Source organism: Malus sylvestris, chromosome 1 (genome assembly GCF_916048215.2).
Source record: "Malus sylvestris chromosome 1, drMalSylv7.2, whole genome shotgun sequence".
In the NCBI taxonomy this organism is placed as follows: Eukaryota; Viridiplantae; Streptophyta; class Magnoliopsida; order Rosales; family Rosaceae; genus Malus; species Malus sylvestris.
The window spans coordinates 14,791,923-14,861,753 of NC_062260.1; the positions used below are offsets into that span (position 1 = coordinate 14,791,923).

The window sequence follows — 69,831 nt, forward strand, 5'->3', positions numbered from 1 at the left end:
TTGATGTCCCAACGATGATCTTTGAAGACAACGCAACATGCATCGAACAACTCAAGAATGGTTATATCAAAGGAGACAACACCAAACATATTACGCCGAATTTCTTCTTTTCACATCAACAATAAGAGCATCAGAATATTGAAGTCACGCAAATCCATTCACAAGACAATATGGCTAACCTCTTCACCAAATCACTGCCAAAGACGATGTTTCAGAAGCTTGTTCATGGAATTGGTATGCGTAAACTTTCTAAGTTGTAACATTACTATTTCTCTTTGGAATTGTGTCAAACTCAAGGGGAGTATCTTGAAGATACTTGCTTAATCTTAATGTACTCTTTTTCCCTACGATTAGGAGATTTTTCCCCACTGGGTTTTTGCTACCTAACTAGGTTTAAACAAGACACCCACCTTGGGCTGGTCATATCCCTGATGACGTCTTTGACTTTGCATTTCTCACGTATTTTTAGGGTAGACTATGGATTTTGTCCCTCATCGGGTTTTGCCATAGCCTTAAGGTTTTTTTAGTGAGATTTACTACTTATGCAAGTTCCTACCTTATTGAGAATAAGCGTTGTTCCTTGGAATCAATGTTGACGAGTCGACTTCCTTAACTTCTGCATGATGCTGAATCTACCTTGAGTATTTACATACTCAAGGGGGAGTGTTGTAAACATTCTTAGTTTAAGTGTGATTATGTAAATCCTAGAATAGATTTTATTCTAGTTATCATTTCCTATTACAACTTGTATTACTTATGGAAGAAGGAATATCTTCTCTCATTTTTACTACTATAAATAAAGGCACAATGTAGGATGGATAACAACACACATTCCCCTACAATTCTACAAACACATATCTCTCTCTCTTTTCCTTGCCGCCGGCCCTCACTCTCCTTGTCAGATAAAATAGACCACAACACATAATAATTATCTTAAGGATGATATGGTTTGATTTAGTTTGATTTCTGATAAAGTTATTGAAGCTCGAACATTAGATTTGTTGTTAAATCTTGGGGCACTACTTTTTATCTTATTTTGAATTTCCAGGTTTATTTAAGTATTATTAATTTATTATAGTTGTACATAGTTTGGAGAAAATAAAGTGAAAAAGCAATTTTGTAATTTTAAGTAAATTACTTTTTTTTTTTGGTAACTAAGTAAATTACTTTTTGGGATCTAACTTTGGACTAAGTATATAGAGCTCCAAGTTCACGAGAGATTTTTCAGTGTGCCTTAAACACGAGCATATGTTATATGTCATTGTACAGATGGAGGAACATTTGAAAAGAACTTCATTCTACTTGTATAATAACATATAATGTACAACCCCGTATTCTAGGCACATTCAAAAAGCTCTTCAAGTCCACAAGTATGCAAACGACACGCGTTTTTAAGTTTACAATACAAAAGTTAAATGTTTTAAGTCCATGAGCATTCTGATATTAATTCAGACACACATGTGTGTGTGTGTGTGTATCAGATTTATCAATTTTGTGTTCCAACAATGTGAATGTTAACGGTGTGATTCAAGCAAGGTGTGTGAGATTGTGTCGGTGACACTCTTGGAGCATCTTTAAAGCCTTTTTAACTTCAAAATGAGGTTGTTTAGTTATTTTAACAAAAAGGGTAGAAAAATGGTTCTCCAAGAGACTCTTTATCTTACTTTGTATTTTATTTTTGTGTATAGTTGCTCTTTAAACATAAAAAAAAAATATTCTTTATCAAAAACAAACATAAACAATTATTAATTGGGGAGGAAGATATGTCAAAGGATGAGAAGGACAAGTTGTTTAGATAAGTTTTTCTGTTTTTTTAACAAAGGATATTATTTAACTAAAGGGGTGGGGGAGTGAGTTAAATCTCACAATGGGCTAGTATAATGTAGTTCAAATTCACCTTTAGTGAGAGTCAAATCTAAGACCTCTCGTTTACAAGTGAAGAAGAATACACTAGACCGTAGTACTAAGTGGTGAAGAAGAATACACTAGACCGTAGTACTAAGTGGTTGTTTAGATAAGTTAAACATGCTGATTAAAATTGTTTTTGGACACTACTTACTTGTTAAACTAACAAAATTTAACTGAAAGTATTCGAGATGCTAAGATCCTCATTTTGAGGACAGTGACGTCTATTTTTATATGAGCTCTCATATTAATTTTATGATAGATCGAGCTATCAACTTAAATAATCTCTGTTACACAAAAACAAAATACTAATTGATAAAAAAAAATTTAAAAAAAACCAAGAAGAGAGAAGAAAGTTTCATGTCATCTTGAATCTCTTCCATCTCCAAAACCTAGTCTCATCAAATATCTAAACCATCTAAACCTAGCAAATCAATTGTATAAAAGCCTAATATAACTTCACACATCCAATTTCATCCAATCTTTTATCAATAATATTCAAACCCAGTTAATTACAAAGCACCAAAGAAATTGAGATTGTGTGGTTTTACAAATTGGGATCCCCTTCTTCTTGAACCTGTGAACCCTTTTTTTCCCAACAGATCCTCTCTGAATCTTTTTGGTGAGGATCTTAGGGATTTGTAAATCGTGTACGTTTATCGTACATCATGCGATCAGTTTTTGTTAGGTATTGTTTGTATTTAATTTTAAATAAAAATATTTAAAATGATTTTTAACCGCACGATGTACGATGCAAGAATATGATTCACGAATTCTCAGGATCCTCACAAAGAGGATCCGGATTTCCTTTTTTTATATGAAATTTTCCAACTACGGTGAAAATTTTGAAAGAGGTCCCTTTTCCTTTTTCATACGCTAAAAGGAAAAAACAAAAACCCAAGAGGGGAGAAGAGGAGTGAACCATCGAGGGATAGATAAAGAGAGGAAGGGGATGTGGAGGAGAGAGGCTATAGGGGTAGAAGACGGAAGGTTTTACAAGAAAAATGACTTCGAAAAGGACTTAGAAGTTGTGTTTCATTGAATTGTTACAATTAATTAACTATGTATGGTTAAATGAATAATTAAGGTATTCACGACATAGGTAATGGATTTTCTAGAATATCTATAATCTTCAAAAATATCTTTGAGTTATCATAGAAATACTTATGTAGAGCAAATTAGATTTAAGACCAATTTCGTAGTCAATGATTAGGTTTAATCATGAATATTTTGCTTATAAATATAGGTCCATTGACTTTCAATTCAAATAAGCAACTTTCAAATTTTGTAATAATGAGTCAGCCTGTATTTGAAGAATGTTGTTTTACAATTTTCTTTTCATTTTCAGTGTTAAAAAAAAAAAAAGGATAAACTGATGGCAAGTGTTTGAGAATTCAAATTTCATTCGCAGTGTTTGAGAATTCAAATTTCAAGAATTCAAATAAGCAACCAAGAAGGTTCACATAAGTATTTCATTCGCAGTGTTTGAGAATTCAAATTTCAAAATCCTTTTTAATAAATGGATGCACCGACGATTTAAGGTACCATGATTTTAAGTACCTTGTATGTTGCATTTCTTGTTTACAGCTTTTGACTTTCGTTTTTATTCTATATTTGTTTTGAGGCCTTATATATTTGCGCTGTACATAAATATTTTGATTGTTTTTGCTGGGGTCGTTTCTTACCTTTGCATCAGGTAATCATAGTGTGTTTTAGTTTAATGATTCTGGGGCGGCTGCAAGTGTTGCCTTTGAGCTAGTTGTTGGCCAATTTTGCACAAAATATTTCAGCTACTCAAATACACTGAAGAGCTAGAGGTCCTTCAAGATATGTATATATACTTACCATTAGGAATTAGAATCCACACGCAGAGGTTCGTTTACATTATAAACCTACATTGATAGGTTCACTAAATCTATTATAAACAACATGGGTAGGTTCACTAAATTATCTCGCCTACAGATTAGGTCCATTAAAAAGTTCAGGTTTTTTTTTTAATTTTTTTTTAACGATAGCATCTACACAAAGAGTTGGAAGAGTAGGTTAAAGTTCATATTCATTAAACGTATAGAAATTGTATAACTTGTTCACTATTATAAACCCCATGACGATCCCATTGCCAACCACATACAATATAATTTGCAGATTCACAACAAAATTCTAAACCAAGGATTGGCTGTTTTCAAGCCTGTGAAAAAGGTTTAGTGAGAATCGTATTCTCTATTTTAGCCTGAAAAACAATACCTACTGACAGAACTTGTCCAAATCATATCGGTTCTGTATACCATCGCATAATATTATTCCAAAGGATATGTCACTGAGATGAGGCGTGACTTGTTCATGCTCAACATATGACAAGGATGCCAATAAGAGTATCTCCAAAAGAATGTAAAAAGTCCACGTCAGCAATAACAGTAAATACCACACGCAAACATTCTTGTATGTGATTCTTAGTGGTTCGGGATAATAAGAAGGAGATCTTGTAACCTCAAATCGGTGATCCAAACTTGAAAAATTCCACTAAATATAAAAAAAAAGGTCGTACCCAGTGCACAAGGCTCCCGCTTTACGCAGGGTCTGGGAGAGGTGAATGTCGGCTAACCTTACCCCCATTTATGGAGAGGTTGCTCCCAAGTCTCGAACCCGAGACCTACTGCTTATGGGCGAAGGCACTTGCCATCGCACCAAATATGATTTCGATAAATATGATTTCGATAAATTTAAATTTCATATAAATATATGTTATTTCTCAAATCACAACAATAAATTTTGAGAAAATACGCGCAACCATCATCACTAGCATCCTTACCACCACTCTTACGAAATGGAACCACCATTACTAACATCATCAAATTATCATGGCAACCCTCATCAGCCATCGTCACCAACACCCAAACCTCATCACAACCCTCGATCATCCTCTCACCACCTTTGCCACCTGTTCGTCGCAGGAATCTCCTGGCGGACGAACACACAGCTCCCCTGGGAGAATGGCGTCGGTTGAGGGTATCTGTCGTACTTCTGCTTTCTTCTCGGGCTCGCTCGGGCAAGCCTTTGTCGGGCAGATCTTGGTCGGGCAAGACACACTTCGGGCAAGGCTCGTCGGGCAGTTCTGAAAGAGAAGGACAGAGTTAATTTGAAAGGGTGCCTTTGTGGGGCCTTAGGTGTAGGCCTTAAGGCTCACAATCAAGATTAACTTTGTCGTGCTCAGGCGTGCCACTGCCATCTTCAGTATGGCAGATGTTGAATGGGTGTTAAGCTTTGATTGAATATGTATACGCCCGAGAAACCAAGTTAGATATAACAGGTGCCTTTGTGGGGCCTTAGGTATAGGCCTTGAGGCTTCCTATCAAACTAAACCAGCGCTTGGATGTATCATATTTGGTCTTTTATGGTTGCCAGAGTCTTTATCACTATTATACCTTTGATTATCTGAATCCAAGAGGTAGGACGAACCCAAATGAGTGCCTTTGTAGGGCCTTAGGTATAGGCCTTGAGGCTTCCCATCAGAGTTAATCCTTATACTCGGACCAACTAGACCGCAACATGAAATGAAGCTAAATAGATGCCTTCGTGGGGCCTTAGGTGTAGGCCTTGAGGCTTTCTATCAGAATTCACTCCATGCTTAAGCCTTTTCTACGAATCAAGATATAATAGCAACAAAACGGAGAAATAGATTGATTACTTGCGCCCCAAGTAACTTCGGACTTCTCGCTTATCAAGGATTGTCGTGGATGGGTTGAGTCCACATAGAGTTCTTTTTTATGCCTTGAGGCCAAGGACTTTTAAACTGATCTTTAAATTACATGCTCGTCGGGCTTAAGACTTAGATCTGATTTGAACTCTGACGCGATTCAGATCGGATTCAAGTGCTGAAGACTCATTTTCATTATGACTTTGCTAGAAATAACTTGTATATAACTGGGAATATATAACATGTTATTGTGCTTTTAAAAGAAAGAAAAGACAAAGACAGAGCAAAGATAGTCGGGTAAGTTTGAACCTTATTGGCCAAGGCTGAACTTCTTACAAAATCTATCTTTGTGGCTCTGTCAGAGGTCTGAAAGCTTTTAGAGGGGTTGACGGGGGAGAAGAGGATACAAAATGAATCGATACCACCATGAACAAGGTAGCAGAGCTATTACAGGGGTTTGGGAAGGTTTATCCCGAATGGGATGAAGGCTTGTGCTGACTACAGCTTCGTTGAAGGCAAATCTGGCTTGAGCAGAGTTTTGGCTTTTGTTTGTTTGTTTGAGTGTCCCTAATTCTGTCTTCTCTTCCTCCTTTTATAGACGACTTCAGCTTGGGTTCCTGTAGCAATAGCGGTGCCCGAATGCGGTTTGGTGATGACTCACTAGCTTTTTTACATGAATGCCACCAATAAAGTACTTTATTGGGCTGTGTAGTGACTGAATAGCCTACCCCCTGTGGTCTTTGAGCAGGTAAGCAGGTGGCCTTTGTAACTTGTGCCCAGCCGAAAGCCTCTTTCCTGCCTCCTAAGTTTTCCTCTGGGCCTTGGGTTTGGGCCGACTTTCTCTCTGGCCCAAAGTTCAGATTTTATCCCAAACACCACCACCACCATAACTACTCGTTTTATAGATTTATACCTACGTCAAGGTAAACTATATATAAATCCACAATTAATTGTCATTATGTCTAATAGGTTAGACAAATGAGAAATTTTATAATTTCTATGACTTTTTTTACAAGATGATATTTTAAAACATCATTTAATAATCATTTCATTTTTTGTTTGAATTTTTTTTTTTGACAAATAACAGATTTGTACATTGTACGTTCCTTTTTTTTTTTCCTTTGATTTTTTCTCTCATTTACAATGACATTCCATTCCTTTTTCTTTTACTCATATTTTTTTTTTGAACGGCATTCCTTAGTGTACAAATTGTGTAGAAAACATTTACATTCAAAGAAAAAAAAATGATTCTATATAGCTTGAGTTGGTAATCCATTTTCTTGACCACTCCATTTTTTCGGATCACCTAGTTCTTCTCCAGTCCATTGCCGCATTCTTTCTGAGGCTTGTTCTACCTGCAATTTAATTTCAATTAAGTGTTTTATTTTACCACAAAGTATGGATTATAAATTCATAACCATATTAATTTGCGTTATGTTTAATTAAATTTGATGGTAGGAAAAAGCATTAATACTTTACCTCTTTGTTCCAATTAGTATTGTAAACGATGTACAGGAGGATCAGTGTCTGCAATAATGTCCCAAATATCATACCAATCCAAATTCCCTACAAAAACAACGCTCGTTATTTTCATCATGAAAAGAAAAATGTGTTTCAGCATGTTAATTAATCATAGTTTTTTATTGTTACTTTATGCTAATCATTAGTTGAATTTCAACCTTCAAGATCAAGCCTCAACGGCCCTTGAAGAAATTTCAAACAGAAGTTCAAGAACAAGCCTCAAACGGCCCTTGAAGAAATCTCAAACAAAGTCCAAGAACAAGCCTCAACGGCTCTTGAAGAAATCTCCAGCCCAATTCAAGATCAAGCCTCCACGGCCCTTGGATCGACATCTACATTAAGGGACTTCAAAACGCATCTCCTACATGTAACAAGCACATGTATACAACACGCCTTGAAGTGGGGGCATTTGTAGACATTGAAATTTCGGTGGCATAAATGTTAGCCATTGCATTAAGATTACATTTGTAAACATTGAAATTTTGGTGAAATAAATGTTGACCATTGTATTAAAATTACAACCTTCATTCACTTCACCTACATCATACACTAAGTTCACATACAACATCCACCAAGTTCACCTACAACATTCACCAAGTTTCACCTACAAACATCCACCAAGTTTCACCTACAACATCCACCAAAATTCACCTACAACATCCACCAAAACAAATGGATGGTGGTGATTCGTTCCCAAAGCCTATAAATAGGCTCCTCCATCAAAGAATCAAGGAAACCAATTCACAAATACATTTCTTTACTCCCAAAATGGAAGAGAATACTCCCCACACATCCAAAATCCTTGAAGCTTTGAAACTCTAAAGCTTTCAAGCATCCAACCTCCCAAATTCAAGCAAATCCCGAAGGATCAAGAAAGCCCTCTTCGTTCTTCGTCAAATCCTCCTTCAAGATCAAGCCCTAACGGCCCTTGAAGAAATTTCTCCTTCAAGATCAAGCCCCAACGGCCCTTGAAGAACCTCCACCAATTCAAGATCAAGCCTCGACGGCCCTTGAAGAAAGTGTTCAACAAATCCACACAATTGTTCATCCTAAGATCAAGCCCCGACGGCCTTTTTGGATCAACAACATCACCAAATCCACATAACTGTTCATCCTAAGATCAAGCCCCAACGGCCTTTTGGATCAACAACATCAACAAATCCACACAATTGTTCATCCTAAGATCAAGCCCCCACGGCCCTTTGGATTAATAACATCAACAAATCCACACAACTGTTCATCCTAAGATCAAGCCCCGACGACCCTTTTGGATCAACAACATCACCAAATCCACATAACTGTTCATCCTAAGATCAAGCCCCAACGGCCCTTTGGATCAACAACATCAATAAATCCACACAACTGTTCATCCCAAGATCAAGCCCCGACGGCCCTTGGATTAACAATCATCCATCTTCAAGATCAAGCCCCAAAGGCCCTTGAAGAACTTCCACCAATTCAAGATCAAGCCCCGACGGCCCTTGGATCAACAACATCAACAAATCCACACATCCAACCGTTCTTCAAGATCAAGCCCAAAAGCCCTTGAAGATCCGTTCATCACCGTTATTCAAGATCAAACCTTAACTGCCCTTGAAGAAACACTCATCCTCAAGATCAAGCCCCAACGGCTCCTTGAAGATCCGCCCAAATCCACCTTCAAAGATCAAGCCCACGGCCCCTTGAAGAAACTTCCAACAGTTCATCCAAGATCAAGCCTCGACGACCCTTGGATTAACGAAACATCCACAAATCAACACCTTACGGAGATCGAATCAGAGGATCAAATTTGAGAGAGATTGTAACCCAAAATCATCAAACACAAATATTATTTTGTGCACGTTGTTCTGGTCTCTTTCGTTTCAGGAATTTTCCGTGTTCACAGATATTTTAAAGCGTCATTTAATAATCATTTCATTTTTCGTTTGAATTTTTTTTTGTTTTGACAAATAACAGATTTGTACATTGTACGTTCCTTTTTTTTTTCCTTTGATCTTTTCTCTCATTTACAATGACATTCCATTCCTTTTTCTTTTACTCATATTTTTTTTTTGAACGGCATTCCTTAGTGTACAAATTGTGTAGAAAACGTTTACATTCAAAGAAAAAAAAATGATTCTATATAGCTTGAGTTTGTAATCCATTTTCTTGACCACTCCATTTTTTCGGATCACCTAGTTCTTCTCCCGTCCATTGCCGCATTCTTTCTGAGGCTTGTTCTACCTGCAATTTAATTTCAATTAAGTGTTTTATTTTACCACAAAGTATGGATTATAAATTCATAACCATATTAATTTGCGTTATGTTTAATTAAATTTGATGGTAGGAAAAAGCATTAATACTTTACCTCTTTGTTCCAATTAGTATTGTAAACGATGTACAGGAGGATCAGTGTCTGCAATAATGTCCCAAATATCATACCAATCCAAATTCCCTACAAAAACAACGCTCGTTATTTTCATCATGAAAAGAAAAATGTGTTTCAGCATGTTAATTAATCATAGTTTTTTATTGTTACTTTATGCTAATCATTAGTTGAAAGGTTTGAACTATTAAGTTTCTTAAACTTTTGTTAGTGACAACTTTGGTTACCTCCACTCTCAAACTTGTACGGTAACCCAGAAGAAACCCTAGAGGTAGCCCAACAATATAATAACAAAACAAATTTATGTAAGCCACCAAAGCTTGCCAACCTCCTCCAACAGCAACACCTGTGAAATTTGTATTGTTATAACCTCAAGGGTTTCGATGATTTGATAATATCGTAGTCTTATATTAAACTGTCTGATAAGAGAAAATTAAGTTTACCAGATATAACTGGTTGAACACTATTGAGGAGCATTGTAACACTGAGTAGGAAGGCTAAACGAGAGACGGCTTGTTGCATCTCTTTGCTTTCAGTAAAGATGATGGCAAAATGATCCTTGGCTGCCAAGATAACCAGTGCAAAAATCATCCCAATGAGGAGAGACTCAAGGATGGTGATAATGACTGAGTATTTTGCAGCTCTAGGATGTGCTGATCCAAGCTCATTGGAGACACGAACGCTGCAAGGAAGTAAAATTGGAGGAGGTGTACTCCAAGGAGCTAATAAGAAAGAGTAATCCTCAGAACAATGGAATTGGATTCCATCCGGATCCATTTTATGGGGATCCTAATCCCCACATCCCCACATCTTAACCATTCATCGTGTATCATGCGGTCATAAATCATTTAATTTTTTTATTTAAAATTAAACACAAATAGCATCTGATGGAAACTGACCACAAGATATACGATAAACGGTAAGGATGTGGGAATCCCTAGGATCCTCACAAAATGGATTTGGAGAGGATCCCTTTCCCAGAACAATGACATTGACTAATTACATAATATGATAGTTGATGTATCATTTATAGTTTAACCACATACATATAATTATAAGGAAAACTAATGAAAATGGCTTGAAAACTTTGAGTTTTAATGATAAGGACAAAATAAAGGGTAAAGTGAATAGTACCAGGATTGACTTTTTTAGTGTAAAAATGTGGTTTTTCGTTAAAGTGAACAGTACCAGATGCTTTTCGTTAAAGTTCCCATAATTATAACTATCACATCACTTGGTCAGCTAATGGAGTACTTACGGTTTTTAATACGAAATTAAGAATTAGCAGCAAAAAGTGTAAGTTCCTTACCTTATTGCTGCATTGATCCCAATAAACAACATGCCTTCCCATCCATTCACATTCATGCTGAAACAGAAAATCAAACACAAATCAGAATAAAATGATTTCGTATCAATTAATATCGAAACCTAACGTACATATTATTGTGGAGGGAGGAACATTGTAGTCAATTTTTACGGTAAAAGAACAAAGGGTTTTGTTACCAGATTGAAAGGGAGCCAACTGCAATAACAGGATCGTCAAGGTGTCCAGTGAGAACAATTATGGTCATGAAATACCAAATCTCCAAGCAAAGCATGACAGCTGAAGCAATAGAGAGTTTTGCAAAAGACCACAATTCCTTGAAGGCCAGCCATGACAACCCCTTCCAGCCGTCAGTACACCAACCGACTATATAAACCACCTGAGCCAATGCCATCCCCCAGGCTGAGATATCATACGCTGCAGCGGCACCGCCAGTTCCCCACCCGAAAACTTTTATGAAGAGAAAAAGGATTCCTATGTGTGCTATCAGAGAGATGAAACCAATCCATGCAAGAACTCCAACCTTGCTCTGTGCCTGCAAGAACTTCTGAGTTGGGAAGTTGATGGCAAGGGAAAACATTTGAGGGATGGTTTGGATGGAGAATTTCCCGGCTAGGTCTGCAATGTCATCCTCTTGGCCTAGGAGTTTTAGGACTGGCGCGGAGTAGATGTAAAGTGGTAGTATAGCAATGCAGGCAGCGAAAAGGATTATCCACGAGCGCTGCATGTACACCCCTAGCATGTCTACTTGCCCAGCACCAAATGCCTGCCCACATAGTGTTTCAAGTGCACTTGCCATACCAAGCTGCAAGTTCAACCACATTCATTGTTTAGTTTTAACCATTGAATTATAGTGTATGTATGTATGTATATATGTGTGTGTGTGTGTGTGTGTGTGTGTGTGTGCGTGTTGTGTGTGCGTGTAGCGATGTTCTGATGCAATCTAACTGACGGGGAGGAGAATTTGAATTTAGGTATAGAGGGTGACACAATGCCTACCCAACCCGGCTATGCTCAGGTCTGAAAAAACTAGTATATCTGATTCACTTGTAGTTATCAAATAAATACTTCTCATGAAAACCCTAAAACTCTAAACATCTACCTTCTTAATTAAACCATGAAAATCCTTTAGATTATTTCGTTGCGAATCATGTACGTACTTGACACACATTCAGATCGCTAAATCTTGTGGTGCAAGTATTGTAAGACCGTTTGTATGCATAACACTACTTAATCATCGTGAATGAATACGAATGCACAACAAAATAGGAACATTGAGTATGAAAATCCTTTGGGAAATTGCAATGCAAGGAGAAGAAGCTAACCAGGAAGCCAAACGAAAAATTGGAAATGACAGAGAGAGAAATTGCAACGGCAGAGAGCTCCACATTTCCTATATGCCCAACAAAGATGTTTGTGAAGGAGTTGACACCGTAGTTGCACAATATGTTAAAGGCAATTGGCCCTGCAATTGACCAAAGCTTTGTGGTCTCTACAAAACATATGCTCTTGGCATCCTGGAAGGTGTGAATTACCGGATAATCTCCGTCACTGGAGCCAATGAACGCGGGAGGAGCATGGTGGAGTTCTGCAGGTTCAAGGGATGAGACTGCGTCATCCACTCCATCAATCATCAATGTTGGACTTTGTAGCACTGCTGAAGATGATCCAGCAGAGGCCTCCGCCTTAACTGGTACATTTTCTTCCGGGGTACCTATTTTCGCAAACTTTTAAATCAACCCTTTGAATCTTTTTTTTTTTTTTTTTTTTTTTGCTTCACCTTCGGAAGCTTGGGATTAAAGAAAACTCAGGAGATTCTGATTTCTTTGTGTTTCTTCTTGTTTTATTTAATTTCGATTTTTTTGTTCTGGCGAAGTAATCTTAAGAATGCTGCTAATATAGCTATAATTTAGGCACGCCATACAAAGATATCAACCTCGCATAAAAAAGATGACCGAGTCTTAGATTGTAGTGCAGTTTTCAGTTATTATTTCTTCAGAATTTTGGTTGTAATTGCCTTGAACCGTTTGGGTACAACAACTCAAGTCACTTGCATATAAACTTTGTACCAATATACAAAATATTAAATCAAGGACAAAGACAGTGCAAATGACACTTTACCATAGGGGCGAAAAACAAAAATGTTTATGCATTATGATGTGGGTTCGATTCCTACTAAATGTTGTTGTTTGTAAAACTCATCTATGACCCAACATATTCTGAATTGAGAGACCGTTTGTGGGAATGATCTTGCAATAATGACCTAAAAACTGCTTGGTTTAAATTATGAAAAAAATTATGAGATGTATATGTAGGCATTGAAATTTTGAAAATTTCGTGTTTACATAAACATACCAAAGGTTAGTGCCATCTATGCAAAACCTTTTAACATGTTTGGGAAGATTTTTTGTTTGTTTTTTTATTTCATGACAGTTATGACAATTCCAGAGTTGCCATACCAATCTAGTTATTAAGATCTTTCCTGTTTTTTGATTTTTTTTTTTCAGTTCCCTATATGGTTATTAAAGGACAGATTAGTAATTAAGAAATTGGCAAAAATGGGTAGGATGAGCACAATGGAAGGTGATAACGGCACTCATTATTATTCTTCTTCTTATTAACTACATATTACATCAAATCTCATTAAAATCAAATGTTAACTAAATCAATTAATTAAATAGAGATAACTAGGGGTGGATTTTTTTGTCAAATTGCCATGTCAACCGAATTGCCAACCGTGCCATACCGATTTTGTGCCAAATTTTTTGTACCAATCGGTAATTGTATGGTATTGTACCGTACCGAAATTTCATGGTACGGTATTGGTAATGGATATCATTACCACGGTATTACCGTATCATACTGAAAATACAATATAATATATCATTTATAAACTATATAATAGATAATTATATAACACATATTTATAATATTCCAATAATTTGAAAATAAAACCCTACTTATATTAGCATTGTTGTTGGTGACTTTGATCTCTTGAAATTGTGGAAATCAAACACAAAAGAGTTCCTAATTCTTTCACAAATAGCCAAAATATCTTTGTAACCCCCACTTCTACTGTTGCTAGTGAAAATGCATTTAGCCTAGGGAGGAGGGTTGTGGACCCTTTTAGGGTATCATTGACTCCTAAAATGATGGAGGCACTAGTGCGTACTAGTGGTTGGTTTAAGGCAAATGAAGTAAACTTCTACAATGAATCAACAGAAGATATGCTTCAATTTTACAAGGAAATGGAAGAAGAGAAAACAAGAAAGATATGCTTTAATTTTTTTTAGTAAATTTGTTATTATATGGTTTTCAACTTTAATTCTTCTTGCTACTAATTAATATGTTTTCTTTGTTTGTAATGTAGGCTTGACACAAACTCTTCTACAAGTTCAATGCCTCCTCCAAAAGCTTCGACATCTCAAGCTTGAATAATTGATCAATGAATTCTCCTTTTTGAAGTTTACTTCCAATTTTCATTTGGTTTGAAACTTTAATTTCTATTTGGATTGTTAACTTCTATTTGGATTGTAAGCTTAATTTTCATGATGAATATTGATGCATTATTTGAATTATTATGTATGTGAATTGTGAATGATGAATAATAGATGAATTTATTCTATAATGTATGAGATAAAGGTAAAAAAAAGTTTTGCCCTTGAATTAGGTTAAAAAAAAACAAAAACAGATTTTGTCCCAAAACAAAATGGCAATTACCATTGCCATACCATGCCAACCGAACTTTTGGCAATACCGAACTTCGGTATACCGAAAGTTTGGTATGGTAATGGTAATAGATTTTACCAAAGCGAAAGTTTGGTACGGCAATTGGTACGGCAATTGGTACAAGGGTTTTGGTACGGCAATTGGTACAAGGGTTTTGGTACGGTAACCGTACCGAACCCACCCCTAGTTAACACGATGGTGGCGAGAAGAAGGTTGAAATGCATCTGTAAATCTTCTCGGCCTCCAAAATGGTGAACTGCCTGTTGGTCTTTTAAAGGGAACCCATGTTTTTAACCGTTGGATTAAATTTCAAGAGTCCGGATCACTTGATTTGGTGAATTTAGTAGAAAAGATCCCGGAGAGGATATCTTTCCGATTAGTAATCCACTATTTTTTCGAAATTTAATAAAAAATAATAAAACAAAATAAAAGTTAATTGTCGCATCCGCATGTGGAAAGAAATAGTTTTAATAATTACAATTGGTAAATGATCATGAAGTATTAGAAAAGAATTCCATGACCTTGTGGAAAGGAAAAGGCATCATCATTTGCAAAAAGGTAAAAGTAAGGCGACATGACAGGGCGGAATATCTCCCTGCATATCCACCCACCTACCTGGCCAGAGGTAATGTCAAACATGAAATCACTGAAATGTGAGACCTACAAATATACTTGTCCTTCATGTCGATATAATGTCCCACAAAGGCATCCAATGACATTTCTCCTCCTCTGCCCACAAATTCTGATACTGCCTATATGCCTGTGTAATATGCATACAGAAACATATTCACAAAACAACATCTCCCAAACCATTCACCAAGAAATACAAACGGGAAGATTTCATGAACGGAAAACTCCGCTTCGGCTGACGGAAGTAAAGTGCCTTTTACTCGTTTCAAGAAACTGCTTCCCGGATGCAATAGGACAAGTCTTATTCTCTTGGCAGCACATTCTCCCCTTTCCCATTGAACTCTTAGAAATAAAATCTTGTCCAGTCAACTCATAGGCTCCGGTTGGGAGTATTTGATTGTCAGTATACACCGTACTTGTAGCTGCTGTACTTAAGAGGGAAAGATTGTACCTGTGACAAATCCAGTAACTTTCACTGGTCTCGAGTACCCAGCTATAATCGCTACGATGGCTAATGCAGTTAAACCTGCAAGTACAAAACCCCAGTGAATCTTTCAAAAATTGTCTTAAATACGACCCTGGATCCATACCCTAACAGCATTCCTAAAAGGCAGAGCATATTAACAAAAGAAGCATGAAACCTATGGTGACAGATATCAATTTTAAAAATTGAGGGATAAAACACATACCATCTTTAATGTTGTCCTTGTCAGTCCGATGGCGGAGCCTGGGATGTTTATTTTCTTTTTCTGAGGGAAAGATGAAGAAGCTCGCAAAGACTATCGTAGAAGTAGAAAGGCAAGTATCGGCAGCTTGCTTGTGCCAGCCTCCTTGAGGCAATTTAACCAACAGTTTGGTTCATTGTGAAGGGCAACTAGAACTGCCATAGCAGAAAATCCATCAATAATCTTTCAATAATAATTCAAGTTGAAATCAAGTGACGATAAAATACGAAGGGGCAACTGAAAATCTAAATTCATCTAAACTATAAACAAGAACCATGCAATAGTCAAACAGATTGCTTTACCACCTCTACTTGATTAATCTGGCACAATCTGACGAACTCATGTTAAGTAATAGTTGAGGAACAATGTTGAGTGTGCAAACAGTAGATTAACCAGAGATATATGACCAAAGCGTGTTAAGTAATAGTCAATAAACAATTTTGTCGTAGTGAATGAGAGAGCAGTGACTTTGGGATTCTTAATCGTCGCAGACTTGGCAGTCCTGACTCTCCTGAGCTATCTTTCAAGTCAAAACTTTTGTGGAATAGAAATGCAATAATACAGAACGGAAAGCATCAGACAGAGCATATAGGCAACGAGGTATGCATGTTGATGGAGACTACGGAGTAATATTTATCTATATACACTTCAGTTAAATCAATTTATATAAACCTAGGTGACTTATATGTACCTGAATTCATATGAGCAGTGTTGACATCTGGCAGTTGGGGGCTACTACCTCTGAAGAAAATCAATGGCAACGTATGCTATAGACATTGAAGAGAACCATGGCACCATTCCAGCTAGAACATGGCAAGGCACCAAAACCAGTAAGGTATTGCGTAATTAACCATTAGCTATATGAGTCTGCATTTAAAACAAAATTGACATTTTAAACAAATCACTCATAGCATGATAATCGACATAAAAAGAAAACACTGAAAGAACCTTACTTGTGACTCAACCAAGCCCAAATAAACGCTAAAGCTAAGGACTATTCAAACCATATATTTATAAATCCAACAACACTTCAAACAACATTAGATATTTGGCCACAATCCATCACTATTACATTTACACCAGATACTCCTTCCCAAACCATATATGAAGCGAATGAATCAATCAAATGCTTAAATGGGTTACTAAGAAAAAAAAAATACCCATTGTGAAGAAGGGCAGAAAACACAACTGGCTTGGAATGCTGTTAGGCTTGGTCGGTAAAGCCCACTGAACTTCTTTGGTTATCATCCACAATCTCAGTCACTAGGGAAGAGCCATTACCAATAGACGATTCTGAACAACCACTAGATAATCTTGTATTGTAACCAGAGAAGTCGCTGCCATTAGATAACCCAATTCCCGAATCAGCCTTTACCCCGCAAAAAGACTCCCCTGAAACCAGTGCTTGCAACAATTTGGGTGCTGGAGGAACAGTCACTTCCACCAGCCCTTCCAACATTTTCACTACCATCCCCATGGTAGGCCGCATTGCCTCGGCATCCTGTATGCACCACACTGCCACCATTGCAGCACGCTCTGCCTCCTCAATATTATATGTGCATCCGAGCCTATTGTCAATAACTTCCCTTACATTGCCCTCAATTATTTTCTGTGCCGCCCGTGGAGGAAAGAACAAACTGTCAGTTGTTTCACTTGCACCCTCTCTTCCACCTACAGATTGGCGCGCCTCCACATTTCTGCGGCCTGCAAGTAATTCTATTAGTGTCATTCCATAGCTGTATACATCGGCTTTCGTGGTGATTGCCACACCAGATATCCACTCTGGCGCCATATAACCCCTGGTGCCCCTCATTGTGGCTAATACCCGACTAAAGTCCCGTACAACTAGCTTTGCCAACCCAAAATCTGACACCTTTGCAGTGCAAGAACTATCAAGCAAAATGTTTTCTGGTTTGATATCACAATGGATTATGCACTCTCTACACTCCTCATGTAAATATGCAATGCCTCTTGCCATACCAACTGCTATCCGAAATCTAACATCCCAACTCAAATTTGGACCATCTTGACGTAGGTACACACTAAGAGCACCATTTGGCATGTAATCATAAACCAAAAGTCTATGGGAATTTTCTGAGCAGAAGCCTCTAAGTCTGACAAGATTGACATGTTGAATGTTCCCAATCGTGCAAACTTCCGCTTGGAATTCTTTCTGTCCACCACCTGGCCTATCTAAGCGCTTCACTGCAACAATAGTAGAATCTGATAACTCCCCGTGGAAAACAGCTCCAAATCCACCATGCCCAAGTTTGTCTGAAAAACCCCGAGTTGCAGTGTCAAGTTCTTTATAAGAAAATACCTTCAAATTAAAGGTTGACATAAGCTGAACCTTTTCTTTTTCTCTCTTCTTCTTCTCTCTTACCTTAATAAAAATCACCACCACGGCCGCTACAAAGCCCAAAATTACAATTGACCCAACAATGCTAGCACTCAAAACAACACGAATTGGCACCTTCTTCTCCAATCTCGTTGCACTTTTTTGCACCCTTAAATAGAAATCATTAACAAATCCACTTTCGGAGCTCAAATTTTGCAAATTCGAGAGAGACCCGTTATACACTCTACAGATGCCAGTAATGTTATCGTAGTCCACACCTATACAAGTACATAAAAGCAAGCATATGTCCTGACAATCGTCAAAGTCAGTTCTATAAGGCTTACTATAACTTCCAACATATCTCACAACACCAACCTTGTCAAACCTATCATCCCTCCGACCACAAGCCACTCCCTCATTATACACCCGGCGGCAACCCCCCGAGTAGTCCCCTAAGTTCCAACTAGACTCATCCACCGGCTGAAAACCGGAGTCACACTCACATGGCCTAGGTGTTTCACCATTGCAAACCCCAAAAGGCCCACACATACCAAACACTCTGCACTTTTTCTCAGGCTGAAACCAAAACGTGTTCCAGGTCTGGGTTGCCCAAGTGAACTGCCTGAGCTGACCCGAAGGGTCCATCTGGAACCGGGTCAGCGGCGGGTCCAACCGGCCATCCAGCGGCGACTCAGTGAACCCGAACGACGCCGTTGGCGTGAATGGGTCGATAAAATGGAACTTATATATGTAAGGCACCGTCATTTGAGGCACATTAGCGAAGGCATTACCGGTCCAATTCCCAGTTGTCCAATAAGATGCAGTACCATTAAAAACGAGCTCAAACTCACCATACTCCGGCGGTCTCAGCCGCAAAGAATACAAACCCGGCGAAGGGTCTATGTAGCTCCGCCAACACGTAAGCCCTCGCTCGCTCGTCAGGTTCATCCCCGGAAGCCACGTGTCAGTCGGGTAATCGAAGCTCTGCCACGCGACGGTGCCTCCCTGGGTAAGCAAAACCAGATTGCCATTCTCCAAAAGCTCGACACTAACGCCGATCCCCGCGTTCGTGCTCGACCACACGATTGAGTTACCGGATTCTTTGACCACCAACCGACCCGACCCGGTGATTTCCAAGCTCGAGGAGGTGAGATTATTGACGGCTCGGCCCCGGTTCGCGACCCAGACGTAAGTCGGGACCGGAATCAGAGCATACCAAATGCCCAAGTACCATTTGGGACTTTCGTTGTTGGTGGAGAAGAAGCCGAGCTCAAAGGTCCGGTTGGGGCTCGAGAGCGTCGCGTTCCCAAAGATTACAACTTCGCTGTTCCTCGCCATTGGGTACTGTAAATTCGGGAGCGTCGCCGTCGCGGGTACGGGAGACCCGTTTGTGCTGCGCGTGGGGGAGTCAGGAAAGTCGGGGACTTTGGCTCTGGTGTAGAACTGGGATTCGATTCGGGGTGACAATTCGTCAACGGGGATGGCGTTTGTGGGTTTTAGAAGAAGGGCTTGGAGTAGAAGAAGGAGAAGAGAAATGGGCAGCATGGAAGAAGCCATGGCGGGTGGCGGCGACGGCGGCCGTGGTGAAATTTCATTCATTTTGTTTCAGTATTGCAAGTGTTTGGTTTCCGGGAAAACATTATCCGGGAAAAAAAGGGCAATGGTGCTATTGATGGCTGAAGCCTCAATTCACTGAAAAAGCACCGACTTGTTTTTGGTCAGAGAGACAGAGAGAGATTATGGAAATCCGTAAAAGCTGCCAACGCACAAGGGGAAAAAGGTCTGACAAAAAATATATTTAAATAAATATATATTTTTTAGATAAACCTGAGATTCCACTTCAATGCTAGGAGCATAAATGGTCGGGCTTCCAGAAATCCCAATAGAAATAAGAATAATGTTGATTTGCAAATCTGATTTAAAAATAATAGTTTAAACTAATTCAGGTTATTCAGTAATTGTATAATGAAATCATTTAGTATTATGATCTAATAGTATTCTTAATAATATTCTTCTTCATTTGTAAGTGAAATATCTTAGGTTTGATTCTCTCCAAATGCGAATTTGAACCATATTATTGTTAGTCCATTGTGAGGCCAAGACTACCGATTTTCCCTTAGGGTAGATAATATCATTTGTTTTAAAAAAATGATCGTACAATTTTTCTCAAAAAGGATCAAGACGTGTACGTAAAATTACCGAAATACCTTATTGTTCTTGCTCTTTTACATTGAGTGTTTATTTATGTAAGGGGAATTAAAGGTAATTTTCTTTATTTTTTTACACACAAAAAAAGTTAATTATGCTTTGAATTATTACTCCTAATTTACGATCGGGATATGAGTTGCATATGTGAGACAATGAGAGGAGTAAATTATATAGATTCTTTTTTTTTTTACTGGGATGTGATTTACAAGCTTTCTTAAGCACATCACATTTGTCCAAGAAATAAGGTAAAAGAGAAATTGCGTACAAAAAAGAGAGATGTTATTGCCTTTTTAATCCTCAGTTGATTGGTCAGAAAATTTTGTATTATGTAATTCAGTTGAAATTTGATTACATGCTTACTAATTACTTATTTAGAATGAAAATTAAAATTATATAATTCTCGATTTCTTATGTGTTTACTAACATATAAACATTTTTAAAAAAAACTGAGAATAACTATGTTTGTTCTACAAGACACGAGAGTATGATTCAACATGTAATTAGTGGGCGCCAAAATAATCACACTCCCAAAAAAATGCATTACTTACTCCTATATATCCTTTGAAATTCTCCTGGCTATCTTATATTTGTAGGAAAATAAATATAAGTCGAAGTAGCTTCACGAAAGGGACAAGAAAATCACTCTTGTAGTGGAGGGTATTTTGGTAAAATAATTGGTCAGAAAAGGTAATGGTGGGGGACAAATGTTCTCTTAAGTCCACTCACGCTGGAGGTCATCTCTTTTTCAAGTTTCAAAGTTTCAACAGAGAAACGGAAGATATCCAATAAAGAGAATTTTAAATTGGAAATTAAATATTGACAAAAAAAAAAGGAAATTAAATAATAAGTTACATATGGAAAAAAAGAAATTAAAAATAAGGAGAGTGGGGACCAAGAATTAGGGGAGGGTTGGATGCCAACAGATCTAAATATTCATAATTTTCCTTTTTGATAAATATTCGAATTTTTTATTTCCTAAGAATAATAAAATATGAATGAACAAGACAAAAGGAGTACGAGGATTCTAAGAATCAATTCATCTTAATCATTCATCATATATCGTGTAGTCAATTTTCATTAAGCATTATTTGTGTTGATTTTAAATAAAAATTTTAAATAATTTTTGAACACATAATGACTCATGAAGGAATAAGAAGAAAAAACTAATGAAAATTGCTTGAAAACTTTGAATTTTAGCCATAAAGACAATATAAAGGATAAAGTAAATAGTATTAGGTTTAATTTTTTAATATAAAAATATAATTTTTCATTAACGTAAACAGTACCTCGAAATTTTCGTTAAAACTCAATAAGATGAATTGATTTTTAAGATCTCACCAACAATATCGGATAAAATCCTATTCCACAAAGTAGTCTTTTCGTCCTGTCCTTGTCCATGTGCTGCGCATGCCTTGGAAAAATCTTTGAATTTTGAGATTCTATTTTTTTGCTTTTTTAAATTTGTCTTATTAATCATCACGCTAATGATGACCTAATTTTAAAGGTTAAGAATTAAGTGGTCCAGCCATCATTCCGTTTTCTTCAAATTGAACACGTAACCTATGTCGTTAAGTATTAAAGATGGAGTGTTTATTCAAAGATTAAGAATATGTAATAAGGTTATGCTTCACTTGTGATTGATTTTGATACGCTATCTGTTACTTAAGTTTTAAAGTTTAAGCGCCCGTGGGAGCTTGAGTAATTTAGTGTTATCTTTTCAAAAGACGTTCAATCATCTGAGCTGTCATCCAATAATTAATTTTGTTTAAAACTTTTAGACCATCTCCAATTATTTGGTTAAAACTTGAACTTTAGGTTTTAAATTTCCCCAAACTTACTCAATAGTTGACTCTAAAATAAGTTTCGAGTTAAAACTGGTTTTTAGGGCAACTATCGGCCAAGATTCAGCCTAAGTTAAAGATCCTAGCCCACAGTGCGCATAGATGCGCCTAGAATAGAGGAGGTCGCACAAACTTGACGCGCCCAACATGCGAGCGCTGATAGGAAGTGGGGCCTACCCTGACAAGGTTGTTGTCCACCCAGAACGCGCCCAATGGAATTAAAACTTATTGATAAATCTAATTTTCTGGATTAAAAATTTAGGTTTAACTGTCACATCCCCGCCTAGGCCCCTAGCACATCCTGGGCTAGACTCCGTCGTAATACGATATTATCCACTTTGCATCTCGACCACGCCCTCACGGTTTTGTTTCTGGGAACTTACACAAGAACTTCCCAGTGGGTCACCCATCATGAGATTGCTCTCGCGCGAACTTGCTTAACTTTGGAGTTCTGATTAAACCTGAAGCCAGTGAGCTCCCAAAAAGTCTCGTGCGATGGAAATATACATATAAGACTTATAAGATCCTCACCCATGAATTGGTCTTACGAGAGGGGTCTCCCAAGAATCCATGAAGCTAATCGTTTGGAACTGCCAGGGTATCGAGGGTGACCTGACAATTGACAATTTGCTGGAACAGAACCGGCGTCATACCCCCGACATAGTGATCCTGCTTGAAACAAAAAACAAAAGCAGTCGCTATGAGTTTCTGAAAAGAAGGTTAGATATGAATTTTATGTTCGCTGTGGAGCCAAAAGGCATCGGTGGCGGACTCTGTGTCCTCTGGAAAGATGAGTCACAAATCATGCTTGTAAAATCAGAGGAGTTCATGATTGAAGTCAAGGTTTGGGATGCAACCATCAACCACCACTGGAGACTTTTTGCCATTTACGCCAGTACGGATGAACGGAGACGAATGGAGCAATGGAAGAATCTCAGCAAAAGGATCAACTATGATGATAACCATTGCCTCCTCATTGGTGATTTCAACAACATCTTGTGCAACGATGAGAAGGAAGGCGGCAACACAAGGTCTATCTCCAGTTTGAGGGACTTCAGAGATTTCGTGGCGAGGAACGAGCTTCTGGACTTGGGTTTTGAAGGCTACCCATTCACTTGGAGGAACAATCGCGACTCACTTCCCATCCAACAGAGGTTGGATCGCGGGCTTGCTACCCCAGGTTGGTCCGATCTCTACCCTGACACCACAATCAAGCACGTCACCCTCGACGGATCTGATCACGTAATGCTGATCCTCTTCACTGAAAAAATGAGGGTGTGGAGAGGACGGAAATTCGCCTTTGACTCACGGTGGAGCAAAATGGAAGACTGTCGCGACCGTGTGTCCAGAGACTGGAGATGTATTTCGGGAGGCTCCCATGCCTTTCGTTTATGTGAAAAAATGAAAACACTAAGAAGGAGCTTAAAGGAGTGGTATAGAGGCAGGGGTAGAAACTCTAAAAAGGCTATTGACCAACTGAAGGTGGAGATCCGGAGGGCTTATGAGTCCAATCAGTTTGCTTCCGACCAGATAAAGATAAAGGAGAAAGAATTACGAGCTGCTCACAAGGAAGAAGAAGCCTACTGGAAATTGAAATCCAAAATTCAATGGTTAAAAGAGGGTGAAAAGAACACTAAATTCTTTCATGCACAAACTGTGAGAAGAAGAAAGCACAATAAGATCAAAGGGCTGGAGGACCATCACGGAGTTTGGCACGAGGATGAAAAGGAAATCTGTGATATTGCTTCTTCCTACTTTACTGGCTTGTTTCAATCCTCTAGGCCGAGTCATATTGGAGAGATAACGGAGTGCATGGAGAATAGAGTTAGTAATGATGACAACCGGCTTCTGACGGCTCCGATCACAGACAGTGAAATTATGGAGGCAGCCTTCCAAATTCCACCTACGAAAGCCCCGGGGCCCGACGGCTTCACCGGATGTTTCTATAAGGATCATTGGGAGACTGTGGGTAAGGATGTGACTTTGGTTGTCAATGCCTTCTGGCATTCGGGGAAACTGTTGAGGAAGCTAAACCACACCAATTTGGTTCTCATCCCAAAGGTGAAATGTCCAAAGAGTATGGCGCAATTCAGGCCTATTGCGCTATGCAACGTTATTTATAAGATCATTGCCAAGATATTGACTAACAGGCTAAAGTCTGTGATGCCGAAAATAATTGGAGAATATCAATCCGCTTTCGTTGCTGGGAAACAAATACAAGACAACATCCTAGTGGTGCATGAAATTCTTCACTCTCTGCTTCACCAAAAGAAAGGGAACCAAGAAGGAATGGCCATAAAGTTGGACATGGCCAAAGCGTACGACTGGGTGGAATGGAACTTCATTCTTTCCATGATGGTCAAATTGGGTTTTGCGCCTATGTTCTGCGATCGTATAAAGGAATACATCTCTTCTGTCTCCTTCAGTATTCTCATTAATGGTTCTCCGACGGGCCATATCCATCCTGAGATGGGGCTTCGACAAGGTGACCCACTATCCCCTTTTCTGTTTCTCTTATGTACCGAAGGATTCTCTTCGCTAATCAGAAGAAGCATGGAACGCGGATCCCTACACGGTATCAAGCTGACACCAAGTGGTAACCCCCCTATCCCACCTCTTCTTTGCGGATGACTCTGTGCTTTTTGGGCACGCCATTGTGGAGGAGGCTCAAGGGATGGTGGATGTTCTGAATGTTTATGCAAATGGCTCGGGGCAGAACATAAATCTGGACAAGAGCTCTCTTTTCTTTGGATCCACAACATCGAAAAGAAATAAGAAGAAAATTGGGGAAACTTTGGGCATCCACTGTAGGATGGGCTTTGAGAAATACCTAGGGCTACAATCTGATTTTGGCATGTCCAAAAAAGTAGTGTTTGCTGAGGTCCGGGATAAGATTGAGGCTAGACTAGCGGGATGGTCTGAGCAGTTCCTGTCCCATGCCGGCAAAGAGGTCCTCGTTAAGGCGGTGGCCATGGCACTGCCCAACTACGCCATGAGTTGTTTTAAGCTCCCCATCGGGGTTTGCAGGGATGTGGGGAGGGCTATACGGAATTATTGGTGGAGAGGAAATGACCAAAAAAAGGGAGTTCACTGGATCTCATAGGATCGATTAATGAGGCACAAAAAGTTGGGCGGACTTGGCTTTAAAGACATACAATGTTTCAATCTTGCTTTCCTGGCTAAGATCGGTTGGAGAATTATCCAGAACCCGTCGTCTCTCTTAGCCTCTGTGCTAAGAGAAAAATACTTCCCGGAGAAAACCTTTAGGGAGGCAGGAAAGGGTAAAAACACATCGTGGGGATGGAAAGGTATCTTCGAAGCTCGAAGGGTGCTTCAACATGGAATCAGGTGGCGGGTGGGAGATGGCACTAAGATTAACATCCGGGACGACCCGTGGTTCCCGAAACCCACCACCTTTTTGGTAAAGCCGAGAGACTGCCTGCAAGAAACTATGGTTAGTGATTTGATTGAGCCCAACTCCAGGTCATGGAAGAGTGAAGTCATCCTGCAAGGCTTCAGTTCGGAGGATACAAAACACATACTTAGCATCCCCTTAAGTAAATTTGGCTGCTGTGATAGACTTGTGTGGCACCACACCGTCGACGGAAGCTACTCGGTTAAAACCGGTTACGGGGTTGCTGTTAGTTTACTGGAGAACGGAGCTTTGGGAAAAAAAGGGCGAGGAGTCCCTAGCATGCACCATAACACCAATCAGGTTTGGAAAGGTATTTGGAACCTTCAAGTTCCCAACAAAATCAAGTTCTTCATATGGAGATGCTGTAATAATGCCTTTGCTGTTCGTCACAATCTAAAAAGACGATATATGCGGATCGACAATGTCTGCGGGGTATGCAACTTGGTTGACGAATCTGAAAATCACCTATTTTTTAGATGTGACCTCAGCCACCGCCTCTGGTTTTGTTCCCCACTACATCTCAACTCCATTGAATTGATCGGTGCTGATTTTTTAGATAGCTGGAATATCTTCTGCACTAGTATTAAAGATAGAGAGGACGCAGAGGCTATCATGCAAGAATTTGCGTTTGGGCTTTGGCGGATATGGAAAAACAGAAATGATGTGGTGTTCAAAGGGTCACACTGCCAACCAAATGAAATCCTAACTGTTTGGAGGAAGAACATCGGTGAGTACAGGGAAGCTATGAATCATGGTTCTCTGGATGAGGGTGCAGTATGGCCCCTAAAATCTCCTCTGATGATGCCTGTTCTCTGGGAAAAGCCGCAGTTTGGAACTTTCAAGCTCAATACCGACGCGTCCTGGTGCAGTGCGTCCTTCAGAGCCGGAGCGGGATGGGTTATTAGAGATTTCACTGGCATTCTCCATGCGGCGGAAGGCTCGGGCACCAACACTTTCCACTGCGCGGCTGCTGCAGAGGCACATGCTATCCGTACAGGTTTGCAATACTGTACTGAATACGGATTTGAGAATGTCTTTGTGGAAGCAGATGCAAAAACTGTCATTCTGATGATCAATAAGGGGACTGCCCCTAACTGTAGCTTTGAATGCATTCTTGGCGATATTGAGGTACTAGCCCGAAGACTAACGTCTGTGACGTTTGGCTTTGTGCTTAGGGAGCGAAATCGTGCCGCTCACTCTGTGGCTAAGTTTGTCTTTAAGGAAGGCAAGGACTTTGTCTAGGACCATGTTGGCCCTGAATTTTTGTTTAATGTTCTTGCGCAGGATGTAAACATTTCCATTCGTATTTAATATATCTCTATCTTTGAATAAAAAATAAAAAAAACACGAAATATGGTGTTTTTATTTCTGGTGTTTGGAAACAACGAGAATGACAATTCTTTATCTGAACATCAACACAATATCATGTCTCGAAAGCATTAATACAAAAGTTTAATAATTGATATGGTTTATTGTAAATGTAAAATTCTCGCATTCAAGCACTTGCAGTTTTGTGCTCGATTTTTTTTTTTTTAAATTTTCAATATTGCTTGTATAAAAAAGAAAAAGCTTGTTATATATTGGGGACAAGTACGTTTTACTAGTAGACAAGTCCTTGTTTTCACAATAACCAAGTGATAGAAGGTTTCCAAATGTTTCCCTTTGTGATAACAAAAGGCTCACTTTGTGCCTCTCTTGCATGCCACCAGCTCATCTTTAATCTGCATTGTATATACGCAGGTACGCTTTTTCTCAATTCTTGGAAGTTCAAGCAGACAGTTCAACAAAAATTAAGCTGAAAGCAAGGGTTTCGAAATTCTAATTCGAGTTCGAACTCATACGGTACACCGTACCGTTTGACTTGGAGGCCAAAAGTACAATGTCGCCTCATGTTATAGCACGACTGCATGAGGAGAAAGATTAGTATATCATCAATGCACAGTGAGACACCTCCTAATTTGTTTTCCACTTTTTGTTTTCAGTTTGCATTTTGTGTCCCTTTCAACATCCACTTCCACATCTCTCCCACCATTTTACCTCTCCCCTTCTTCCTATTTTCTCCTCTTTATCTCAAACGAAAAAACAAAAACGAAATGATTATCAACGAGGCCCTTAATTTCCCAAATGTATATAAGATCAACTTTGTGTGGTATACTTTTCAGGACTAGATTTCTTCATCATTGCATGCTTTTATACATGAAACAATTTTTCTAAATCAGATCCACCCACAAAGTAAAAGAGATGTGATTTACACAAATTACAAATTTAAGGACTGCAGTGTATGATCAAATCCTGCAGCAGACAGCAACAAATGGGCAGCAGAAGGATTCCTACAACAAACTAAGAGATATGTACATAGCGGAACTGTTGTTACCTTGGTTCCACAGGAAGACCTTGTTCTTAACCTCTTGGTTGCTCCACTTTAAACCTAGAGGCCTGTCTGAGAATTTGAATCAAGCCATAAACATAGGGAAAGAGACGTTGCCGCCATCAACTGACCCGCTAATACAGCTAACTAAAGAGATTCGGTGCAATCTTCAATTTGAGCATGACCGAAATTATAAATGAATCTGCAGGCCACACATCCCTGGAAAGTTTCGAAAGAAAGAGCTACTGTCGGTCTAGAGTCTACTGAGTTGGCAATCTCTGACTTCGAGCAGCAAATAAACTTTGATTTTACAAAAGAACGAGCTACAAACTACAAGGTTTGGTCAACTGCCAGTTCCTGAAATATCAGAGGAGAAACTTTAAATTGCAAGCATAAGGGCTTTAAATACCACATATGACAAACTCAGACAGATTTGATGACTCAATAATTAGCACCTAGGGTTCATCCAGTCAACAATTAACTAGGCTCACCCTTACGATTGTAACCGTTCCGTAATCATCATTCCACCAAAAATCAGGTGCATCAGTAATTTCTACTCTTCTTTTACCTTCTTCATTGGTGAAATGACTTCCTGTACAAGCATTGTTGACAGATGAATACCAAAGGCACTATCTAGAAAAACGAACTCCTTTCCATGACAATCTGATGAAAAATATATAATAACTGCACGTATCACTTATTTTAAAAGGCAAACCTGATCACATATAGGACAGGCATCACTTCTTTCCATCCACTCAAGGATACACGAGAGGTGATAGTGGTGTTTGCATTTTGTGATAAACCTTGGATTCTCGGTTTCATACTCTGCGAGTGGAGAAACAAGATTAATAATTAGCTACCCGCAGTAAAAAATAGCAAAGTGATGCAAAAAGGGATTTTCTCTTCTATTGATGGTAAAGTACCTTCGAGACAGATAGGACAAACATCCTCGTCTTCTTTTTCTAAACCATGAGGTTCATTTGATTTGGAAAGTCCTAACTTCTTCGGTGAGATATCCAAAGAACCTTCTTGAACTTTGCAGTCTGATTCCCCAAGATCTCCACAAGTAGCGGAAGTATCAAAACTACTGCAGCTAATTGTTTCCCTGGCAGAATCAGAATCTGTTGATCCAAAGACCATATCATATGGCAAAGGTGGAGGAGGGGGTCTGTAAGTGTCAGGTATTGATGATTCCAAATCCCAACAAACCAGAAGTCCTGCACTGATTGCGGAGGCTGTGACATCATGAGATCTTAACGACTCTTGCTCTTCCAAAACCGGAGGACACTGAAGAAAAGAGTTTTAAGAAAAGAAAGAAAAATAACTAAGAATGAAATCTTAATGCATATATAGTAAACCAATACAATAGCAAAAACAAGCAACTCTCCTAATAACATGTGATAAAATTATTTCCACCATAAGCCCGAAACAGTTAGGTACTCAATGAAAAGCAAACTATAATAACAAAAGAGACGTTAGAGTGAGAAGGGAAATACACAGACATAGATATATACAGGTGCTCCATGCAGTTGCACACGAGCTTTTCTGGAAGAACAGCAACAACCTCCCATTCTCTGCAGTTATTCTTGTTATGCACCCAACACAAGTGTAGACAGGGGCATTGCTTTCTGTTATTTAGCATCATAGGCGACAAAGTCAATTTCTATAGATTCAAAATAATTAAAATGTTACTATGAGTTAAGAAGATTACATACTACAACATTAAAAGGATATTAAGTTACTAAAACATAAAAGAAGCCACAACAAAGTGCTTGAAATATTTAATTAACCTTCGCAAAGAGGCAGGAATAAGAAATAAGAGTTTACAGGTGGTAAATGTGGTCTCAAACAGGCAGAAACATGTAAACTGCAAAATTATCGACCAGCCAACAAAATAGTCGGTAAATTATGAAGAGACGATGTGATTAGCTTTTCAGACTGTGCAAAACTGATAGTTTCATGATCCCAAAATTTTTAAATGGGACTTTATGTTGTTAATTGCAATCAAATAAGAACTGCAACTATAAAAGAAAAGGGGTTATCACAAACACCCATCTGTTAAATTCTCAGCCATTCCACATTCACCGAAGTATGACATTTAACTTGAAGTGCTTAATGCTCATGCTTATGGGGGACTAAGGTGACATGTTTTTCTGTATGCAAACTATAATTACTAGAGAAATCTATAACACAGGACAGACAAATATTGGTGTCAGTTTTCTGGAACTAAAAGCTCCCGCCCACAATGCCATCACTCCAGAAAGCTAATCCTATGAATTAAAGCGACTAAAACCACGATACATATGAAATTTTTCTAAGCATGCAGTACTAGAAATTAGTGATGGTGTTGCACTTTGAATTCGAGTGCTTAAAGCATCTTCCGTTTTTGTATGTTACATATGCAATCACTAGCATTTGAACCTAATTTTAAAGTATTTTTAGCATGAGAACAAAAGTACAACCTCTAGAATCCCCAATATGCTTCCTCTGCTAAAAGGAACAAAAGAAGCACAAAGCCTGTGAGACCCTCTTCAATTCCAAATACTCATTCAACTCTCACAATGCTTTTCTACTCAGCAATTAAGACAAACAAAAACCCCAATTGAAAAAAAGTGAAAAATCACTCGAAACAAAACAGTGAAACCCCAAAAAAAAAACAGAAAATAGCAAACAAGAAACCCAATTGAATAAAAGGCTGCAAACCCACAAATCCAGTCAAAACCCAGATGCAAATTTCACAAAATTAAGAAACCCAAACAAGAAAATTAGTTCTTGCACACAAAAACAAGCACACCCAGATAAATAATTAATCAAAATTTGCGAGCTTTAAACGAAAAAAGCAAAGCTTTTACCTGTGGAAACTGGAAAGATAGCGTTTTGTGGAAAGAAGTATCCAGTCGGTGAAAGAAGGAAATTAAAGAATCGCTTTTGGCTTTTGTGGGAAGTTGCTTTCTGCGTTTGCACAGTATGCGCTCCACTCTCATATGAGTCATATCCCTCTCTCTCGCCTCGCGTCCGCTGATGCTGATGCTCTGGCTGTGTAGTGCACGTCTCTATTAACCACTTGTTACTCTAAATTATAATTATTTAATTTAATTGATTGGTTAAGTTTGTGATTAACCACTTAGTTCATACGTGGTTCTTGCATTTATGGTTATGGAGTTGAAGGATGACGTGGTATGGTTGGATAATGAATTTCTTATCGTTCAGATCGGTTACGCTGATTGGATTGGAAATTGTCATCCCTAGTGGAAAGTGGGGTTTTCCATTGGGTTAAATCGGTTTTTGAGGAAAATAACAAAGTTTAGAAAGTGCAACTCTAAAGGACTTACATAAATGAGTTATACGCACAACGACATTTTGTTCTAATAACACAATGTCATGTATGTATAACTGGAATGTCATATAGTGATAAACTCGTTTCATGCAAATTGCTCTCCGAAACCTCAATACATTACACTTTGTTTACATTACTTTTCATGTGAGTGAAATTTTTTTTTCTAAGCTTATAGTACATTATGTTCGTATCTACGGTTAATTTGGTATGTTTTCTTAAATAGCCGTCAAATATTCGAACTTGAAGTATTTAACAAACCATAAAAATGATAAAATTATTTTTGTTGAACAACATGACAATTTTAGACATGAGTGAGTAGATTTTAATAATTACTTAACACAAACTTGTATAAGTCTCGTTGAAATAGACATGTCGGTGAAGATGCGGACTACCTGCATCTGGACAGAAAGACCTATGAAGCTTCATTGTTCCCTGGGATTGTCTTTAGGCCTTTTCTAAGCAGCTTAGGTGGAAGGCGAAGAAGGCCCCTTCCAGGGGAGCCCGAGCCATCAATGAGATACTACTTTTGAAGAACTAGAATTCTAACCTTGTGTCAAGACTTATGGATTAAGGGACAGTCTCAAGTAGAAAAGTTTAATCATTACTTAACACAAACTTGTATAAATCACTAAACACTACAATCTAGTAGTATTTATTTTTATCTGTAAGAATGAGAAGTTTTAAGTTCAAATCTTATGAATAATGAGTTTGATACCAACTTATTTCTTTATCCGTTAATGCAAATATATCGTTATATAAATAAAGGAAAAATTAGTTTCCGGTCCCTAGTTTCTAATGTTTATTGACTAAGACCTTATCAGTTTTTAGATTTTGATCAAAGTCTCTAGCATTAATATATTAATGAATTACATGTAAGTTACATAATTTTTTTGAAAAAAAATTAGTAATTGATTTAGAGTTTTAATACTCACATCCTTATTAAACTTCTAAATAATTTTCCATTCAAACATTTCTCAAACATAAAAAATAAAATTAGAATAAGTTTGTACCCATTAAATTTTTATAAAAAAAAATCAATTTTTTAATCTTATATGTATTCATTCTTAAATATACCAATTTGTTAAAACTATACCCTTTTTTAATTTAAAATGTACCCATTATTTATATAAAATTTCATTCAATCTTTTCTCTAATCCATTTTTTAAACTTATATGGGTTTATTCTATTTTATTGATTTGAGAATATATTTATGTCAAGTTTAATAGAAGAAATTTAATAATGTTATTATGTCTAATATCTTTTTTTTGTGCTTTTGAAAAACGTACCCATGCTTTAGTAATTGTTTAGTTAGCTTTGATGAATGTACCCATACGCACACACATAAAATATATTAGAGAGTATATGTCATAGCCCGTCCGGACTTACTTCTATCGATGATGTAAAATGACGGTTTTATCCTTAGATGTTGAAATTGTAGTGTGTGTGTGACATACTTTGGGACTTAGATGTTATGTTCTTTGGGTGGTTGGTGACCACATGGAACACACACACACACACACACACAACTCTCCCTCTCTCTTCTCTTCCGTGCTCTCTCCCTCGGACTCACACACTCTCTCTCTCCTTCCCTCACGTACGGACGAACACCAAACTCACATTTCATGCACGGATCGACGTTAAGAAGGTAAGATTTGAACTCCTTGCATGTCCCTGAATTCATATATGCTATTTTTAGGACCTGAAAACCCCAAAAACCCCGAGAACTCTAACCTCCGATTTGGTGCACTGTTCATGCACACGTAAATGTGAAGGTTTCAGGTGATTTGAAGCTTGTAGGAAGCTTTAAAACATCCCTACGAAGCTCGGAGAAGAAAAACCAAGCGATTTGGACGTCGGGATCGTCAGTTTCAAGCTTGGCCGGTTTTTCTCTAAATTCTCCGGTGAGATCTCGTGGGATTTAGGTCCTAAAACTGGTATGGGTTTGTTCTACTTGTCCTAAGGTTCATTTTGACATTTAATTCGTGAAATTTGGTTGAAAATTGAGTGAGATATCAAGGTTTTAAGTTTTACCCAGTTTCCGACGTCGGCGACAGTTGATGGAGTTCTGAGGTTAAGGATGACGGAATATTCCGTCAACTTTGACGGAATATTCCAACCGCGTTAGTTAATTTTAACAGTTTCCGTTACTATTTAACGAAATATTCCTAACTGCGTCACTGTTGTCGTTGGTGTGATAGGCATGTGCCCGCGCTTGGGTGGCGCGTCTGGCTGTGCCTTGGCCGGTGCGTGGCGGTGCGTGGGTGGTCGGAAAATTTTTCTAAAACTATAGGGATGTTCATGGAGTTGTGTAGATCACATTGGTATATTCAAACACCGCATTTAAGCATTGTATGAGAAGTTATTAGCTAGTTTTGTCTATGTGCTTTAAATAACGTTTATTCAGTTAATTCGCATATAAGTGAGACTTATCCTGAGAACAAGCACAGTCAAGGGCGACTCGGGGGCTACGAACCTTCGACATACCAGTGAGTGGGCTTTTGGTTTTCAATATATATTTATATGCTTGATATTTCCCATAAAATGTGTTTAAATGAAAGTATGCCTTGAATGCCATGCATATAAAGTTATATTTCGTATATAAATTAGTATATGATGCATATATATATATATATATGATTGTGGTGCTGTGGACGCTCAGGTAAGTACCAGGTGAGTTATGTTTTGTTATGAGAATTAATGATTAATGGCATGTGATTGAATAATGTTGAGCTCATAAAACTGCACATAGGATGATTGTGATTTAGCCAAAGATATATGGCACATGCCTGTTATTGATGTCACCTCCTGCACCATATGCTCACATTGGATCCAATTTAGGTGTACAGTTCTGTCGTACAGACCATCATAGGTGGTTCCGACTCGTAGGTGACTAGCGATTTATGGCCCAACTATTATGAGAGGGTAGTATTGAGCATAATTATATTACACCCAGCATTGTCATATAGACATTTTTATTAGTTTCGACTTTTGTGCAGTATAGTGCCGTATAGGTTATTGTAGTGACTCCGGCTAGATGGACTATTGTGTTATGATTTCAGCCGTACAGACTTCCTCAGGGGTTCCAGCTAATATGTTATATTTCCATGAAAATATTCTCACCTGAATTACTTACTATGTTATATCTTGGCATGACATACTTATTGTTATGAATATGTGAAGCATGATTTGAATTGATATATTTAAATATATATTTACGCATATGCTATATTCTATTTCTGGGAAAAGTATACATGTTTTACGGTGAGAGGTTAGAACTGTTGATAAATGAAATGGTTTTGTAAAACATTTGTTTTTGCCCACTCACATTTTCTGTTTTGCACCCCTTTAAGTTTTAGGTAAGCTTGCTGTTGGTGGCCTTGAGGACTTCGGCGGTTCTGACATAATAAAATAATTGTAGGACATCTTAAGGTACTGTATAATTAGTACTCGTCCTACTAGACTGCACCTAGGCTTTCTATGCTCTGATTAGGAGTATTTACTTTTGTATCTTACTCCTAGCACTTACTGTTTATTAGTGCACATTAGTAGCTTTCGGTTTTTATTTATTCGTATAACCCTTATCTTTATCGCTTCCGCACTGTGCACATGGTTACGTCACCCTCATGTGACGGCCAACATGCCTTGATCTCGGTCAGGGTGTGTTAGTATAAGTCATTTTTAATTTTTTAATCCCATAAATTATGGGTTTTATTTAAAATCTCATTAATATAAATATCTACAAATTTCATTTTTAATTTAAAAATATAATAACCTACATAGAAATACATTATTACATTAATGTTGAGAACTTTGATAAAAAACTAAAAACCACAAAGATTTTAGTCAAAGAACATTGGTAGTTAAGGACCACATCCAAAGTGTTCCTAAATAAAACAAGAACATGTATAAACAATCCAATAACATGGAGGCAAAACAAGAGATGAGTTATTGTTTGAAACGCAAGCAATTGAAATTTGACATGACAAATCTTTCGTGTACTAAAGCATGGAAAATGACTTTTTTCCTATCTTTTCATGTGTATAAATACAATGAATTATTTTCTTTCATTGTTTTGTCGATGTTTTTTTAATTTTTTCGGATGTCTAAATGTGCACATCGAGATGACAATACATAAGTTAAACATATTTGGGCGTGTCATTGCCTCTACATGTTTATTTATAGCATCTCCTTACCAAGCCTAAACGTACCATTTATACATAATCTCTACCAAAACAAAGTCTTGACTTTACCTTCAAAGTAGCTGAACCATAAATCTATCACCCAATCCTAATCCGAATCCTAATCCTAATCCTAATAATAACAACTAACAATTGTATTCATTCAGGTTAGTAAAATTACAGGAAGAGAGAAAATATAAATAGTTTTGGTCACTAAAACTTGTTGGTAATGATATTCAAATGGTTTTTATTCGCTGTAGAAGTTACTCATATCTTTAACAACTGTTTCTATGTAACTATTTCGCCATTAAAGGTTAATTTTATTTGGATGAAAAACGTGGATGAGAGAGGAAGGTAGGAGGAAACGGATATGGTTTACATGGTTGGGAGGGAGAGAACGAAAAAAAGTAAAATAATTATTTTGTATGTAATTTCCTAAGTTACCCAAAACTTTTGTTTTGGTTATTTTTCTTTAGTTTTGTTGATACAGTTATAATGACATTTTAACCCTTGTTTAATTAACAAAGAGGGTTCTAATATTTTTTGTTATTACATAATTTGCTTACAGTAATATTATTATTTTTAGAGGTATTCATCAATTCCCCTCCTAAACTTGTGACCATTGGCCAATTTCCCCCCTCAATTTTAATTTTGGCCAATTTCCCCCCTCAGCTCTCATAATTAGTCAATTTTCCCCCTCAACTTTAATTTGGCCAATTTCCCCCCTCAACTCTCATAATTAGTCAATTTGCACCCTACTGTTAATTTTTTTTTAATTTTCCATCTATTCTTTTTTTCTTTTTTTTTTCAATCTTTCTAATAACTTCCAACAAAGTACTAAAATTAACATAAACTCACCTGCATAATATAGGGTAAAATGTACAAAAACATAATACAATTAGTATGTGATATGGGTTGATTATAAGAAGTTATGAATCGGGTTTAAAGCATGTAGAAGAAGAAATAATAATCCTAAACTCATGAATCAGACCTATTTCAATAAAATGAGTTATTCTTAATAAGGAGTCGAAAATTATGAATTGACTAGCCATTTTTGCACTAAAGTTCGATTCTTCGCAATTTACTTGAACTTAACTTTCACTTTTATAAAGAAAATTGTATTCACATACAAAAATGTACACATCAATCGTTTTCGTTATCAATTTTATATAGTAAAAAATCAAATAAAATTACTCCATACTGATTTATTATGATAAATTGTAAAATTCTAAATTTTAATCTACTTGTAATAGGATAAAGACATAGGAAAATGATTAACATACATCTTATTTAGTTTCTTACACACACTTGTTTAATTATGATCATATTAAAAAAATTAACAGTATGGTGCAAATTGACTAATTATGAGAGTTGAGGGGGGAAATTGGCCAAATTAAAGTTGAGGGGGGAAATTGACTAATTATGAGAGTTGAGGGGGGGAAATTGGCCAAAATTAAAGTTGAGGGGGGAAATTGGCCAATAGTCACAAGTTCAAGGGGGAAATTAATGAATATATCTTATTTTTAATCTATTATTAGAGTGAATCTTTAAGACTGTCACATGGTCAGATTTGTTAAGTTGTCCAACATGAATTTTTCAAATCGTCCCGAGTAGAACTGGACTAACAAAAAATAAGAGAAATTTGTGTATGTGAGAAAGAGGAATTTTATAGAAAAGAGAAGATCTTGAGTGCAGCACCTATTGGTGGTGTAAGGTCTAAAATATCGATATTATCTTGATATTTCCATCGAAATTTCCGTGTTTATGGACTACCGATATTTCCGATATCATCGATATTTTAGATATCATCGATATTTTAGACCTTGATAGGAACTCTATGTGGTACTAAGTCACTCATGTATCTTACCATGCAATGTATAAAATGTAAAATATTGTACTAATTCATTATATATAAATGATTATGGTGTTGTTGGCCCTAAAAACTACCAAGCCTACGTGGTGCGCAGGCCGAGTAATCTATAAGCTAACTACGTCATTCGGTGAATGCGGGGCGTGCCAACTCGTCGGCCGAGCTCGGCCGAGGAGTAAATTTGTTGATGTTGCGTTGGGTGCGCTGCTGACTTCTTGATCTTACGATTGTGGCTGAGGAAGGAACACGTCTCGGCCTTCGGGTTCTAGAGCCTGAAGACAAGGCTGCTAACTTAGCGAAGTTCAATATCCAATTCGACTTCCAATGTGCCGAATGTAGTAACTCGTAACACCTCATTTCGCCGAGAAGGCTGATGAGATGACCTCGACCAATAAGGATTCGAAAATCCTTCTCGACCGAGACTTGGATAGGTAACCAACCATCCTCGCTGCAGTGCTGTTGATGCCAACGGAAGATGCTGCGAGATCGGCTGATTCTACGGCGACAGAGCTATCTATGCCGACTTAAGATATCACCGGTTGCTTTCACAGTGCTGTTGATGCCAACGGAAGATGTGTCAGCGAAAAGAGAAAATAAAAATCTCAAAGTTGTTGAGAGAATTTGTGCATGGCAGTTGTGTGTTGAACTGGAGGAGCTTTGAACGTTGCACAATCACTCTTATTTATAGAGACATGCATGCTTGACGTGGCTTGATCTCCAAAGAATTGTATTTGACCTTTGGCATGACTTGTGCAGATTAATCTCCCACTAGTCCTTATCTTAAATTAGGTCAATACCAATTTGATGGGATCAGAACCATCATAATTGTACGCGGTTATCCAACCAAATCAAACCGTGCTTTATTCAAAATCTCCACATCTTTGGCCGTAGGATTTGATGGAATCAAACCATCAATTTGCATCAAAATCTCCACATCATCTTGGCCGTAGGATTTGATGGAATCAAACCATCAATGCATGCGTGTTTATCCCCTGAAGACTATGCTAATTATTAGCGTATAATTCTTATGCCAACAACTATGTCAATCTAGGATACGTGTGGCTCCATTATTTTTGGAGGTTATCAAGGATTTCTTCTTGGTATTATCCCGCGCATAGAAGAAGACCATACACCTCGACAATTCTAGTCACACCCATCACGCTACTCCAATCTGATAACAAGAATTCCAAGCCTATTCGAACTATATTGCTTGTTTGGAGATAATTATTTTCATAAGAAAATGTCGAGATAAACCATTATTAAAAAAATAAATATTATGATAAAAAACCATAACATTATCCTTTAATAACAAAATTATCCTCACTTCTCCATCCAACGGTCGGGAACCATGCTCACTTAACAGCCTCGATCGCTTGGGCCGATGGTGTAAAATTGGGTCCAAACAGGTGTGTTTAAATTTCTTTCATTAATTACTACATATTTTCTACACTTACAATGTTTGCTAGCTCGCTATATAATTAACTTAAATCAGTTAAATCCACTATGCAATGCATTTCCTTCCAATTTGTTTGTGATAAACTAATAGATAATTGACTAAATAAACATCCTGCAAAGTTTCAATAAAAATTTCCAAGTTTTTCTGACAATTTTCGTGGTTTTTATTCAATTTTTATCGATATCGATAATATCGCTATATTTCCATCTAAATTTTCGTGTTTTTGGACTACCGATATTTCTGATATCATCGATATTTTAGACATGGAGTGGTGTGAGGGGCTGAAACACAAAATGGGATGGATAAACATGAACGATCTAAAAAATATGAGCTTTAAGGATCAAATGATCCAGACAATTAAAATTTGATCTAACGACTACAAACAGGGAGCGGAGCCCCTCTAAAAATTATAATAATTGTCGCCGTTGAATCAAATTTCAACGGTCTGGATCATTTGATCCTTAAGCTCATATTTTTTAGATTCGAAGAGAATCTGAGTTCGATAAACATGAGAAAAACAACGACAATGAGGTAGGAGTTTTTGTTTTTTTTATTTGTGTGTGTCTAGCAAGGTTTTAAAAATCGCTAGGCGCTAGTCGGGCGGCGGGCTGGGGCCTAGCGCCTAGGCGGCTAGGCGGGGCCTAGGCGGGAGCCTAGGCGGGAGCCTAGGCGGACTAGGCGGATTTAAGTAAATCTATCATATTTCAGGTAAATAAGTGTCTGCTTCTACTTGAAATATATATAATTTCATCATAAACTACAAAATAGAATGCATATATATCATGAAGTATTGGAACATAATGAAAACATGTGAAATAAGGATATAATGTATGTTCATTCAAGTATGCAACAAGTCTCATACAATTTATTGGAAAAAAACAAAATGCAAAATGAAAGTTATATATTTTCTGTCTAAGTGAGTTGCAACCTAGGCGGGTGCCTAGGCGGGCTAGGCGGGCTAGGCGGGTGCCTAGGTGGTCTAGGCGGTGGGCTGGGGCCTAGACATTAATCAGGGCGGTGGGCTAGGGCCTAGCGCCTAGGCGGGGCCTAGGCGGCGCTAGGTGAGGATTTTTAGAACAGTGGTGTCTAGAATCCGCACGAACACTACTGTCGGAACCTAGAATTTCTCCATCGAAAGGCCTCAACTTTGCCGCTGCTATTTGGATCAAAAAGGCGTCAAAAGAAGCCAACTATTATGCTATGCTCTCCAGATGCCGCTCATCTTCAATCCCCACCGTCCACTTCAAACGACCGTTACGTTTCCCGCCAACCCCTCCTCCTGCTTCGTTTCAAACCAATACAGACGCCCCAAATCATGCTCACCCATTTCATCAAACCAACTCGTCTTTCCCTCCGAGTCCACGCAGTGCCTTCACGCCGGTACTCGAATCCGCCCATTCCTTCTGCTCAAACGCCCTCAAAGTTTCAGCCAAAATGGGTTTTCTTCCCGAGGGAAAACAATTCCATGGACATGTGGTAAAGTTGGGTTTGCATAACCTGCAGTCGCTGCAAATTCATGTCCTGAATCTATACGTCAAGTGCAAGGAATTCAATGATGCACAGAAGCTGTTTGGTGAAATGCCTGTGAGAAATGTGGTTGCTTGGAATACCTTGATTTATGGGCTTGTCAACTGTGGGAGTGAGTATAAACCGAATTTGTATTTGGGGTTTTATTATTTTAGAAGGATGTTGTTAGAAGCAGTTAGTCCGGATGATATAACAATTAATGGTTTGTTTCGTGCTTGCATTGAGTTAAATGGTGTTGAGATTGGTAGGCAATTGCATTGTTTTTTGGTGAAATTAGGATTTGATTCAAACTGCTTTGTGGGCAGTGCTCTTGTTGATTTTTATGCAAAATATGGTCTAGTTGAAGATGCAAGGCATGCTTTCGATTTCTTATTGTGCAGGGATTTGGTTTTGTGGAACGTGATGGTGAATTGCTATGCTTCAAGTTCTTTGGCTGTAGGGGCTTTTAGGGTATTCAATTTGATGAGACTGGAAGGTGTTCAGGGGGATCAGTTTACATTTAGCAGTCTGCTCAGTTCATGCCGTAGATTTGGATCTTGTGAGCCGGGAAGGCAGGTTCATGGCATTATCATTAGACAGGCTTTTGATTCAGATGTTCTAGTTTCCAGCGCACTTGTTGACATGTATGCAAAGAATGATAGCATAGGTGATGCTTGGAAGGTTTTTGATGCAATGCCCATCAAGAATGTCATTTCTTGGACCACTATAATTGTGGGATATGGACTACATGGAAAAGAGAAGGAGGCTATTAAACTACTCCGGGAAATGTTGCAGGAACACTTTTATCCTGATGAATTAACTCTGGCAAGCATTGTTAGCTCATGTGGTAATGTGTCATGTACTACTGAACTTATGAAAATTCATGCTTACATGGTTAAATTTGGGTTTGATTTCTTTTCATCAATTGCTAATGCTCTGATAAGTGCATACTCCAAATGTGGTAGTATTTCTAGTGCGTCTAAGTGTTTCAACTTGGTTGTTGAGCCCAATCAAGTTACTTGGACGTCAGTTATATGCGCATATGCATTCCATGGTCTTTCCAAAGAAGCTACAGAGGTTTTTGAGAAAATGCTAACTTACGGTACAAGGCCAGACCACATTGCTTTTCTTGCGGTTCTTTCTGCATGTAGCCATGGAGGGTTGGTAAAGAAAGGGCTTCACTACTTTAGATTAATGACCAATGACTATCAGATTATTCCAGATTCAGAACACTATACCTGTCTAATTGACCTTCTAGGGCGAGCTGGTCTTGTAGAAGAGGCTTTCACGGCTTTGACATCGATTCCCACCGAAGCTGATCCAAGCACCTTGGGAGCATTCATAGGGGCATGTAAAGTCCATGGAAACGTAGGATTAGCAAAATGGGCTGCAGAAAAGCTTTTTGCATTGGAGCCAAACAAGCCTGTAAATTATACTCTCATGTCTAACATCTATTCTTCTGAAGGTCATTGGGATGATGTAGCAAGAGTACGCCAAATGATGAAGAACAGTTGTGATCATAAAGCTCCAGGTTGTAGCTGGGTGGAGACTGGGGGTGACATTCATACATTTGTTTCTGGTGATGAATCCCACCCGCAAGCACCAGAGGTGTATTCCATGCTAGGGATGCTGCTCAGGTTTATGAAGGAGAAAAGTTATACGTCTGATGCGATGGTTTGACAATGTTCTGGATGAATCTGCCCTTGACTGCCCTATTCGGTCTGGAGCTCAGCTTTCAAAATTGAGCACTTAAATGATTGGTAGCTCCACTCTGATGGTGATCAGCTCTCATGGTTTCTTGTGAGGTAAGGATCTCCCGAGTATTTTACATTTATTAAATAAATCTTCATGTCTCATTAAAATCTCACCTGCTATTAGTTCTTAGATACGTTAGTTATGTATCTATATATTATGCGTCTTTTTCGAGAATATTACTACCAAAAACTGTGTCTCTCATAACGATTCTGGCATTTCTTCCCTATCTAGTCTTTTAATTAGTAATTCAATCCTGTCAGTCTTAAACACCCAAGTTCTTATTGTTGATTTCAATCCCAAGTTTCCTAGTGCGTTTCTGTGCCAGAGACCAATTATTGTCTTCTTCTCAGTGCTTCACCTCTTTAGTTTTGAAATCTGGTAAGAATTGCTTCCTTGTGCATTTGTGTGCGAGATAACAAAAGAAAATGAAGACCCATGAAATCTTATCTTTCTTTTCCATTTAGTGTCCTTGCAGTACTCGGCTTAGTCAAGTTGGTTAGACTAATGTGCTCCCCCTCTTGCACCCAAGTTTGAATGATCCTCCTCGTAGTTTATATAAATATATATTAGCGTAAAACATCACTTGTATCTATACACTTTGCCTAAGAATCAACTTGCAAATTCAGCCATGTAAAACCGATGCGATCAAACTAATGTGAGCTTGCTGCTGTTGTTTTTCATCACCAAAATTGTTTCCTGTAACGAGGCACTAAAATAATATCTATGTATCCTCGAGTATTTACTATAATACGAAAGAACATATAACAGAAAGTGAATTTGTTGATCGATGCACGTTTCAGGTCAGCACTATTCAGTTCACAACTAGCTGTTGTTGACTGCTGTTGAGAGGATAAAAGCTCGAAGTTGCAATGTGAATTCTTTATTCTCTGGCAACAGTCACATCAACAACTGGGGGCAGACAGGATTAATCTGAGAGGAAAAAGCTTAAACTGGAAGAAAGGCCTGTTATATGAAAGGCAGCATAAAAGCAGAAGACAAGGGACATTCAACTCACAACACAAAAAGACTTCAAAGCTATGCAGCCTACCTTTCCTAAATTCCTTTTGTAATTCGACACCTTTGCAATTGTATTTACGGTTGAAGCTCTGGTACATTGTTTGTAATATTGATTCTTGTATTAAAACTTTATTTCAAAGCACTTCAGTTGCTAGCAAGAGCTTGCCTGACTAGCAATAGAACTTGCCTGAATAGGTTTAAACTTTGCCTGATTGCTTGTATTTCTCATTTCCTATCAAGATATTACTTCTTGTTGAATATTTGGTAAGTGTTTAACTTCATTTCCTTCCTATCTTTGCAATTTCATATAGTTTGTCATACATTATGCGGTTATATTTATATGAGAATTGCAAACTGAGTTGAACCAAAATCCAATCAGTTTATGGTTATCACTTGGCATACTCAAAAAAATATTTGAGGTCCTTTACATAACAAGGCATAGAAAAGACTTAACATGTATTTTAATCCCCTTGTGGCACAGTCTCTTGATAGAAGCTCAGTCTACTTGTGGCGCCAGTCTACAATATAACAATAACATCATTTAAATCCTTTTGGTCTTAGCTAAGAGTGGCACACCTAACAGTAACAAATAAAGGCTCGTTCGGATGTGTTTTTAAAATGATTGAAAGCGCTTTTAGAGAAAATGTTATTGGGTTCCAAAAGCACTTGAAGTGCTTTCTACAAGAAGCATCAGTTATGTACTTTTTCTAGGAAACACTTTATCTTTAAGTTTTTTTTTTAGGATTTACTAGTATTTTTACTAAGGATTGCTTTCAAAAATATTTTTATTAAAATGCTTTCAATAATTTGAAAATCGCATCCAAACAAGCTATAACTCATTTGAAAGAGCTCGATGCCTACTCAAGGCTTTCAAATGCATTTCTAACAAAGAGTACCAACCCCATCAAGGAAATTGTGACACCAACATAATTTTGGCACGTCCAATGAATCTCTTTGAGTTACATGCCAAGACACTATAAGAAAGGCAGGAAACCAAGTAGAAGGTTTAAAGTTACTCTACCATATCTACTAAGCCAATTGAATTGGCTTGAAAAGCAAAGATTAAAATTACAAGGACGAAATTCAAAATCCAAACTACAAGGACTATGAATGTAATTTAGCTAAGTTCAATATAATTCTGAAACACATGAGATCGGCACAATAAAAAATTATAGACAAACGATAGAGTTAGTGAGTTAAAATGTTACTTGTAAAAACGATAACGTTAATTGTATGCATAAGCATGATTGGTTTCAGCCACTAGAATAAATGATCATTTGCGGAATAAATATCCCTATCATTTTTCTCTTATTGTTGTTGGGTCACATCATTTCATCCATACAAAGAAAATCCCCTTACCATATATAATCTTTTTCTTAATTTACTTCATTTTTGCTATCACCTATATTATCAGAACAGATAAATTATAATTCTGATTAAACATCCTTCCTAATATAAGAGATGTCGATAATTGGGAGGGGTTCCTTGAAATTATGTCAATATTCTAACAAACTGGAGACTGCACTCTAGGAGTTGTTGGATTGCCATAGTCGATTAACTTCTAATCAAAGTGTTAGTAATCTTGCATCAAAATTGCAACATTACTTGATTTTGTTTGCTATACATATTGTGTATTATAAATGTGATTACAAATGTCGTATGTGCTTATAAGTTGTTGGGCTATTCCTTGTATTGCCAATTGGTTTTATGGTAGAACCTCAACTTTCTCCATGGTATCAAAGCATGTTGTCCTACGTGCGAAACCTAACGGCTACACGTGCTCCACATCACCCGAATTGTGTTGCCCATATATTAGGCTTGAAAATTCGCTACACGTGAGAGGCATTGTTGAGAATGAATCTCACATCGATGAGAGAAAGAACCTTAAATATGCTTATAAGTAGTTGAAGTACTTCCTATATATTATCAATTGATTTTATGGTTTAATCTCAACTTTTTTTACCATCACATCAATTATGGTGTTGCAATTTTGTTTGGTAGGAGGTGTGCACAAATTATACATGTCACTCACGCTAAAGAATGGAGACAGGCATGTTTGAGCTACCAAAAGAACACGGCAGGGCATGTTTCTTAGACATGTTACAAAGGGTAGGATCTGTCGGTCCAATGTTTTCACATTCACTTCTTCAAACTGAAACCAAAAAGTCGACGAAATCTTATTAAAATCTTGTGATAAAGAAATGGATATTAATAGGAAAATATTCAAAACACAAGGTTAATTTCACTTGCACATTTGTAGTATGGAGTTGGTGACGGTTTTTTCATTGTTCGTAATTTGATAAGGGAATTGTTATTGTCACTCTAAAAATTTCATTCTACATTCCTCACAAGTGTATTTTTCTTTTCAAATATAGAAAATTTGAAGTGTAAAATGAGATTTTTGGAGTGCCAATAACAATTCCCTTTAATAAATAAACAATAAGATGCAAATCAAACACAATGGGTCATTCTGTCAATTTAAAAACGAAGATAATATTTGTTATAAGACGTAGCACTCATTGTTCATTATGTTCGTTTTTCGCTTACATAAATACCAGAATGATCATAGATGGATTAAGAGAAGTCATAAAAGTTACAACCAACCAACAAATATAATTTCTTTTAGGAAAAAGTCCCTAACCTTTTGAATTTAGAGATAAGAGAAGTCATAAAAGTTACAACCAACCAACAAATATAAAAGTTACAATCAATCTCGTGTCTATATAAAGTAAAAAGATAATATTAGGAAGATCAAAATTTTAAACTAAAGTGAAAATAAACGCATTGAATAACTTATTAAAAATGACATTAAACTAAAAAAAGTTGAAATGTTATGTCTAATGTCGTTTTCAATTAACTTATCAAGCAATAATAGACGAAAGAAATCAAAGATAAAATCTCAAGCAAAGATAATACATGTTTAATTACTTGAACTACGAATCTTTCTCATAGTTTTTACATTTTTAGAGTAGAGTGATAAAAAGATTTTAATTGAAAATCTTACACCGAAAATGAAACCCAACTATTTTGCACCTGGTCCTACTCTTTGACATGCTTGAGTGCTGGACTACAACGGCGCACGTTAGCCTCGCTCATCTTTTGAAAAATCAAAGTCTTCTCTCCTCTCTCTCTCTCTCGCTCTCTCGCTCTCTCTTAACTTTCCACAGCTTACAACTACCCGCCATTTCTACGTCTACGTCCCATCTCTCCGGTCCCCTCTCTCTTTCTCTGAAATGAGGCGAACCCCATCGTACCGACGCCGTAGCCTTACGTCCGACCCGCGGAGCACCCCGGACCGGATCCCCTACTCTCCTAGCTCGTCCTACTCCGACTCCTCAACCGGACCGAAATCCAGCTCTGGCCGGAGCGTGGTCGCTGTTGCCGCCCGCTCCGTCGCCGGAGCCTTCGTCTCGTGCTTCACTCCGCCGGAGACCAAGAGCTCCGTAAGCTTCGCGGGTTCTGAAGAGTTCAGAGCTCCCTCCGGTAATTCCATTTCCGTAACTTTTTCTTTTCAAGAATTTAAGCTGAGTCTGGTAAAAACTGTAGAGATATTTCGTAGAGATGGAATTTTAGAAATTCATGTAAACATGTTAGAACTTACTTGTACTTCTTTTCTTATAAACATGTTAGAAATTCTTTTTGAAAACCCAAGTGCTCTTCGGAAGAGCTAAGCGTTTTTACGATCCACAAGTACTTTTAAGATTTTTACTAAACTAAACGTCGTTAGAAGCAACTTTTGTTGTGGAAAACACTTTTAGCCATTACAGAAGCAACCCGCGGTTATGAATTAATTTTCCGACTTTTTTTATTTAATCGTTAGGAAAACCAACGAAAAGTTTGTATAATGTATCTAATGGCTGCCATTTGTTTTCTTCTCTGTTATTTTTTATTCATATTTTTAAGAAGAGAAAAAATGATTAAAACAAATTAGTTTGTCTGTTTAATGAGGTAGACTGATCAACTAAGTTGATTTTGTAGTATTTTCGGATGCTTCGAGAGATGGGAGAGAGAGAAGATGCAGTTCAAATCGAGGCATCTACTCCAATCCCAATAACTCAAGGCATGAGAGTGAGCCCGGGAGTGTAAAGTTCACCATGGAAGAGATAAACATGGCCACAAAGAGCTTCTCTCCCTCTTGCAAGATTGGACAAGGTGGTTTTGGGACGGTTTATAAGGGGAGACTCGAAGACGGGACCTTTGTTGCAATCAAACGCGCTAAAAAGGTCCGGTACAAGTGTGTTATAGGGTTAAAACCGGGGTGCGATATAGTATTAACTGAGGACGTGGTTATTTTTGTTTGCAGAGTGTATATGACAAGCATTTGGGAGTGGAATTCCGAAGCGAGATTCAAATGCTGGCGCAGGTGGAGCATTTGAGTTTGGTCAAGTTCTACGGGTACTTGGAGCATGAAGATGAAAAGATTATTGTTGTCGAGTATGTTCCTAATGGAACCCTCAGGCAACATTTGGATTGTAAGTTCTATTTGTGTTACTCTCTCTTTTGCTCTCTTCCTTTCTGTGTGCTGTGTGTGCATGTGAGCTCGAATGAGCGTGTATCTGTGCACCTTGGCTCCTCAATGCATCACCTTGAGTGCCTGAGATGTGATAGAAGGCGTAATGCAGGTTTGCATGGTGAGATTCTTGACCTTGCAGCACGGCTGGACATTGCAATTGAAGTGGCTCATGCCGTCACCTATCTGCATATGTACACAGGTAAATCTCCAGTTTTAGTTATCTGAGAGTTGTAGAATTTTTGTGACGGAACTAACCAGACCATGCTTCGGCTTCCTTGGCAGATCATCCGATTATTCATAGAGACATAAAGTCGTCCAACATTCTCTTAACGGAAAACTTCAGGGCCAAGGTAGCTGATTTTGGTTTTGCTAGGCTTGCTGCTGATAGCGACTCAGGTGCCACCCATGTTTCTACTCAAGTTAAAGGAACCGCTGGTTACTTGGACCCTGAGTACCTGAGAACCTATCAACTCACGGAGAAGAGTGATGTCTACTCATTTGGTGTGCTCCTGGTTGAGCTAGTTACAGGCAGGCGTCCGATTGAACCTAAACGGGAAACCAAGGAACGAATAACTGCAAAATGGGTAAGAACTTCTCCTCTCTAGAGCTAGTTTACATGGGAATTTAGTGCATGACTTGGGTTGGTTTTGCAGGCTATGAAGAAGTTTACCAATGGAGATGCTCTTTCGATTTTGGACCCGAGGTTAGAACGGACAGCAGCAAGTAATCTAGCCATCGAAAAGATTCTTGAACTAGCGTTACAATGCTTGGCTCCACGCAGACAGAACCGGCCTAGCATGAGGAGGTGCGCGGAGATCCTCTGGAGCATCCGTAAGGATTACAAAGAGGTACTAGCTTCAGACTTCTGTTCATTTTCTAGCCGTAGTACTTGAGCATGAGAAGAGTGGCAAAATAACGATCTTCGGGCTCCCATGGAATGTGAAGATAATATGGTTTTATCGGAGATAGAACACGAAGAGCGTTGCGTTTTGTAAAAAAGAACTACACAGTAAATGTGCATGTGCAATTTGAGTAGGAAAGCCAAGTAATTTCTTGAAGAACGGATCTGGAGGAGGGGAACCATATTGTATTTTGGTCTGTCGAAATTTATCTGTATGTTAATTGTTCTGGGAGTATACTGCATTCGACATGAGTGTATTCCTTATTAGATATCCGAACATATTATGATTACAATTACAAAGGGTACATGACCAGTTGATTTAGCGTTACTCAGTCTGTACTTGGTTAGAAATCACTCAGTCCCTACTTTAGTTTCCACCAAGGCCCTTCAATAACTTTCTCATCTTTCTCCAACTCATAATACTTCCTATCTATCCAGTAAGATATTCACAAACCTCCCATCTCCCAAAACATTCTCTCTTGGCAGTAAAAAAATAAAAAATAAAAATCTCTTTTTCTTATAACCTTAACCCTGCAAAATTTCCCGTACTACTCTTCTCGTTACTCACCTCTTGAAAATGAATCTTGTCGAGTCAATTCATAGGCTCCATTCGGTGGTATCTGATTCTCAGTATCTACCGTACTTGCAGGACTTTCTTTTGAGCATAGGAAGAAGAAGGAAGATGTATATATTGTCATGTGCCAAATGCTGCAGATCATTTTATGCACCAATCATGAGAGAGAGAGCGAGAGAGAGAGAGAGAGAGAGAGAGAGAGGAAGATTTTCATGATATAACTATACCTGTGCCAAATCCAGTAGCTTTCATTGGTTTCCAGTACCCAGCTACTTGCTGCAATGGCTAATGCTACTAAACCTGCAAGTATAAAACCCCAGCGAAATCTTCTAAAAGTTGTCTTAATGAGATTCTTGAGCCATCCGTTAACAGCTTGGAGTCTGCGTAATCCGTTGGTATTTTAGAAAAGGAAATGGAATGGATAAGCATATATATAAACTCCAACATATATATGTTACCACAAAAGTTAACGGGCTACCCTCAACTTATCTACTAGGGCTATTATATTCAAATAGGGTTTGCTAACTTAAAATAACATCGTACCGTTCCAAGGATACCCACCTCTCAAGCATATTTAAGGAGAATCTGGTCGAAAATGAAAATGACCTAAACTTGGTTGACAATTCTATCAGCCACCCAATAAGAAGAGCAATGGTTCCAATTACTATAACTAGAATAATATTCCCCGGCCTGCAAATTTCAACATGGTTAGATGCATGACGCAAGTACTAAAAAACCAAGTCCAGATTTAAAATGCACTGAAACTGTGTCCATCAACTCAAGATACCTTCTGGCCTTAGTATAAACCATGAGTGCAGTAAGAAGTGCAACGGCTGTGTGTAATGCTCTCTTAAGATCGTCCTCAACTGTGCCTAGGTACACAAATGTGCTCCCTACGGCCATGAAAGAAAGCCAGACGTCCATGAACTGAAAATTCGAGATAACTAATTCATCATACAGATTTAATGCAGTATATAACTGCTTAGTTACGCGATACCACGGATTTGTCAACTTCAAATGGGTCCAGGCTTTTGCCACTACTTGCATATCGCGTTCTCATTCCTTATTGCAACAAAAGTTTCGACCATTAGTTATTTCTTTAAGGAAAAGAGACAAAGAAGTGTACCTGTAAGACACCAAAAGCCAGAGGACACCAGGTTCCCACATCACATGCATGATATATTCCGCTTGCAATTCCACTAGATGTAAATATCACCCACTCTGCCAATGCCTGTAAACAGATATTATGATCAACTTGTTACAACACAACACAACACAACAAAGCCTTTTCCCACCAGGTGGGGTCTGCTGTGGGGGGATGCAACATAAGGACTTCCTAGGCGGTCACCCATCCTAGTACTACTCTTGCCCAAACTCGTTTAACTTCGGAGTTTGGATGGAATCCGGTGCATGTGAGCTGGTATGATCGCATCCAAGGATTCGACGTAAGATAGGAGTGCCAGCTGTCGACTACCTGACACACTCCCCCTCCTCTTTTATCCGGGCTTGGGACCACTTACACAGGCGGAGTTTATGATCAACTTGTTAAAAGCAAAAAAAAGGTTTCCGGTTGGATAATGAAAATTGTCTAAATTTCAGAATTGAGTCAAACCAACATGGCATCAGTTTAGTGTCCACTTAGGATAATCTTACGGAGAGTACTGTCGCAAACTTCAACTAGTAATATATTATTACATTATGTTTGAAGAAGTCTAGTTATTGTGAATCAAAGTTAAGTTATAAGAGGATTACCTTCTGTCGAAGGGCCCAAAATGCAGGAAGTGCTGCTGCAGCATTTGACGCAATAAGAAAAATGGATTGCCATACGTGCCCTATGCCAATTTTCATGAGGGAAATAAGTAAGAGAACAACTGTAGAGCATAATAATCAATCTTGGATAGTTTGCAACGTAAACAATAACTTTGTAGAAAACCACTTCAAACTAACTATATCAGATTCAGGGCCTATGTCATCCAAACTAAGTAGATACAGTATGTACTTAGACAAGTTTATATTGTTTCCAAAAACATCTTTTTCATTAAATGATGCAATTTGATCATCTACATTTTATTTCTTCAAACTAGCAGACTCAATTTTTGCAGATTTTTCCCTGACACTTTCTATTTCAATTTGCTTCCTGGAAGAAAATTTATATTACCGGCTCCATGACAAACGAACCTTATTCAATAAAAAAGACTAAATTAGCAAATTTTGAACTCCAGAAATAAAAAAGACCAACAGCATAGAGAACAATTTTGTATAAGTTCACCGCTGAAATAACACATACCATGAGGTGTTACAAGTTCAATGCTACAGTCAAAGCCACCATGATCTGGATCACATGAGCAGAAGCTGATAAAAAAAATTAAAATTAGAAAACTATACTGATCGCAATAAGGTGTCAGCTATCTTCCTGATCAAGAAATTAAAACATAGGTGTTCCAAAAAAGGAAACTTAAGAACACAGTAGATAAGAAATCCTAAGGGGAAGGATTAAACAAAAACCTGTATGATGCCAATCCACTAGCATCCAACGCAGTTTCGCATTTTCCATGTGAAGAGCACCTTCTCGGGCATCTTTCAAGGGAAACAGACATGATAGTCGGAACTTTCGAAGCATCACTGGTGGTGATGAGATGCTTTAGACCAAAACCCCAAGTTCCTTCTCTAATGTACAAAATGTAAAAATCGACCTTGTCTTCACTTGAATTATATAAGTTAAAAAACATGGAGCCATGGCTACTGCTTGTCCTGTTCGAATAAAAATAGTCCCAGCTAGCAAGAGATGGTAATCCACCGTATCTAGCATATACTTCATAGTTAACCTTGTCATCAGAGTTTAATCGAATGTGCATATGTCCTCCAGCTGCTCCACGGGGAATGTCCATCACAAAGTAAGTCCATGTTTCTTCTGGTTGTCCGCCATGCGAGGAGTTGGTTAAAAGACGATCAAGAGGAAAATTGGCTGACTCAGGAGGTACTTTTTCACTGATGAGTAAATAGTAGTATTCAAAGTAGCTTGAACCTTTCCTCAGTGATGTCTGCAGACAACCATTCTCAGCTTGTCAACAAAATTATTCCTGCCAATAAGTTTCTTGAAGCATCAAGAATAAAATTAAATACTACAGAAAATAAGAACATCCATCTAATAAGTACATCCACCTTGATCTCAGAATCTTTCTTTAATCGCTATTGTTTCTGCATTTTTAGGCCACTACAAGTCAATTCTTAAAATATTCTGCTAGCACGCCCTTCTTATACCCGTCAGTGCAAACTTACTTCAAAATATATACTTAACGTTTTAATCTTCACCACTAATGCATACAAGTATTAACAATATCAATATGGAAATTAAACAAATAATCTACTACTTTGAAGAAATTAATACTTTCAAGAACTTTCATAAGCAGAAACACATTTATCAGCAAGCCCACCTGAAGGGTGTACATTTCCCATGTACAATTTGCTCCGGCCTTGCCCTCCGGACATTCAAGCAGTTTTGATTCCAAGGAATAACAAACTTTTGTGTCAGTATCCAGACTCCCTTCAAGCTCTTTTGAAACGTTGAGAGGTAAAACAGTAACATACCAGCGACCGACCTTTGGAAATTGAATGACCAATGAGGATTTGTTTATATTACTGGAATAGTCATGCACAGTTTCTGTAGGTAATGCACCATGCCGTGCATAAAACATTAAATTAATATCACTAACATTCTTGGTGTTATCTGAAGATGTTACATTTAACCAAACATCCTTCGCCAAAATTTTCAACTCGTGTGATACTCCCACTACATCCAAAGAGTAGAATTTGGGCTCACCATCTCCATGACAAGTGCCAAAATTGTTTTTACATGAAATTACATATTCAATTGTTTGGTTATACAAACCAGCTTCTGAAGAATTGTCTGCAGCACTGTAACTGTTAGATTGAGCACATGAAAGTGTGTTAATTGTCTGATTGCAGTCTGGGCCCCACATGGTTAGGGTCGTACATCCTTCCACAGTGATATTGGCACTGAATGAGTATGATGGGGCGCGATTAATCTGCAATGTCAGCATAGTAGCCTCAATTAAGAATTCAAATGAATGTAAACTTCAAGAGGCTACTATCCCTTATTAGTGTGATGGGGCGCGATTAATCTGCAATGTTATCCATTATTAGTGCATTAAGACCCTTCGACGGAAAAGAAATTTATATAAATATATATGTATGTTTTGAAGTGAGGTATGAACAACAAAACTTCATCGCATACAGTAAACAGGGAACTAATGGTTTCAGGTGCATGAATAACAGCATTCCCAAACAGCAGAGCAAATCAACACAAGAACTATAAAATGTAAATGATAATAGAACATACCATCTTTGATTGTGTCCTTGTAGGTCCAATTCCATTGAAAAGACCGAAATACCAAACTCCTGGAGAAATCTGAATTACAATTCCATTAGACACTGTATATAAACTTTTCTTTGGTATATAGAATATAAAATTTTGTTCAGAAAAACATGAAAATATTCTCAAACAAACTAGTTAAATTTTTTAGCAAACTTTCCCTCTCCAAAAGTGTACAAAAATAAGTAAAAGGTTTGATGATAGACCTGCTCATTTGTCAACTTGAGTGTAAAATTCTTTTGCATAGGATAGCACTGCTGTGAACTCTGAAGAGCTTGTATTCCCTTATAGGAACCATTGTAGAGGGGAGCGAGAACTGCTATATCAGTAAATTCATTCAATGCTATGATGAATCATTGTTCAAATAGAATTCAAAGTAATATAAAATAAGGGCAACTGAAAAACTAAATGTGTTTATGCAAAAAAACGTGAAACAAATTGCTTGTGTATACCAGTTGTACTTGTCCTTGATTAACCACACAACAACAACAACAACAACAACAACAACAACAAAGCCTTTTCCCACTAAGTGGGGTCGGCTATATGAATCCTAGAACGCCATTGCGCTCGGTTTTGTGTCATGTCCTCCGTTAGATCCAAGTACTCTAAGTCTTTTCTTAGAGTCTCTTCCAAAGTTTTCCTAGGTCTTCCTCTACCCCTTCGGCCCTGAACCTCTGTCCCGTAGTCACATCTTCGAACCGGAGCGTCAGTCGGCCTTCTTTGCACATGTCCAAATCACCGGAGCCGATTTTCTCTCATCTTTCCTACAATTTCGGCTACTCCTACTTTACCTCGGATATCCTCATTCCCAATCTTATCCTTTCTCGTGTGCCCACACATCCCACGAAGCATCCTCATCTCCGCTACACCCATTTTGTGTACGTGTTGATGCTTCACCACCCAACATAATGGTGCCATACAACATCGCTGGCCTTATTGCCGTCCTATAAAATTTTTCCTTGAGCTTCAGTGGCCTACGACGGTCACACAACACGCCGGATACACTCTTTCCATCCAGCTCGTATTCTATGGTTGAGATCTCCATCTAATTCTCCGTTCTCTTGCAAGATAGATCCTAGGTAGCGAAAACGGTCGCTTTTTGTGATCTTCGCTAGATTGCTCCGGTCATTAGTGTGGATAAGTATATAAATGGATAGAGATAGGAAAGCAAACACAAGATGTACGTGGTTCACCCAGATTGGCTACGTCCACGGAATAGAAGAGTTCTCATTAATTGTGAAGGGTTTACACAAGTACATAGGTTCAAGCTCTCCTTTAGTGAGTACAAGTGAATGATTTAGTACAAATGACATTAGGAAATATTGTGGGAGAATGATCTCGTAATCACGAAACTTCTAAGTATCGGAGTGTGGTGTCGTCTTGACTTGCCTTATCTGTCTCATAGGTAGATGTGGCATCTTCTCTGGAAGTACTCTTCCTCCATCCAGGGGTGGTATCTTTAACTGGTGGAGATGCACAAGGTAATGTATCAATTTCACTTGAAGCTTACTTGTAGTTTCAGGCTTGGTCAAGCGCGATACAAACCATGTAGTAGGAGTCCCCCAAGTCGCCGAGCTAGGGGGTCTGCTGAAAGAGGTGACAGACAAGGTAAGCAATCAGAGCTCCGACTGATTGTTCACCTTCTCCCCATCTTGCAGCAGCATGAAGGATAAAGAGAAGAAAAATGAGAAGAGATGATATGAGATACTTTTGCTTTTGAAGAAGTAACTTTCCACAGGCTTATTCTTGAACTGAGCTGGAGGGTTTTCTGGTTTCCTCCAGAGTATAAGGCCGACTGAAGAATTTGAGGGTCAAAACAAGTCCATCAAATCTAGAGTACGTTCCACCCTGCTGATATGGGATACTTTTGCTTTTGACAGAGTAATGGATGTATCGGCACGTGTGCTGTTACACTTGTCTCCACATGCTTCCTTGTATCCTTCGCACTTGCCCTATCTGTTCCTCAAGCAGATGCGGAATCTTCCCTGGAAACATAAGATGTTGAAGATGAGTACTCGAGAGCAATGCCAGGTAAGTAATCAGGTAAGGGGTTCCAGGCAGTCAGTTCCTGGCTGGAAGCTTGATTCCAAGTGCTGACTGATTGCTCTCTTTCTCCTTGTCTTGCAGGTAAAAACAAGGCCAAAAGAAAAGACAGGGAAAAAGCATGATATGGGATACTCTTGCTTTTAACCCTGATGATATGAGATATTCTTGCTCTAGTATAGCTTGTTTGCAGAGGTATTATCGGGGGGAAAGAAAGCTGAATATTTCGAAAGGCTTCGTTGGGAGTGCCCTCTCAGATATGATGAAGGGTTGAGCATTTTTGCAGGTCTGCCTGTCCGTTGGGGATGGAGGTCGACATATATAGGAGTCTCCCTAACAACAAGTAGTAATGCTATTCCTTTACCCTGCTTGGTCATAGCACGGTAGTGGGAGCTGCCAGTTTCACATGTTTTAACTCTGTCAGAGCACTTTGAAAAAGTGGTCTGTGGTATCTGGCTCCCGAGATTCGGAGAACGATGCCTCTTCGATTTTTGAGAAAGCAATCATGATAGGGGTCTGACTCTCGAGTTCGGAGAGCAGTGTCTTTTCGATTTTTGAGGAAGTAATCATGTTGGGAGTCTGGCTCTCGAGATTCGGAGGGCGGTGCCTCTTCGATTTTGGAGCAAGCAATCTTGTTGGGAGTGTTTTCTCGAATGTGAGTAAAGGTTGGGCATGTTTGCTAGTCTACCTTGCCACAAAGCACAGAGGTTGACACACAGGGACTTTCCAATTATCCAGCAGTGGTACTGTTCCTTTACCCTTGTGGGTAATAATATGGTAGCTAGACCTTCAAAATTTATGTGTCTAAACTTTGTTAGTGCTGTTTCTTTGCTATTCTTTTACCTTTCTTGGTCAGAGCGATGTAGTGGGAGCTGCAAGCTTCACGTGCTCAACTTTGGCAGAGAACTTTGGCAAAGTTATCTGTGGTACCCATGAGTTATTGTTGCGTGTGGGAAGTGGGTGATTGAACAGTAAGATTCATGTGCTTTCTACTTCACCAGAAGTCTTCGACAGAATGCCCATAATTTCTGCAAAGCTGAGTGTGCGTGTGACAGGTGCTGACAAGGCTAGAAAAGTAGGTGCCTCTTCGATTTCTGAGATCGGCCCTCGTGGTCTCTGAGCAGCCCAGCTTTTGAGAAAGCGAGCGCCTCTTCGATTGATTCGGAGAACGATGCCTCATCGATTTTTGAGAAAGCAATCATGCTGGGGGTCTGGCTCTCGAGATTCGGGGAGCAGTGTCTTCGATTTTTGAGAAAGTAATCATGTTGGGAGAGTGGCTCTCGAGATTCGGAGGGCGGTGCCTCTTCGATTTTGGAGCAAGCAATCTTGTTGGGAGTGTTTTCTCGAATGTGAGTAAAGGTTGGGCATGTTTGCTAGTCTACCTTGCCACGAAGCACAGAGGTTGACACACAGGGACTTTCCAATTATCCAGCAATGGTACTGTTCCTTTACCCTCTCTTCAATTTTTAAGAAAGTAGTCATGTTGGGAGTCTGGCTCTTTAGATTCGGAGGACGGTGCCTCTTCGATTTTGGAGCAAGCAATCTTATTGGGAGTGTTTTCTCGAATGTGAGTAAAGGTTGGGCATGTTTGCTAGTCTACCTTGCCACGAAGCACAGAGGTTGACACACAGGGACTTTCCAATTATCCAGCAGTGGTACTGTTCCTTTACCCTTGTGGGTAATAATATGGTAGCTAGACCTTCAAAATTTATGGGTCTAAACTTTGTTAGTGTTGTTTCTTTGCTATTCTTTTACCCTTCTTAGTCAGAGCGATGTAGTGGGAGCTGCAAGCTTCACGTGCTCAACTTTGGCAGAGAACTTTGGCAAAGTTATCTGTGGTACCCATGAGCTATTGTTGCGTGTGGGAAGTGGGTGATTGAACAGTAAGATTCATGTGTTTTCTACTTCCCCAGAAGTCTTTGACAGAATGCCCATAATTTCCGCAAAGCTGAGTGTGCGTGTGACAGGTGCTGACAAGGCTGGAAAAGTAGGTGCCTCTTCGATTTCTGAGATCGGCCCTCGTGGTCTCTGGGGAGCCCAGCTTTTGAGAAAGCGAGCGCCTCTTCGATTTCTGAGATCGGCCTTCGTGGTCTTTGAGCAGCCCAACTTTTCAGAAAGCAAACGCCTCTTCGATTTCTGAGATCAACCCTCGTGATCTCTAAGCAGCCCAACTTTTGAGAAAGCAAACGCCTCTTCGATTTCTGAGCAGGCGCCTCTTCGATTTCTGAAGCTCCGTCGAGTGCAGATTTTTATAGGGGCTGGCATTAAGTTCCAAAGCACACTTGAATCTCCACCAGTAGAAGCTTCATTCTTGCACTTCTAAGATCTTGATTTGTCCGACCTATTCTCTCTTCAACACCTTTGAAAATGTCTGGCCCCTCCGACCGTCGTTTTGACTTGAACCTTGTTGAAGAGGCAGCCCCGCCTTCTCCAGACAACATATGGCGCCCATCCTTCGTCTCCCCAACTGGTCCTCTTACCGTTGGGGATTCCGTGATGAAGAATGATATGACCGCTGCGGTGGTGGCCAGAAACCTTCTCACTCCCAAAGATAACAGACTACTTTCCAAACGGTCTGACGAGTTAGCTGTTAAGGATTCGCTGGCTCTCAGTGTTCAGTGTGCAGGTTCTGTGTCTAATATGGCCCAACGCCTATTTGCTCGAACCCGCCAAGTTGAATCATTGGCGGCTGAAGTGATGAGTCTCAAACAGGAGATTAGAGGGCTCAAGTATGAGAATAAACAATTGCACCGGCTCGCACATGACTATGCTACAAACATGAAGAGGAAGCTTGACCAGATGAAGGAAACTGATGGTCAGGTTTTACTTGATCATCAGAGATTTGTGGGTTTGTTCCAAAGGCATTTATTGCCTTCGTCTTCTGGGGCTGTACCGCGTAATGAAGCTCCAAATGATCAACCTCTGATGCCTCCTCCTTCTAGGGTTCTGTCCAGTACTGAGGCTCCAAATGATCCCCCTCCGGTGCCTTCTCTTTCTGGGGCTCTACCGACTGCTGAGACTTCTCCTAAGCAACCTTTGTGAAGGCTCCCTCTTGTGTGTTTATTTTGACTCATGTATATGTACATATTTGTAGCTTATCGGGGATATCAATAAATAAGCTTTCATTCATTTCAACGTATTGTGTTAAATACACCAAAGCCTTCTTCGTTAAGTTCTTTGAATTTTCTTTTGTTGAAGCTTGTATGTTGAAGCTTTCTGAGTGGAGCATGTAGGTTGGGGTAGTGTTCCCTTAATTTTCCAAGTGAGGAAAACTTCTCGGTTGGAGACTTGGAAAATCCAAGTCACTGATTGGGATCGGCTATATGAATCTTAGAACGCCATTGTGCTCGATCCTGTGTCATGTCCTTCGTTAGATCCAAGTACTCTAAGTCTTTTCTTAGAGTCTCTTCCAAAGTTTTCCTAGGTCTTCCTCTACCCCTTCGGCCCTGAACCTCTGTCCCATAGTCGCATCTTCTAATCGGAGCGTCAGTAGGCCTTCTTTGCACATGTCCAAACCACCGTAACCGATTTTCTCTCATCTTTCCTTCAATTTCGGCTACTCCTACTTTACCCCGGATATCCTCATTCCTAATCTTATCCTTTCTCGTGTGCCCACACATCCAACGAAGCATCCTCATCTCCGCTACACCCATTTTGTGTACGTGTTGATGTTTCACCGCCCAACATTCTGTGCCATACAGCATCGCCGGCCTTATTGCCGTCCTATAAAATTTTCCCTTGAGCTTCAGTGGCATACGGCGGTCACACAACACGCCGGATGCACTCTTCCACTTCATCCATCCAGCTTGTATTCTATGGTTGAGATCTCCATCTAATTCTCCGTTCTTTTGCAAGATAGATCCTAGGTAACGAAAACGATCGCTCTTTGGTATTTCTTGATCTCCGATCCTCACCCCTAACTCGTTTTGGCCTCCATTTGCACTGAACTTGCACTCCATATATTCTGTCTTTGATCGGCTTAGGCGAAGACCTTTAGATTCCAACACTTCTCTCCAAAGGTTAAGCTTTGCATTTACCCCTTCCTGAGTTTCATCTATCAACACTATATCGTCTGCGAAAAGCATACACCAAGGAATATCATCTTGAATATGTCCTGTTAACTCATCCATTACCAACGCAAAAAGGTAAGGACTTAAGGATGAGCCTTGATGTAATCCTACAGTTATGGGAAAGCTTTCGGTTTGTCCTTCATGAGTTCTTACGGCAGTCTTTGCTCCTTCATACATATCCTTTATAGCTTGGATATATGCTACTCGTACTCCTTTCTTCTCTAAAATCCTCCAAAGAATGTCTCTTGGGACCCTATCATACGCTTTTTCCAAATCTATAAAGACCATGTGTAAATCCTTTTTCCCATCTCTATATCTTTCCATCAATCTTCGTAAGAGATAGATTGCCTCCATGGTTGAGCGCCCTGGCATGAACCCAAATTGGTTGTCCGAAACCCGTGTCTCTTGCCTCAATCTATGCTCAATGACTCTCTCCCAGAGCTTCATTGTATGACTCATTAGCTTAATACCCCTATAGTTCATGCAATTTTGTACGTCGCCCTTATTCTTGTAGATAGGCACCAAAGTGCTCGTTCGCCACTCATTTGGCATCTTCTTCGTTTTCAAAATCCTATTGAAAAGGTCAGTGAGCCATGTTATACCTGTCTCTCCCAAAAGTTTCCACACTTCGATTGGTATATCGTCTGGGCCTATTGCTTTTTTATGCTTCATCTTCTTCAAAGCTACAACCACTTCTTCCTTCCGGATTCGACGATAAAAAGAGTAGTTTCTACACTCTTCTGAGTTACTCAACTCCCCTAAAGAAGCACTCATTTCATGTCCTTCATTGAAAAGATTATGAAAATAACCTCTCCATCTGTCTTTAACCGCGTTCTCTGTAGCAAGAACCTTTCCATCCTCATCCTTGATGCACCTCACTTGGTTTAGGTCCCTTGTCTTCTTTTCCCTTGCTCTAGATAGTTTATAGATATCCAACTCTCCTTCTTTGGTATCTAGTCGTTTATACATATCGTCGTAAGCCGCTAACTTAGCTTCTCTGACAGCTTTCTTCGCCTCTTGCTTCGCTTTTCTATACCTTTCACCATTTTCATCGGTCCTCTCCTTGTATAAGGCTTTACAACATTCCTTCTTAGCCTTCACCTTTGTTTGTACCTCCTCATTCCACCACCAAGATTCCTTTTGGTGTGGGGCAAAGCCCTTGGACTCTCCTAATACCTCCTTTGCTACTTTTCGGATACAACTAGCCATGGAATCCCACATTTGGCTAGCTTCCCCCTCTCTATCCCACACACATTGGGTGATTACCTTCTCTTTGAAAATGGCTTGTTTTTCTTCTTTTAGATTCCACCATCTAGTCCTTGGGCACTTCCAAGTCTTGTTCTTTTGTCTTACTCTTTTGATATGTACATCCATCACCAACAAGCGATGTTGATTAGCCACGCTCTCTCCTGGTATAACTTTGCAATCCTTACAAGTTATACGATCCCCTTTCCTCATTAGAAGAAAATCTATTTGTGTTTTTGACGACCCACTCTTGTAGGTGATCACATGTTCTTCTCTCTTTTTAAAGAAGGTGTTGGCTAAGAAGAGATCATATGCCATTGCAAAATCCAAGATAGCTTCCCCATCCTCGTTTCTCTCCCCAAAACCATGGCCACCATGAAAACCTCCATAGTTGCCTGTCTCCCTGCCCACGTGTCCATTTAAATCTCCTCCTATAAATAACTTCTCCGTCTGAGCAATTCCTTGCACCAAGTCTCCAAGATCTTCCCAAAATTTCTCCTTCGAACTCGTATCCAACCCTACTTGAGGTGCGTACGCACTAATCACATTGATAAGTTCTTGTCCTATTACAATCTTGATTGTCATGATTCTATCTCCTACCCTCTTGACATCTACAACATCTTGTACCAAGGTCTTGTCCACAATGATGCCAACACCATTTCTCGTTCTATTTGTGCCCGAATACCAAAGTTTAAACCCTGAGTTTTCTAGATCCTTTGCCTTACTACCAACCCACTTAGTTTCTTGTAGGCACATAATATTTATCCTTCTCCTCACCATAACTTCCACTACTTCCATAGATTTTCTCGTTAAGGTTCCTATATTCCATGTTCCTAAACGCATTTTGCTCTCTTGGACTCTACCCTTCTGTCCTAGCTTCTTCACTCTCCCCCGTCTAATAGGATCAAAGTACTTCTTTTGTGTGTCCCGGGTAAAGTTGATAGGAGCATATGCTCCCAAACAACTTTGAGTGGAGTCGTTCGAAAAGAAGTTTCTATGGCCCCCTTGCTCATTTAACACTGCATCCGGGTGCCGATGGAGATACAGCGACCCTTGCTCACTTATCACTGTGCTCGGGCCACACAGCGCGCCACTTACGGGTGACGCCCTAGCTTTAGCGCGATTTTGTTCTGGATTCATTTTCATAAGGATTCGACGTGATCATGGAGTGCCGGCTGTCGACTACCTGACGCCCTCCCCCTCCTCCTTTATCCGGGCTTGGGACCGGCCATGTAAGACATAGGCGGAGTTGTCCTTGATTAACCACACACACGGATAAATTCATGTTAAGTAATAGTTGAAAAGCACTTTTGACAAAATGGCCCAGCAGTCAGATTTGTTGGGGATACTTAACGCTTATCCGAAGAGAAGGAAACTAATCAAGGCAGACTCGGCAGTCCTGACACTCCTAAGGTATCTGTCAAGTCAAAATCTTGTGGAATACTTTTGACATGCATGTTGATCAGAAACGTAAAACTACAGGGGACAAAGCATCAGATAGAACAGAAACACAAAGTACACATGTGGCTAGAGACTACGGAGTAATATTATTTTACCGACACTTCAATTTAGTCAGTTCATCTAAAGCTGAGTGACATATACCTGAATTCACTAGAGAAGTGTTAACATACGGCAGTGGGAGGCTACCAGCTCGGAAGCAAATCAATGGTAACTCAACTTTAGGAACCTTTTCTATGTCTCCAGCAGCCTGAAAATAATTTGAATCATTAGCAAGGATGCAGAGTAATCATAATGTATTCAACTATAGTTTTGATTTACAGGCTTGTTTCTTATGGAAAGGAAAGCAATCACAAATTCAGATAACCACTTTCATTTGGGAATCAGCTCTCGGGCAAGTACAAGGTATACCTTTCCAGTTTCCACCTCAAATTACTAAGACATTGTTGACAAAAGAAAAAGCGGAAAATTTGAACCTTGGTAAGCATACTTACAAGTTCCACGTTCGAATTCATTGCTATCGACGAGAACCATGGTGGCATTTCAACTAGAACAAGGCAAAACAGCAAAACCAGTTAGGAATTGCATAACTAACCATTAGATATACAATTCTGAATATAAATCAAAATTACAATCTTAAAAAAATCACTCATTACACACGATAATCGAAATAAAATACAAAATACTGAAAATCTGCTTGCTTGTGAATCAACCAATCCCATGTCAAGAACTTTCAAACATGATCACAGATAAAGCTAGCAACTTTCAGACCAAACCAAATCAAAATCGTCAAAACTTAGAATTATAGCATAATTCAACAACAAGAAAACCTATGTCGATGTACTTTACAGAATTCCAACGAAAAACAACAGAAGAAAAATTCAACATTTTGATTACGACCCCATCAAATATTACACCCCCATAATCCTCTCCATGCAATATAAAGACCGAACCAATCAATCAAATGCTTCAAAGGTTATCAAAAAGCTAATCGTTCACCTCTAATATATCGAAATCCAGAGGGTCCAATTTTGGTTGGCGGGTAGCTGAAGCTGGAGACAGTGAAGCTGTTGTACGGCCCCTGTTCGCCATACGAATAGCAGTGGACGAATAAGCAGAAAACGACGACGAATAGGCTGGGATTTAAATGGGAAGAGCAACAAAGAATCGAATTCGAAGCCATGGTAGCTTCTGATTCATGGAACAGAAAAACTACAAAGATAAATGGGTTTATTTGTTTATTAAAGTTATTTAAATGATTTTGATTAGTCACTACCCGTGGATTTTTAAATGGTTTTTTTTTTCGGACAGGATTTGTGAGTCTGACGCCTTTGACATGTGCCAGTCATCATCCATGGCTTCTGCTGTTTTGTTAGATTTTTTATTTATTTACTTAACTTTAGCCAGGGAAAGAAGGAATTGGATTCCATCCGCTTTGTGGGAATTGGATTTCATTTTAACCGTTCATCGTGTATCGTACGATAAAAAATTATTTAATTTTTTTAATTTAAAATTAAACGTAAATCGTATCTGAAGAAAATTGACCGTATTATGTACAATAAACGGTTATAATGTAGGGATCCTAGGATCCTCACAAAGTGGATCCGAGGAGGATCCTCTTCCGAGAAAGAACCTTATGTGTATTTTCAAGATTCATTTATATTTTTTTCGTAAAAAATGCGATAACTGGGGATAAGTCACAGTTATCTATTCTTTTTGGATCCAGAGATACTATGAAAAATTGTTATAGTTTATGTGAAACATTTATTAAAGTGGAGTGTATAATTTGTTTGAATTAGCGGCATAGTTTTTTTGTGCTGTTTTTTTTAATTAATACCTCACAATAGGTTAGCAATAATGTGATTCAATTTCTCTATTTTAAAACACGTTTAAAACATCTTAAAATGCGTGTAATGCCGATTATAAAAAAGTATTTCGCACACGGATAATAATGTGATTAAATTAGCTGTCAAATAATTTTTTTTTTTAACAAAACATATTATCTACACCAAGGGGGAGATGGGTGGGCTTAGCCTCATAATGAACTAGCAATAATGTAAGTCAATCAGTTGTTTATTAAATATTATTTTCTCTATTTTTAAACACGTTCAAAATATCTTAAAATGCGTGTAATGCCGTTTATAAAAAAGTATTTTACACGCAAATAATAATGTGATTAAATTAGTTGTCAAATGATTTTTTTTTATCTACATTAAGGGAGGGGTGGGCTTGGCCTCACAATAAGCTAGTAATAATGTGATTCAATCAATTGTTTATTAAATATTATTTTCTCTATTCTTAATGTAAATTCTATAAAGACCGATTTTATTATGTGAATTCAATTGCTTTAATTGGTTTATGAGGGATTTCTTTATAAAGGAAAAGTTAAATATTTGAAGTAAATGAATAATCTTAAATCATGCTAGTAACATTATCATTCATTTGGTTGTTAATCCTAGTAACATTATCTTATTAACAAGAAAAAAATCTTCACTTTTGTAAAAATATATTCATTTTAATATGAGTTTATTTCTCTAGTGTAAATTGCGTGTCACTTGCACATATTGTACAAAGTTACGGGCAAAGTGTATCGTACCATATTTACAATTTTTACAGTTATAATAACAACTGTCAATGACACATAATGATGGAATTTTAAATGAGGAATCTATTTGCAAGAAAAATAATATGTCAATGTTTTGTTTTGTTTTGCAAAATTGTAACGGTTGAAAAAGCTGATTTCAAATATTGTTGTGATTACCTTTACTTGAACAATAACTCAAAATTACTACAAAATGTAATCCTCTTTGGCAGGTTTAACCCCGTTATGCCCATCCTACCCCCACATGGTTAAACCCAGGCCGGTCCTAAGATTTTGGAGGCCATGTGCAAGACTCAAACAGAGACCCTTACAAGGTCTAAATTTTGGTTGCTATATTTTCTTGTATATTTTATATTTTATCTTTTTTGTGTGTATAAATTGATATAAACGCAAAAGAAATTAAATAAAAAAGAAGCATGGTTTGGTGGCTATGTATATGCATTCCTTATGTTTTTGAGTTTGAAACTCCTTACTTTTTAAATACAAAAAGCATGGTGTGGTGGCATATCATATCACCGTACATATATTATAATCAGAACAACTCATGCTCTTTATTATGAACTAGTTAAACAGATAATTGGTTATGATATTGTCGCATCTTATAATGAACTGTTAGTTTTTTTTATTGCATTTTTTCTCACTCCCTAAAGTGAGGATGATTCTAACCCCCACTCGGTTGATTGTCGTTAGATTAGTTAGAATTCAAGATTTGTGTATTAAATCAATTAAACCAAATTAATTTAACGGTAATCAATAAGGGATGAGCATCACCTGCTCACCTCCACTTTAGTGTTGTGAGCAAAGTTGTATTATATTTAATATATATATATATATATATATATATAGATGACTAAATGGTCTTCAAATAGAATGAAAATTAGACGATCCTTAAAAGTTGACCAAAGAATAAATGAATGACATGTATTCGATTAAATGATATCATATATGGAAATGGGGGTATTAAAGATTTTATGTCACAACCCGACCCGGGCCCCCACCACATCTCGGGCTCAACTCCATCATAGCATGATATTGTCGACTTTGGGTCTCGACCACGCCCTCCACTTTAGTGTTGTGAGCAAAGTTGTATTATATTTAATATATATATATATATATATATATATATATATATATATATATATATATATATGGATGACTAAATGGTTTTCAAATAGAATGAAAATTAGACGATCCTTAAAAGTTGACCAAAGAATAAATGAATGACATGTATTCGATTAAATGATATCATATATGGAAATGGGGGTATTAAAGATTTTATGCCACAACCCGACCCGGGCCCCCACCACATCCCGGGCTCAAATCCATCGTAGCACGATATTGTCGACTTTGGGCTCCGACCACACCCTCACGGTTTTGTTTTTGGAACTCACACGAGAACTTCCCGGTGGGTAAATGGAGGTTTTAAAGATTTTATGTCACAACCCACCCCGGGCCCCCACCACATCCCAGACTCGACTCCACTGTAGCACGATATTGTCCGCTTTGGGCCCCGACCACGCCTTCATGGTTTTGTTTCTGGGAACTCACACGATAACTTCCCAGTGGGTCACCCATCCTAGGATTGCTCTCGTGCGAACTCGCTTAACTTCGAAGTTCTTACGGAACCTGAAGCCAGTGAGCTCCCAAAAGACCTCATACTAGGTAAAGATAGGAATATACATATAAGGCTTACATGATCCTCACCCCTGGGCAATGTGGGATCTTACAATCCACCCCCCTTAGGGTCCGACGTCCTCGTCGGCACACTTCCAGCAGGGGATTGGCTCTGATAGAAGTGTGGTCGGGGTCCAAAGCGGACAATATTGTGCTATGGCAGAGTCGAGCCCGGGATGTGGTGGGGGCCTAGGCCGGGATGTGACATTTTATCTTTAAACTTTTAAGGATTTTAATTAATTATGATATTCCTAATCATAAATTTATCATAAAAAGTTATATTTTATAATGATAGAAATTAAACTACAAATATCTTCACCAAAAAAATAAAATTAATTAAACTACAAATATTAAAGAGAAAAGAAAAAATTAATGTAGTTCAAAAAAAGGCCCAAAAAGGTTTCTACTGGGACTCGAACCCTTACAACTTAACACACTCCCATTTTACCTTTAGAATTTCAATATTACCTTTAGAATTTCAATATTAATTTTCAAAATAGAAAATGCTTGTTTTATTAGCACACCACATATTATTGAATTCCCACCTCACAACTTAACACACTCCCATTTTACTTTTTTTTTTTTAAATTAAAATTTATCTTAATCCAACCCCACATACTTTCTCGTAATACCCTCACACCTCCACTCTTCACATCTTAGGTGCAAATACATATTTATGTTTTTATATTTATTTTTTACACTCCCTGCTATTCACATCTTCGGATTTTTGTGATCAGATATGACTAAGGGTGGTTAGATGTGTGATTCTCATCACCAACCATAATTTTTTCAAGGGATATCATTCATAACGCATGTCACAACCCGTCCCAGAGATGTGTGTTATTTATTTATCGACGGCATAAAATTACCTAAATACCCTTGGACGTTGATAAGTATTATGGGATGTTGTGGTTTAGACTTAAGATTGTGGACCAATTAGCTATATTCCTCTATTATTGGACCCAATTAGAACTAAGTGTTCTTTTAGTTGTGATTGGTGGCTTTTGGACCACATATACCCACTTACCTTCTCTCTCTATCTCCCTCTCTGCATTTTCGTAAGGACAACCCAGAAACCACCTCAAATCTTGAAGATCGAAACCAATGTAAGTATCTTCGTGTTCCTTGTGACCTTAGGAATCCATTGGTACAAGTTTTAGAACCTGAAACCTTTGAAAACCCCGTGAAACCTAACCATTAATTTGTGCACTGTTCATGCGCACGTAAAACCTTGTGTTTCAAGGAATTTTAAGCTCATAGAGAGCTTTTGGAGGTCCCAAAGAGGCTCGGGGTAGTTCGTTTGAAGAATTTGGACGTCGGGAAGCCTAGATACGAAGAGTTGCAGAGGTCACGGGATTTTTGAGCTTGCTCCAATGTGATTTCATGAGATTTGAAGCTTCAAATAGGTATAACGCCATTCTTCTCACTTTAAGCTTTCATTTGGTTCAAATTTCGAAGAAAATGGTTGAAAAATGAGTGAGAATAGACGGTTAGAAGTCTTTCCTAGTTTTCGGTGACGGCTACGGTCGCCGGAGTTCTGAGGTAGGAGACGACAGAATATTCCGTCAAGTCTGATGGAATATTCTGACGCTGTCAGTTAGTTTGGACGGTTACCGTTGGGTTTTAATGGAATATTCAGAGGAAAATTCCTAACGGCAGTTAGGGAATCCTACGGATTCCCTGCGTGTGGTGGCGCGTCTTACCGTGTGGTGGCGCGTGAAGGGTCCAAAAATTAATCTGAAAATTTGGGGATGATCCTGAGGTTGTGTAGGTCACTGTGGTATATTCATATACCCATTTTGAGCTATGTATGAAAAGTTATTAGCTAATTTTGCCTATGTACTTTAAAATAACGTTTTTATAGTTAATTCGCATATAGGTGAGACTTATCCCGAGGACGAGCGTATCCAAGGGTGACTCGGGGGCTACGACCCTTCGACTTACCAGTGAGTGGGCTTTTGGTTTTCAGTATATATTTATATACTTGATATTTTCCCAGAAATATGTGTTTAAATAATAGTATGCCATAAATGCCATGCATATAAGTTTATAATTCATACATGATTTGGTATGTGATGCTTTATATATGTCAATGTGGTGCTGTGGACGCTCATGTAAGCTCAGGTAAGTTGTGTTTGGTTATGTGAATCATCGATGATGCGATAAGTGATTGAATAATGTTGAGCTCATAAAACTGCATTTAGGGTGATTGTGATTTAGCCATAGATATGGCACATGCCTGTTTATTATGTCATCTCCCGCACCATATGCTCATATTGGATCCAATTTAGGTGCACAATCTTGTCATACAGACCTTATTTATGGTTCCGACTCGTAAGTAACTAGTGAATTATCATACAACTATTATGTAAGAGTAGTGTTGAGCATGATTGTATTACACCCATTATTGTTGTATAGACCTTTTTGTTTGGTTCCGACTCTTGTGCAGTATATTGTCGTATATGTCATAGTAGTGACTCTGGCTAGAGTAACTTTTGAGCTATGAATTCAGCCGTACAGACTACCATAGGGGTTCCAGCTCACATGTTATATTTCTATGAAATTATTCTTACCTGAATTGCTTACTCTGTTATATATTGGCATGGCATACATATGGACATGATTATGTGAAACATGAATTGAATTGATATGATTGCATATATATATTTGTGTATATGCTTATATCTCGATTATGGGAAAAATTATACATGTTTTACAGCGAAGGGTTAGTTATGTTGATAAATGAAATTGTTTTGTAAAACATTTGTTTTTGCCCACTCACGTTTTCTGTTTTGTGCCCCTCGAGGTTTTAAGTAAGATTGTTGTTGGTGGCTTGAGGATGTCGACAGTTCTGACCTATCTAAATAATAGTAGGACATTCTTGGTACTGTATAACTAGTACTTGTCCTACTAGACTGCACCTAGACTTATTATGCTCTGATTAGGAGTGTTTACTTTTGTAACTAACTCCTATCACTTCCTGTTGAGTAGTGCACTCTAGTAATTCGATTTTTAATTATTCGTATATTTCCTATCATTATTGCTTCCGCACTGTGCACATGGCTACGTCACTCTCACGTGACGGCCAGCATGCCTTGATCTTGGTCGGGGTGTGTCAATGCAGCTATAGGCATGCCAATGTTGTTGAAATCACTAAAACAATGAAAACTATGAAG

General features: G+C 38.5%; 7 protein-coding genes and 1 non-coding gene across 19 annotated transcripts; 3 read left to right on the forward strand and 5 right to left on the reverse strand.

The window, feature by feature from the left end:
* Positions 1-8,909: 8,909 nt before the first annotated feature.
* On the reverse strand, positions 8,910-12,641 carry LOC126632164 (protein DETOXIFICATION 34-like). Its single transcript, XM_050302414.1, has 7 exons — positions 12,135-12,641; positions 10,989-11,614; positions 10,795-10,851; positions 9,929-10,167; positions 9,713-9,831; positions 9,468-9,554; positions 8,910-9,343 (listed from the first exon to the last, which is right to left on the reverse strand). The coding sequence occupies exons 1-7, from the start codon at positions 12,441-12,443 to the stop codon at positions 9,239-9,241; spliced, it is 1,542 nt and encodes a 513-aa protein (XP_050158371.1). The 5' UTR covers positions 12,444-12,641; the 3' UTR covers positions 8,910-9,238.
* A 2,313-nt stretch (positions 12,642-14,954) lies between these two features.
* Positions 14,955-20,006, reverse strand: LOC126627948 (G-type lectin S-receptor-like serine/threonine-protein kinase SD2-2). 2 transcript variants are annotated; one of them, XM_050297536.1, is made up of 4 exons: positions 17,054-20,006; positions 16,585-16,696; positions 15,858-16,048; positions 14,955-15,694 (listed from the first exon to the last, which is right to left on the reverse strand). In XM_050297536.1, the coding sequence occupies exon 1, from the start codon at positions 19,828-19,830 to the stop codon at positions 17,098-17,100; it is 2,733 nt and encodes a 910-aa protein (XP_050153493.1). In that variant the 5' UTR covers positions 19,831-20,006; the 3' UTR covers positions 14,955-15,694; positions 15,858-16,048; positions 16,585-16,696; positions 17,054-17,097. The 2 variants fall into 2 exon arrangements, with proteins under 2 accessions (XP_050153493.1, XP_050153486.1); XM_050297529.1 differs by having other exon boundaries at positions 16,585-16,760.
* Positions 20,007-24,954: 4,948 nt separating this feature from the next.
* Positions 24,955-25,383, forward strand: LOC126613822 (uncharacterized). The gene has a single exon (XM_050281429.1). It carries the CDS (start codon positions 24,955-24,957, stop codon positions 25,381-25,383), a length of 429 nt encoding a protein of 142 aa, XP_050137386.1.
* Positions 25,384-27,850: 2,467 nt separating this feature from the next.
* On the reverse strand, positions 27,851-31,082 carry LOC126628564 (probable E3 ubiquitin-protein ligase RHB1A). 5 transcript variants are annotated; one of them, XR_007625471.1, is made up of 6 exons: positions 30,916-31,082; positions 29,566-29,691; positions 28,987-29,350; positions 28,779-28,888; positions 28,555-28,655; positions 27,851-28,420 (listed from the first exon to the last, which is right to left on the reverse strand). XR_007625471.1 is itself a non-coding variant. In XM_050298321.1 (5 exons), the coding sequence occupies exons 2-5, from the start codon at positions 29,632-29,634 to the stop codon at positions 28,394-28,396; spliced, it is 570 nt and encodes a 189-aa protein (XP_050154278.1). In that variant the 5' UTR covers positions 29,635-29,691; positions 30,916-31,082; the 3' UTR covers positions 27,851-28,393. The 5 variants fall into 5 exon arrangements, 1 of the variants encoding a protein (XP_050154278.1); XR_007625479.1 differs by having other exon boundaries at positions 29,566-29,726; positions 30,916-31,079; XR_007625476.1 differs by lacking the exon at positions 30,916-31,082 and adding an exon at positions 30,526-30,898.
* Positions 31,083-40,032: 8,950 nt separating this feature from the next.
* On the forward strand, positions 40,033-43,442 carry LOC126633758 (pentatricopeptide repeat-containing protein At2g46050, mitochondrial). 2 transcript variants are annotated; one of them, XM_050304344.1, is made up of 2 exons: positions 40,033-42,215; positions 42,966-43,442. In XM_050304344.1, exon 1 carries the CDS (start codon positions 40,105-40,107, stop codon positions 42,088-42,090), a length of 1,986 nt encoding a protein of 661 aa, XP_050160301.1. In that variant the 5' UTR covers positions 40,033-40,104; the 3' UTR covers positions 42,091-42,215; positions 42,966-43,442. The 2 variants fall into 2 exon arrangements, with proteins under 2 accessions (XP_050160301.1, XP_050160347.1); XM_050304390.1 differs by having other exon boundaries at positions 43,063-43,442.
* A 2,859-nt stretch (positions 43,443-46,301) lies between these two features.
* Positions 46,302-48,924, forward strand: LOC126622134 (calmodulin-binding receptor-like cytoplasmic kinase 2). Of its 2 annotated transcripts, XM_050290798.1 has the most exons (7): positions 46,302-46,665; positions 47,003-47,036; positions 47,252-47,405; positions 47,486-47,654; positions 47,805-47,894; positions 47,978-48,279; positions 48,349-48,924. In XM_050290798.1, the coding sequence occupies exons 1-7, from the start codon at positions 46,416-46,418 to the stop codon at positions 48,586-48,588; spliced, it is 1,239 nt and encodes a 412-aa protein (XP_050146755.1). In that variant the 5' UTR covers positions 46,302-46,415; the 3' UTR covers positions 48,589-48,924. The 2 variants fall into 2 exon arrangements, with proteins under 2 accessions (XP_050146755.1, XP_050146747.1); XM_050290790.1 differs by lacking the exon at positions 47,003-47,036 and having other exon boundaries at positions 46,305-46,665; positions 47,161-47,405.
* On the reverse strand, positions 48,835-63,630 carry LOC126622096 (uncharacterized). 5 transcript variants are annotated; one of them, XM_050290756.1, is made up of 14 exons: positions 63,379-63,630; positions 62,874-62,926; positions 62,524-62,629; positions 53,770-53,882; positions 53,531-53,599; positions 52,605-53,216; positions 51,676-52,211; positions 51,458-51,522; positions 50,923-51,002; positions 50,297-50,401; positions 49,958-50,097; positions 49,714-49,860; positions 49,398-49,550; positions 48,835-49,304 (listed from the first exon to the last, which is right to left on the reverse strand). In XM_050290756.1, the coding sequence occupies exons 1-14, from the start codon at positions 63,560-63,562 to the stop codon at positions 49,157-49,159; spliced, it is 2,511 nt and encodes an 836-aa protein (XP_050146713.1). In that variant the 5' UTR covers positions 63,563-63,630; the 3' UTR covers positions 48,835-49,156. The 5 variants fall into 5 exon arrangements, with proteins under 5 accessions (XP_050146713.1, XP_050146721.1, XP_050146728.1 ...); XM_050290764.1 differs by having other exon boundaries at positions 49,732-49,860; positions 63,379-63,629; XM_050290771.1 differs by lacking the exons at positions 62,874-62,926; positions 63,379-63,630 and having other exon boundaries at positions 52,605-53,312; positions 53,531-53,589; positions 53,770-53,879; positions 62,524-62,543.
* On the reverse strand, positions 50,486-50,604 carry LOC126633993 (5S ribosomal RNA). Its single transcript, XR_007627156.1, has one exon. It is a non-coding gene; the product is annotated as a 5S ribosomal RNA (ribosomal RNA).
* Positions 63,631-69,831: the final 6,201 nt, after the last annotated feature.

What these genes read in the sequence shown, in the direction of transcription:
- LOC126632164 (XM_050302414.1), bottom strand. Translation starts at nt 12,443, where the DNA reads ATGATTGATGGAGTGGATGACGCAGTCTCATCCCTTGAACCTGCAGAA. An exon ending in ATTTTTCGTTTGGCTTCCTG is followed by an intron (nt 11,615 to 12,134) that starts GTTAGCTTCTTC and finishes TTGAACTTGCAG; the next exon opens with CTTGGTATGGCAAGTGCACT. An exon ending in GGGATCAATGCAGCAATAAG is followed by an intron (nt 10,168 to 10,794) that starts GTAAGGAACTTA and finishes ACTTCCTTGCAG; the next exon opens with CGTTCGTGTCTCCAATGAGC.
- LOC126627948 (XM_050297536.1), bottom strand. Translation starts at nt 19,830, where the DNA reads ATGAATGAAATTTCACCACGGCCGCCGTCGCCGCCACCCGCCATGGCT.
- LOC126613822 (XM_050281429.1), top strand. Translation starts at nt 24,955, where the DNA reads ATGGTGGATGTTCTGAATGTTTATGCAAATGGCTCGGGGCAGAACATA.
- LOC126628564 (XM_050298321.1), bottom strand. Translation starts at nt 29,634, where the DNA reads ATGGGAGGTTGTTGCTGTTCTTCCAGAAAAGCTCGTGTGCAACTGCAT. An exon ending in GAGCACCTGTATATATCTAT is followed by an intron (nt 29,351 to 29,565) that starts GTCTGTGTATTT and finishes TCTTTTCTTCAG; the next exon opens with TGTCCTCCGGTTTTGGAAGA. An exon ending in TTGTCCTATCTGTCTCGAAG is followed by an intron (nt 28,889 to 28,986) that starts GTACTTTACCAT and finishes CTCCACTCGCAG; the next exon opens with AGTATGAAACCGAGAATCCA.
- LOC126633758 (XM_050304344.1), top strand. Translation starts at nt 40,105, where the DNA reads ATGCTCTCCAGATGCCGCTCATCTTCAATCCCCACCGTCCACTTCAAA.
- LOC126622134 (XM_050290790.1), top strand. Translation starts at nt 46,416, where the DNA reads ATGAGGCGAACCCCATCGTACCGACGCCGTAGCCTTACGTCCGACCCG. An exon ending in AGAGTTCAGAGCTCCCTCCG is followed by an intron (nt 46,666 to 47,160) that starts GTAATTCCATTT and finishes TTGATTTTGTAG; the next exon opens with TATTTTCGGATGCTTCGAGA. An exon ending in CTATCTGCATATGTACACAG is followed by an intron (nt 47,895 to 47,977) that starts GTAAATCTCCAG and finishes CTTCCTTGGCAG; the next exon opens with ATCATCCGATTATTCATAGA.
- LOC126622096 (XM_050290756.1), bottom strand. Translation starts at nt 63,562, where the DNA reads ATGGCTTCGAATTCGATTCTTTGTTGCTCTTCCCATTTAAATCCCAGC. An exon ending in GGGAAATGTACACCCTTCAG is followed by an intron (nt 52,212 to 52,604) that starts GTGGGCTTGCTG and finishes GGTTGTCTGCAG; the next exon opens with ACATCACTGAGGAAAGGTTC. An exon ending in TGAACTTGTAACACCTCATG is followed by an intron (nt 51,003 to 51,457) that starts GTATGTGTTATT and finishes AAATTGGCATAG; the next exon opens with GGCACGTATGGCAATCCATT.